The 71859-nt window shown below is 30.7% G+C and overlaps 3 protein-coding genes across 5 annotated transcripts in view; 1 reads left to right on the forward strand and 2 right to left on the reverse strand.

Annotated features, from left to right (window-relative positions):
• LOC110617068 (PHD finger protein ALFIN-LIKE 6) overlaps nucleotides 1-5319 on the reverse strand; it is a 6820-nt gene extending 1501 nt beyond the window's left edge. Inside the window, exons 1-3 of the mRNA XM_021759665.2 lie at nucleotides 4895-5319; nucleotides 4721-4753; nucleotides 2485-2713 (exon numbers count right to left, since the gene is read on the reverse strand). Coding sequence (XP_021615357.1) covers nucleotides 2485-2713; nucleotides 4721-4753; nucleotides 4895-4991 — 359 coding nt within the window. The 5' untranslated portion in view covers nucleotides 4992-5319. The remainder of the gene's footprint in view (nucleotides 1-2484; nucleotides 2714-4720; nucleotides 4754-4894) is intronic.
• An 11918-nt stretch (nucleotides 5320-17237) lies between these two features.
• LOC110618078 (GTPase Der) lies at nucleotides 17238-26156 on the forward strand. Its single transcript, XM_021761107.2, has 10 exons — nucleotides 17238-17416; nucleotides 18055-18331; nucleotides 18459-18786; nucleotides 18887-19111; nucleotides 19395-19654; nucleotides 21114-21349; nucleotides 21769-21894; nucleotides 24843-25028; nucleotides 25363-25500; nucleotides 25584-26156. The coding sequence occupies exons 2-10, from the start codon at nucleotides 18148-18150 to the stop codon at nucleotides 25884-25886; spliced, it is 1986 nt and encodes a 661-aa protein (XP_021616799.1). The 5' UTR covers nucleotides 17238-17416; nucleotides 18055-18147; the 3' UTR covers nucleotides 25887-26156.
• Nucleotides 26157-35950: 9794 nt separating this feature from the next.
• Nucleotides 35951-38161, reverse strand: LOC110616881 (NAC domain-containing protein 35). Of its 3 annotated transcripts, none has more exons than XM_021759393.2 (3): nucleotides 37884-38161; nucleotides 37369-37637; nucleotides 35951-36872 (listed from the first exon to the last, which is right to left on the reverse strand). In XM_021759393.2, exons 1-3 carry the CDS (start codon nucleotides 38122-38124, stop codon nucleotides 36192-36194), a joined length of 1191 nt encoding a protein of 396 aa, XP_021615085.1. In that variant the 5' UTR covers nucleotides 38125-38161; the 3' UTR covers nucleotides 35951-36191. The 3 variants fall into 3 exon arrangements, with proteins under 3 accessions (XP_021615085.1, XP_021615084.1, XP_043813219.1); XM_021759392.2 differs by having other exon boundaries at nucleotides 37357-37637; XM_043957284.1 differs by lacking the exon at nucleotides 37884-38161 and adding an exon at nucleotides 37716-37857 and having other exon boundaries at nucleotides 37357-37637.
• Between the last annotated feature and the right edge of the window lie 33698 nt (nucleotides 38162-71859).

Raw genomic sequence — 71859 nt, forward strand, 5'->3', positions numbered from 1 at the left:
ATCTACCAGAAAAATATTTAAACTTGTTCAACTTCCTAAATTCAACCAAACATAGGAAGGGGGAGGAAAATAGACATTTACACAAAAAAACAAATACATCTCTTGAGAAAATAAGTCAGGCCTTGCTCATCCCAAAAGTTGGCTCAAGGAAGAGGAGTATTCAAGGCCTAATAAGGGGCACATTACTTCTATCACAAACCAATGTGAAATTTAATATACCCCTCACACATAGGACCAAACACCAGGAGGGTAAAATACTTACAGGAAGCTCGAAATTGGATCAAGAGACTCTAATACCATTTTAAGAAAATAAATCAGGCTTAACTCACTCCAAAAGTTAGCTCACGGAAAAGGAGTGCTTAAGGCCTCATAAGAGGCACATTGGGATTTAACAATGTCTAACTAGCTCATAAAACTACAAATAAACTTTTAAAAAATCCAGTATGGATGCCAAGTCAACAATATGGGAAGAAATTGCTTGAAATTAGGTTTTAATGACTTTCTGCTTATGCAGATTAAGGTTAATTATTCTTAGGGACAAATTGAAGTTAAAACAGTAAAAATTACCCCACTACTTACATGGAAGTGTAAGGATCAAGTCCCAGATGTCACCTCTCTGAGAAAAATAAATTCTCTAGAAGTTTCCGCCAAAAAGAATTGCATTTCATAGTTAAATCTATTATACTCTCACTAAATAACCAGAAATACTACTTCTTGTTCTGGGTCTTGGACTCCATCAATAATTTAAGGAAAAGAAAAAGGAAATAAATGCAAATTGATTTCTGTTCTCATGGTAACATGCTTCACTAGAACAATCATACTCTTGATAGTTGACGGCTTGAAAGAGAGGGGAAGGGGTGAGAGAGAGATAGAGGAAGGAAGTGGGGACCCGTTCTTTTATTCAGATAGCAAGCATAGTGTAGAGTTTAATTAAAGAAAGATGTAGCTTTCACCTAGTTTAAACAAAAAAAAGTTTCCTAGAATTCGAAAAATTTCCATACACCACTTGAAAAGGATAATAAATAATAGTAACAACAATAACATGTACATTTTAGAAAAGATATAATCAGAAAAATGAAAGATAAAAACCAGTTAAACCAGAAAAAGGGAGTTTAAGGTGTGTAGAAGCATGGTTGTTAAAACCAGACTAGAACAGCCGATCAAACCATTCTAACCGGGAACCGGACCATGGTCCGATATAGTTCTCAATTAGTAAACCTGGATTTAAGAGAAGAAGTATAAACTGACATGAACTGGACGGGTAATCAGATTTTCCAAATAGAACTGCTTCCCTCCAATCCCCCTCCCCCACCAAAAAAAGGCTACTTTGGGCGCCAGAATTCAATCCTGCTACCATCAATATGACTCCAAAGAGTTTAACCAACCAATATGATTTTAATGCATTAGTATTTATTTTTCATTTTGTTATTATAAAATTTTAATTTTAATATTTTCTCTACTATATATAATTGTATATTATTATTAAAAATTTCAAATTATTTCTAAAAATATTTGGAGCTTAAACTTTAACTTAACTTATTTTAACAATCATTATAAAATACATAGAAGTATTAATTATAATAAAAAACATCATTATTAATGTTACAATATTTATTTAATAATATATCAGTTAAAATCCGGTTCGACCTCAGTTGAACCTTAAACTCTTCACCAGTTCAATGACCAGGCTGCATTTGAAAATGATGCCTCGAAGCAACATTGAATAACATATAGAAAAAAGCAATCTGTAGAGACTGCAATCGAGAAAACCTTTAACAAGTTACAGCCAAAATGTTAAATGGATCCTATCTAAGAATATTGTCCTTTCAAAGCAAAATGTTACCGAATATTTTTAGTTCTTCCCATTCAAATTCTCAACTTCCAACAACAAGCTTGTAGCCTCAAAATGATAGAGAACTCTGACTCATATTTTTTATAAAAAAAAAAAGAAAGAGGAAGTAGTATAGAGAATAAAGTACCCTCCTATAAATTCAATATAGAACAAAGAATAGACTACAAATACCACTACAATAACACAATGCATGCAAAGCTACTGAACACTATTCTATAAAACATCATAATCAAAGCTACCAAAAAAATTAAATTGTTTAGAAGAGATAAATAAATGACAGACAAGTTTATTGTTAAAAGCCCACAACACAAGGAAAATTTTTTAAAAAAGAAAAAGAATCTTACGGCAACTAACAGTCACATGCACACAAGCAAAGTCTCAACACAGACAAAGATGCAAGGACACAATATATGCATTTATTTCTCCAATTACCTGTATTTTCTCCCTATTAACTAACGAAGTGTTCAGGCAATTGTGACTTGTACTACGCAAAATCCAACAGTTATTAAGCAGTCTTTTAGTTTTCAGTAACAACATTTCACTACAATAAACTACGGCAAGACAAGGAAAACATGGCAATGCATGTTGTGGAAAACAGCAACAAAACATATATGTTATACTTGACAACATACCTTTCATTCTTACCAAACCCAAAGCGTGCACCAAAATAAAATGCTACAGCAAGCAACCAAGAATCACTGTGAACTGCAACAAGTGATAACCAGTCCTTCTCTTGCATCCCATCTCTAGCAAAATTTATACCCAGAGCTGGCTCAGGAAGCTCAGGAGGCACCTCTTCCACAGGCAGATTAACTTCCCATGTCTCATTTGGAAGTCCATATAGGCACAGGTTCTCCTTTTCTATAATAACACAGCAACACATTTATGCACCCTAAAAATGTCTCAAATCTAAACAGAATAACTTAAATAAACACATTCAGACTTGCAAGAACATCTATATTCCGTACTAGCTTAATTAGTGGAAGTATGCATTGGCAGCATAAAATGAACACTCAGAAACACAAATGCACGCACAAACACAAATGCACACACAAACACTAATGCACAGACAAACAAACACACATCTTCTGACCAACAATTTGGTTGCAAGCAATAAACAACCGATATCTTAGGTAGGCTTATAAAGAAGAGATTAACCTGTAAATGATGATTATACACCCAATATTCATCACTCCAGTTACTTCTATGACTCCTTGTACAAAGAGTTATAGTTACTAAAAAATTGTTGTTATTCAGTTAATATTAAGAACTGAATATACCCCAAAATTTGAGATTTTATCATCGACTAATTACTTCAATACTTGCCCTACGACCTGCCCAGCTTAAAGAACAAAAATGCAACATATAAACAATCAAAACCAATGTTAATATCCCAAGAATTCAAATCCATCCAAAAGTTAGAAAACTGATAAGTAAGATGGTAGAAGATTTTGAGCATCTATGACGTGGGATCACTTCAAGATATGATTCACCTGAATAATAGCACATTTGCATTCAATCCTAAAAATAGATTCATGTCAAGAACAGAACTAAACTTGGCTTCATTATAAAGAAAATCATTTGAAAAATACTATAAGGAATCATGTCTTCCAAAAGCATGCTTGAGTCATTATCACATACCAAAATTCAAACTCTGCAGGTTGCAAAAGCTAGAAACATGCAAGCATCTAAACATCCTTAAATAAAAAAAACAGAAAAATCTAATATAAAACAACAGTATTGAATCATAGCAACCACTTGTTTACAACTAAGATATGTGCTTTTAGATGCATAAAGGTTTCACTCACTTCCACCTTCACTCTAAGCTCACATATCTTAGTTATAAACATTGGAGAAAGCTGGCTTATACAGGTCAAACAACCATCAATATGTAAAATGAAATACCTACTCAGGAATAAATTTCATTTAAAATAGCTCTACACACACACGCACACATGTCATAGCAGCTGGAATTTACAATGAGATGTATTATTAAAGATAAGGATACTGCTATTTTTCAATGAGGAAATCCTATATAATTAAGCAGTAACTTATATGAAATATGGTTCAGAGAATATGAATCCACCTTTCCTTTAATTCATCCACAAATTTGAAAAGCCCAATTAGGAAAATCCATAATTCTCGAATGATAATTTTACTTGTGCTCTTTTTCCCTCCATTTTCTTCAAATGATGATGAGATCAGACAACATGATAGTGATGCCTTTTAAGCTAACACTCAAGGTGATGCATTGCAAAATAGTCAACATCACACATTTACTGAACCACTTCAGCAAAAGAGAGAACCTTCCTATAGTTACAAACAAGTTAACAACAAGTACAAACAAACAACAGAGGATATCAGTTCAAGGATCAAAATTTGAAATAACTGTCCACTTTTAACAAACTAAACTGTTAAAGATTATTGAAACCAAAAAGGCTAGCATAAAGTATTTTCTCCAATCTCGTAGCCATAGACACTGCAACTTGTGGGCATATCTTGGTAATGACCTTGGGCAAATTATCTTTCCCAAATAAGCCATGTCAGTTTATAAATTGAAAATAATGCATTGCTATTCTAACTCTGTCTGTTAAAATCCAAATTACAAACTGCAAACACACAATAAAACTTAATAGCACCACAATAGACTGATTAGACTTAACAGATAGCCTTTCCAACATGCCCATGTTTCAAAACAACAAAATTATGAACCGGTAACAATGAGAAACACTAGGGGACAAAGAACAACCCCGCTAAACTAATAACTCAGTTTGGAGTCTAGGAGCAGTGGGTTAAAATTCAATACAATATTGTAACACACCCACGTATAATTCCATGTCCCAAAACAAAACGATGACGGAAACCCACCTGGGTCGCACTGTTGGTAGAACTTCTCAACATCTGCATAAAAACAAAAATTAAAAAAAAAAAAAAAAAAAAAAGAGATACCCATTAACGATGCATGCGGGGGAAAAAAGCAAAACCCAATTCAGCATGTATAGACAAACTAAAAACACAGAGTAAAAATAAGAAAAATCAAACCGGTGGTGAGAGCCTTGATCAAGCCATTGCGTCTGCCTTTGAAGTCGCTGAAAACTTCTTCAACGGTTCGAGGTATAGGGTGCGGTATCCCATCCATCAGCTTTCTTTCTCCTCTTCCAAATCAAGCCAATTTTCAATCTATTCCCTGCTTCTCTCCCTCTCTCACAGTCTCTACCTATACAAAGATTACAACAACAAGTATCTATCCATATGTAAAATTTTCCAATATTTACGTAGAGATGAAAACGAAAATGCTTCTGGGTAGGTGTCAATTGAAAGAAAAAATGGGTTTAATTGAGGTTGCTAGGTGTTTTACAGGGATTTATGAACGAACGAGAGAAGAGTGGAAGAGAGCGAGAGAACGGTTTTAGGGTTTGCTGTTTGTTTTTTTCTGATTGGAGAAAGGAGAAAAAGAAGAGAGGCGAGAAAGTCCTTTTTATCTTCATTGTTATTATCTATCAATTTATTTAATATTAATAAAAAAATTTCAAATTTTAATTTAATTTAAATATTAAATATTTAAATGACAACAAATCTATTAAATTAAATTGGTCTTATTCATACATGATGATGAGTTGAATTGATATTATTAATTTCATTGGATTTTTTTATATAAAATTATGATGTGATTCTTTTGGGATTAAGGTATAAAATAAAAAATAAATTAATTAATTTATGAGAAAAATATTTAGATAGATAATAATTTTAAAAGTATTATTTAGTTAAAATATTAATAATTAGTAATTATAAAAATTATTTTCTATAATATTTGATTAACTATTATCTGAATATTAATAATTGATGCTCTGAATAAAATTTAAAAAAAAATTATAATTTTATATTTGAATTTAGTAAAATTTATTATGTAATTTTTGTATTTTTAAATTTAGTTTTTTAAATTTTATTTTATTAATAAAATAATCAATTAATATTTTATGTTTATTAAATTTAGATGTCTTATCTTTAAAAAATAAATGAAAAGTAAAACAATAATTTGGCAGTTCATTTTTTGCCCTAAGTAAAAAAAATAATAAATAAATGAGTATGGAAAGGTTGGATTGGAAATGGATTCTTTGAGATTAAATATGGAAACATATTCTATACAAATTCTTTGATTTTATTTTTATTTTTATTTTTATTTTATTATTTTTTAATACTAAAATTTAATAAATATAAAGAATATTTTATAAAAATATAAAAAACTTAATTTTAAATAATTATAGTATTTATATATAATTTATAAAAATATGGATGAACTTAAATTAAGTAGACTATTTTATTAATAAAAGTAAAAAATTTAAATTAAGCCTCCAAGGCTAAAAATAACAATTTTTTTTAAAGAAGACTCACTTGTACCCTAGAGATTATATCATCAATTATTCTAACACGGAAGAAGGAAGAACAGATAGAGAAAGTAAAAATTGTGTCTCTTCTCTTTTTGAGAGCTCAATCGCTAATAGTTATAAAGGAAAAGGTGACTCTCTTATAATAATTAAAAAAAATATAGATTTCCACTAAAGTCTTGAGATCACCTCAATCAAATATCTACTCGATAACCCTAAAAAAAAAAAAATCCAAGCTCATAAAGGTACAAGCAATCACTAGATCAACACTAAGCTAGTGAAGGTGTGCCATTGTCTAGACTCGAGCTGTAGAGTTCACCAACACCTAAATAACGGAGGCTCCACTATTCTAGACAATGCCAATTAGAATGGAGGAGGTGCATCCGTATCATTTTTCTCCATCATGTGAACGAGTCTAAGTTTTAACAATATTTTTATCGTTTAATCAAATGTCTCTGAAAGTACTTTCTTTATATTCTACATGATATAATGAAACTTTTATTTTTTATTCTAATTAGTTATATCATCATATTATAATTAGATTAATTAAAAAGATACTATTAAAAGCAATACTTAAAATTAAATGAAATATAACCTGCTTTTTTCAAAGTCTATTTCATGTCAGTATTCTTGAACTTTATATTATAATTACTTAATATATATTTCATGCAATATCGATGATAAGTGTAAAATAATATACATATTAGTAGAAAATGCATAGATCGATGTGTGTCGAAATAATGTGTATATTAGCAGAAAAAATTTTCTACTATAACAGTGCAACGCACATTATCCCTTCAACAAATTATTAACAAATTCAATAATATTAGTTGTTATTGATCCATATCATCTTTCTCCGTCATGTAAACGAGTTTAAGTTTTCAATGGTATTTTCATTGTCCAATTAAGCGTTTTCGAATGTACTTCCTTTAGCTTCTACATAACATCATAAAACTTTCGTTTTTTTATTCTAATTAGTTATATCATCATATTATAATAAGATTAATTAAAAAGATAATATAAATTCATTAAGCACTACTTAAAATTAAATGAAATATAACATGCTTTTCTCAAAGTTTATTTCATGTCAGTGTCCTTGAACATTGTTTATAATTACTCAATACATATTTCATGCAATATCCATGATGAGCGTAAACGGTTTCCACCAATATTTTTTCATAGCTTTCTTTAAGCTAACATACATATATGATATAACACATAATTCATCTTGATCGGTTATATATAAACTCAAGCAACCTATAAATCATTACCAATTATGACTATCTTCTTTAACAAATGCAAGTGGAAATATGTGATTATTCCTATCATATACAGTAGCACAAAGTATGCATCCACTGTATTTACCATTTAAAAATGTACCATCAATAAATATAATAGGTTTATACAACTTAAACCCTCTATTGATTGTTTGAATGTCCAAAATATGTGATAAAAAAACTCTAATGTTCTCATGCACCATTTTGTACCCAATGTCAATCATTTTCAATTATGGCAATAGTTTCTAGATTAAAACATAGAATTGCATTTATATACTTTCACAAACAACCGTATGATTCATTCCATTCACTAAAACTTTTAGCTATAGCTATTTGTTTACCCAACTAATTTTATTATATAATGGTTCATACCCTACCTTGTCTTTAATCTGAGCTTTAGGAGTTGCAATATTTATATATGATTGTTATTCAATTATTTGTAAGATAAATGTAGAAATAAATTTAGAATTAAGGTGTCTATGATCTTTACTTACTCCTGCATTGTGTTTATGTGTGGGTCATTATATTTAATAATTTTTCATACGTATGAACAGGTACTATTTAAAACTAGATGTTTTATCATTACACATTACATCAAAGTCAACTTTTAACGGGGAAGAAGGTGTACTAATAGTCTAATAGTCTCAATGGATTTTTATATTCACTATTATAATATACTATTATCCAAACATTAGCATTAATCTCATCATCAAATTCATTTTCATTTTCTGGCTAATGATTATCTCCTTCAATATCAAGCTCATCACGGTAATCGCTCACTTCTTCACTTTCAGCATATTCAGATACAATGCCAGAGTTACTTCCCTCACAACTACTGATTCCTCTATTACCGACATTATAATTTTCATTATACAAAGTTACAACCTCATGCCTCTGACTGTTCTACATGACAATTGAAACTCATAAATTCCACGTTTCTACTGCTAGAAGCCCCAACACCCATTACATCATTTGCTATCGTATGCCCATAAATTATTTCAACATACAAAATAATGCAACAACAGCTTTAACACTAGCTGGTAATCAAATATAATTTATACATTTTCGTCATCATACAATTCAACTAATTCATATTTCATAAATTTATTGACCATCATAAATTACCTATACATTATCTTTGTAATAAGTCCATTGCCACTTGACAACCTAATTATGATTATAATTTGTATAACTAATTCTTCGTAGTTCAATTTTCTTTGAATACGAAACATTTTAGATTCGTCACCAATATAATTATTTCTCATTCTATACTAATAATTTATCCATACCAATGAATAAAACTATATTAAAAAATTATCATTTCATAAAATTATATATATATATTACGAATCAATTATATAAGTAAAAAAATCTGAATTATAATTATAATAATGAGTACAGTTACATAATTAATTACTATAAATTTATTGTATAAATAATTTAATTTAAAATAAAAATAAAAGAGTATTTGCCTTTCCCTCTGTGGTTCCTCTGTGGCTCGATACTCTCGCTTTTTCCTCTTCCTTAAACCTAACTTCTTCTTTTCCCTTCCTCCATGAAAGACAATCTGCGTCAATTGACTATTGATGAAGGAGAAGATGTCGTCTCTAATAACACCCTTGCGAATGTTAATTTGACAGGTAACAGTGAAGAGGCTCATCTTGTAATACCCAGCTAGAGTCCGGCATCAGAATTCCTGTCGTCCGGCGAAATCTCGGATGTTGGAATACTCTAGAAGGATAATAAATATGTTTTCTAAAATTGTTTTAGCATGTTTTAATGGTTTTAAGTGTAAAGGAAATGAGTTTTTGAAAGAAAAGCATCAAGGAAGGAAAGCCAGGTTTGGGCGCCGAAGGTAAAGTTCGACTGCCGAACATGCATGGCTTTCAGTTTCACGTTTGGCCGCCGAAGGTGGTCTGGCCAGCCACCTATTAAAGGCCCTAGGTCGGTGAAATGGATAAGTTTCTTCCATTTTCACAGACAGAAGTGAGACCATGCTCTTTCTTGGGTGATCTTTATGATTTTTACAAATCTTTCAAAGTTTTGATGAGTTTGTATGTTGTTTTGATGGTTTTGAGCTAAAAACCAAGATTTTGAAGTTTGGAGAGTTTGAGAGTGAATTTCTCCACATCTCCACGTTAGGATCATATATCCTCTAGATCTTCAAGAGGTAAGTGTAGATCCTTGGCTTCTTTGATGTTTTATGAAGGTTTTATGGAGGGTTATGGGTAGAGATGCATGATTCGGGTAAGTTGAGTTTTTAGTTGATTTATGGTCAAAGCATGTATATGTGTTTGGTTGTGATGTTTGTTGGGGTTTTGAGGTAGTTTTGGCCCCCTTTGTGCATATGTTTGAGTATATGTGTGTTGTAGAGTTGCGGTTTGCATGTTTAAGAAGTTTGGAGGAAGATTGCATGAAGTTGAGCAGGGTTCTGCCTTACTGGGGAACCCAGTTTCGGCCGCCGAAGGAGGGTTCGGCCGCCGAACATGCTAAGGAGGTGGTTTCGGCTGCCTAAGCTTGCCCAAGCTTGCCCCCAAAAGTTTGGACTTTCGGCTCTGGAGGAGAGTTTCGGCCGCCGAAAGTGCCGCCGAACATGCATGAGTTTCGTCTCTGGAGAGGACTTTCGGTAGCCGAAGGTGCCTCCGAAAGTGCCTGACTTTCGTCTTTGGACGGGACTTTCGGCCGCCGAACCTGCCCTGTCCAGCCTTCTTTTGCATGTTTTCCTTGATGGCTTTAGGATGTTTTAGGGGGGTTTTTGGGAAAGTTTATAGAAATGTCCTTGAGTTAGTTTGGTCCCTCATTTGAGTCCATCTGTATAGGAACGAACCAGAGGAACCAAAGAGATCAGCAGTGAACACTACTTCAGAATTTTCAGAGTCAGTTCAGAGTCAGCCAGAGGTGAGTGGAAATAAACTAAATCTGTTTTACATGAGTAATTAAATGCTTTTTAGCATGTTTCATGCACTATGCACCATGACTATACAATAGGTTGATTGCATTAGAATTCACGAAGATGTTGCATTGCATTTTATGTTGTTGATGTGGATGGAATGTGGGTGATTCATTAGTCTCTGAGAAAGACTAGGTGCCCATTCTATGCCCTAGCACGAGTTATTAGGTAAGACAGGAAGACCAGGTGACCATTCTACGCCCTGGCACGAGTATATGATGTCGGGACTATTGGTGACACATTCATCCTTGCTGTGAATTGTCTGTGATATGATGCATTTCATTTTAGCATGTTTAATTAACATGTTTTACTGTTCTACTCACTGGGCTAGTATAGCTCACCCCTCTCCCTTAACCCCAGTCTTACAGGAGCAGAGGTCAGGGGAAGTTCAGCAGGGTTCAGGAAGAGTAAAAAGTTGTAATAGTATAGTGTGGACATGTAATCTGTGTAAAGAGATGTTATGGTAATTGTATAGAGTTTAGGATTGTGCTTGACCTAGATGTGTTGTAAATCCTTTTTGTATACATGATCTGTTTATTGTATGTAAATGTTTTTATGAGTATGAAAACCAGGCTTACCATAATATAAGTTTAACCCGTCTAGAACAAGCTCTAGTAAGGGGTTCTGTAAGTACAGAGATAGTGCATGCACAGGTAGAGCCGTGGTTCAGAGCAAAGTTTTATGCTTTTACAGGAAATGTATGATCATGTATGGGATTTTACAGGTACACAGACAGTATAGCAGGCTTGCTACGGATCCCGGTGACCTTAAGTCGACCTGGATCCTAGCGCCGGTAGCGGTCCGGTTTTCGGGTCATTACACATCTCGTCAAAGGTCGGGATAGCCAAAAGCAATGATCGTCCTGCGTTGAAACTGCTGAGGACTCAACAATTCTCGGACAGTTAATGCATTGAAGAATTTGGTTACTAGTTCCAAGCCGGACATTTTATTTTTGATGGAAACAAAAACTCTTAATTTTCGTATGGAATTTTTTCATAATTTTTTACATTTTGATGATTGCTTCTCAGTCAATAGACAAGGATTGGGAGGAGGCCTTTCGTTGATGTGGAAGAGTCATCTGTGGTTGGCTTTTCTTCAAATTTTATTAATTCAATTGTTTCGGAAGGTAATGTTCAATGGAGGTTTATTAGTTATTATGGGTTTCCGGAATTGCAACGACGACATCAGTTTTGAAATCTTATTCGAGTTTTATCTTGTAGAAGCTCTCTTCCGTAGTTTTGTTCGAGAGACTTTAATGATTTATATTTGATAGATGAGAAAGAATGAGAGTATTTTTGCCAAATTATCATAGGTTTGATTTTAAATAATTGTAAATCTTTGGTAGACTCTAAAACTGATATTTTTGTTCGATGGGTTCATCGTAATGCTACTCTAACTGCTCATACTTTAGCTAGAGAATGCATAATCGTCTCTCTATTTGGAATAATATTCATTTTTATTTGATAAAATTTTATTAATACAATCAATAAATTTACTTTAAAAAAAAAATTCAATTTACATATCAATTGGAAAATAAATTTTAAAAAATCTCCTAAACGGTTGTAAAAACTACCGAAATTACCGTACATTGTATTTAAATTTTATTTTTAATTAATGACTATTTTTTATGTATTAACAATAAAGATATTCAACTTGTTAAACATATATAATACAAAATTTATGTTAAATTAAAATTTTAAAATTTTATCATAATTATAATAGATGGCTATTTATTATGTGTCTAAATAAAATATATTAATAATAATTTAATAAATTTTTTAAATTAAATTGTTTACACAATTTCATAAATTGTATCCAATAAAATTACTACTAAATAAAATATTGTAATTTATTATATGTACTAAATATATGATACAACAATAAATTGCTAAAATATATCAATAATAATTTACTAAATTTTTTTTAAATTAAATTATTTATACAATTTTATAAATTGTGTCCAATAAAATAATTATTAAATAAAATATGGTAATTTATTAATATAATTAAATATATGATACAACAATAAACAGCTAAACTTATATTTAATTATATGTACTAAATAATATATATTAACTATAATTTACTTAATTTTTAAATTAAATTATTTATACAATTTCATAATTTATGTATAACTCAATAAAATTTTAAAACACAATTTATAATTTTTTATATAATACTTATGAATTATTGATAATAAATTACTAAATTATGGGTGATTTAATTTTTTTAAAATTTATTTAAATTTTTAAAATTTATTTACTTAACCTATTCAATATATTTATATTATTTACTAATATACAACCTAATTATATATAGAATATTTTAAAAAAATAAGGACTCAACAATTTATATAAATGTATCATATAAAATTTATATGATATTATTAACAAATATTGTATTCAAATTAAAAAATAAACACATATTATATATTAATTTTATATCAATAATAATTATTTTAAATAAATTTAAATTAACAAATAAAAGTGAAGTTAAAATTAACTGATCTGAGAAAAATTCCTTTAACTTTGTGTGGAAGGTAGAGATGTGTGAGAAAGGGAAAGAGATGGAAGTGGAGATGAAAGGATTTGTGTTTGAATGAGACGATTTGTGTTTATATGTATGGGATCATTACGGGAGAGCATATATCGGTTTGAATCGAAAAATCGAATTGAAATGATCAATTTCGATTTAATGGTTTGATTAATTGGAATATTCAGTTCGGTTCGGTTAGTATTTTTCAATTTATTCGATTTTCAGTTCAGTTCAATTTAAATGTATTAAATAACCAATAAATCAAATAATCAATTTTATACATACTTTTATTTTTATTACGTGAAATACTGATTTTTATGTAGTTTTAAATTTTATATGAATTTATATAGATTTTTTAAGTATTATCATGTGAAATATTTATTGAATTATTTTACTGAAATTAAAAATTAAAAATTAAAAAAAATTATAGATTTCGGTTTGAAGTAACTGAATTGAACCGAATCGATTTTTATTAATTCGATTCAATTCAGTTATATTTTTATAATCAATTTTTTCAGTTTTTAATATTTTTACAATTTAATTTTTAATTTTTTCAATTTAGTTCATAAATGCACAACCCTAAAAATCATTGAGTATGTCATTCTTTTGGGTGGCAAGACTACACCAAAAATCATGTCACAAACATGCATTAACATTTAATACTGCGTCTTTATAGTGCTATTTTATTTTTATTTTATTTTTATTAACGAGCCATAAAGATGCTATAATAAATTTAAATTATTTTTTTTAATTACACTTTAGAAGACGTCTATATTTCATATAAGATTTTTTTTTTTTAAAATAAAAATTAATAATTAAAAAAATAAAATTTAAAATCTCTTATATTTCTTTAAATGTATTTATTATCAGATTAAATCTATCTTATTGCGTTGTATTTTTCCAAAACGTCCAAAGAGTTGTATTTTTCCAAAACGTCCAAGTAAAGGCATGATTGCATAGTAAATTATTGGGATCTGTGATTTTTTTTTTTCTCCACTTCTCTGAATAAGAAGCTCAAAATTCCCTTCTTAAGAAATTAAAGAGAATAGTTCAAATATATTAAATTTTATTGTCTAAACCAATTTTAATTTTTATTTTTTATCACTTATTTCTCAATTTTAAAATTTTATTTTATTTATAGTCAACTTATTAATTTTAACTAGTACAAATAATATTTTTATTATTTTATTCAATAAAAAGAAATATTTTATTTCATTTTTTAAAACCAGTTCATACTTTAGTTAATATAATAAATAATAAAATTCCCTCACTCTATTTTTTAAATTATATTTAAAAAACTTATTACAAAAATATATAAATTTATTTACTTTTTAAAATTAGAAATTTATAAATAAAATCTATAAACTCACTTTAAAAAATAGGAATGTGGATTATTTTTATCATACCAAGTAAAACAAATTCTAATTTTATTATATTAAGTAAATTTTTACTTATTTACACCAAAATAAATATGAGGGATAATTATGTTTTTAATGATAATTATTTTTTAAAAAATCTAATAACAAATAATTATATTTTATAAAAAGGAAATTTTAGAGATTAAATTTAAAAATTTTAAAATAATAAATTGAATTTAACATAAGCAATAAAACTATAGTTTAAATACAGGGAATTTCATTCTTTGCTCTTTATAAAAAGTTATAAAATTATTATTATCTGCTAACTTTATTTAGATTAGCTATGGTTGGAATAGAGTGATAAAAATAAAATCTAAAACTTTGTAAAGTGTTTTAAAAATTTCAAATGTGAAAAATATGCTGGTGAGATTTTTGTATTAATTTGGAGTTGTAAGATTTCAGTATTCGGCAAGGTTGTTGTCGTTAGAGATGAGTAATATACGATTCAAATCGAAAAAATCGATCAAATTGAATTAATTTAAAAATTCGATTCAAATTTTTTATTCATTTCGGTTCAGTTTTTAATTTTAAAAATTTTGATTATTTTAATTCGATTTGATTTTAATAAAAAAATCGAAAAAATCAAACTGAATTAATTAGTGATAATAGTATATTATTTTCAATAATTCAGAGAGATTAGATTATATTAAGGTAAAATATTTTAATTAAATTTTAAAATATTAAAAATAAAATATTAAAAATAAAAAATTTATTAAAAATTCAAATCGACCAAATCAAATTCAATCGAACTGAATTAGACTAATTTAGTTGGATTCAATTTCTAATAAAAATCAGTTTAATTTGATTTTTATAAATACTAAAATTTTAATTTTTAATTTATTCGATTCGATTTAATTTTAAACTTAACTAACTGAATACTCAATCTAATCAGAGCTTAGTTGATCAACTTAGCGTGGATTATTTAATAATTTTTTTATGTATTTCATTTATTTATTATTATTATTTTAAAAAGTTATTGTGTTCATAAATAAATATTATTGTTTAATGTTTAATATTTTAATAATATTGTAATCCTTAATTTATTTTTTATCATTATTTAAAAAAGTTGTTGTGTTCATAAATAAATATTATTATTTAATGTTTAATATTTTTTTTAATCAATTAATGTTTAATATTTTAATAGTATTATAATTCTCGATACTCTAATTATTATATATATATATTTTTTAATGAAAATTGAAAATTAGAGAAGTAAAATCTCAAATTTAATAAGATATATTTATCATCAGGCGAAGTCTATTAGTGCACTCTAATTATTATTATTAAAATTTTATTTTATTTTTTAATAATATTTATGAATAATTTTTTGACATTTTATTGGTTGCTTTATTTATAAATTTACGATAAAAATTAATAAATAATTTTTAAAATAAATTTAAATATTATTTAATAAATTTATTAATATTTTACTATTTTTTAAAAATAATTAATAATAATCTATAACAATAATAAAATATTAAATATTAATATTATAAAAATATAATAAAAAAAATTTCCAAATAAGTAATTGATGCAAAAGTGAATAATACTTAAAGATATTTATAACAGTAAAAAGTGAGATAAATTTCTTATATTATTAATTTTAAATTTTATTATATAATAAATTTTAATTTTGATAATTATTAGATAACATTGTTAATTAAAAAAAATGAAATTTCTACGTAAATGATTCATAGATAGTATTAAAATATTAGATAATTTAGATAAATATATTTAAATATTAAATAAAATTATTTGAATAATATCATTAAAATAATATAATTATATTTAAAAATTAGCAAACAATATAAATTATTTTTTGCATAAAATAATAAAATATAATAGTTAATTAATATAATAATTAATTTTTAAATATTATTTTAGCAGCATTATAATTTGCATCAAAATTTTAACTATATTTTTAAAACATAATTAATAATGATTATTATAATTGTTAAATTACTATTTTTAAATAATTATAAAATTACTACTTTTTAAATATTATTTTATCATAATTAATTTCTGTTGATATTATAAAGTATTTTTAATAAAAAAATTAATAATTATTGATTATAGTAATGAATAATTAATTTTATTAATTATTAAAATAAATATACTATAATATAAAATTATATTATGAATATAACGGATGGGTATAACGAGCAACGCAAAATCAAAAAAACTAGTTAAACAAAATAATTTAGGCATTTTTAGTGAAATCACGTTTATTGAATAATAGATAGAAAACAATTCACAAAAATTAAAAAAAAAGTGATAAAGGTGAAATTTTTATTGTTTAAATTAATGAAAAATAATATATTATTTAACTTAATAATTCAATTAGATGACTAAAATTTAATATTAATTTTGAAATTCTGTTAAAATATTTAAATTAAAAGAATAAAAAATATATAAATTAAATATATTATAGTTTTATTTAAATTACATTAACAACAATATATATATATATAAAACTGCTAAAAAATAATAATAATTTATTAGTGTTACAGTGAAAAATTAAAAGCTATTGAAATTAAAAAAATTGTTTAAAATATAATGATATTCTAATTTTTTAAAAGTTTAATTAAAAAATTCATCAAAATTAAACTATTCCAACTCTAATTTAATTTATATTAATAATATACGATGAAAAATTAATATAAACTATTAAAATTTATTTTAAATTTTATTATTTTTATTCCAATAAAATCTGAATCCATTTTAATTTTATATATTTTAATTAATAATACATAAAAGTATTTTTCATTTTAAAAATTTAATATTTCTAAAAAATATTTTAAATTCCTTCCCTATTTTCATCTTCCCCTAACTGTAATACGCGCTTCATTCTCTTTTCATCTGATTCTCTCGCGACCTCACCCACCAGGTGCAAGCCATAGCCATCGCCGTCCAAGTACTGGCTCTCCCATCTGATGCTCTCATCCTTTTAGGCTACCGTTCCTGTTGATGACGAGCACCACTATCTCTGAGCTCCTGAGGTAAGCTAGAAGCTCAGCCTGGTGATTTTAAAACTTTGTTTCAGTGCTTTGAGGTCTTCTGAATAATGGGTTTTGCGTAGCTTTATTTGTTAGTTGATCACCAATAAGATTTATGAAATTGAGAGCAAAATTGAAAATGGCAAGCGAGAGAGTGGTGGGAAGTGACAGACTGTTGATTTGGAAAAAGAGGAGAACAATGCCCACATCTTTCATCGGCCACAATCACACAAAATTTCTATCGCTTATTTAATTACTCTCTTCATCATTATTAGTGGAAACAACTTCTTCATTAATCATTATTATGCTAAATGGGACTATTACTTCCACTTCAACGTTTTCTCTTTGTTCTTGAGATGCATTGCTGCCTCTAATTTTGTGGTTTTTTCTTCATCAACAAATGGGTTATAGAGAAAATGGGATGAATTGTTAAAGAAGTATTGTTAAATAATAAGGTTTTTTTAAGGAAGTATGGATCTACACCCTCCAGAGCTACAACAAAAGAGAATCAACTACCAAGGGCATTTTATGTATTAAAGGTTTTCATAGCTTTGACCACCTGAGGATTTGTACGGTTTGACTTTGAAATTATTTTATTTTATTCTTTTCACTTCTCATTTTTTTGATCATTTTCATTGCAGTTGAGCATGTAGCAGTTCAAAAAATTGCTTACTGCATAAGCTGTCCTTTGTGATTGGAAAGAGTTTTCTGGGTGGTGGTTGTACTTCTGCAACATGTTTCATTTGTGGGTTCGATCCCTTTCAGCCCAAAAGAGGCATTCCTGTGCAGGAATAATATGCAAAAGCAACACTGGCTGCTTGCTATTGAAGACATTGAGCAACTTTATCCCACCGTTCCACAGGGAGCGTGACCCTTTAAATTCATTAAATTTGCCTGCTCAGTTCAACACTCCCTTAAGTAAGCATTTCAATATAATTTGACAGGCCCTTGCGCATATTTAATCATTACTTTTGTGTTTTTGATTAGTATATTACAAAGAAAAGTTGGCTAATCTTAACTCATCAAATATATATTACCTTCGCAGGATCGGTACTGAATAATGCTAGTGTTATAAAAGAAAATAGAATCTTCCCACCAGGGAGGAACTTTTGTCAGTTAATTGCCAGATGGAAGCTTCCTTTGGCATTTTGTTCAGTAGCTCGAAATGAAATGTCAGAGTTGGATTCTGTTTGGGATGATGGTGTAGTCTGTAGTGATTTGACGCAGACTGGTATAGATTCTGGTGATAGTATTACGAAGAAAAAGGCTGTGCATGGAAAACCAATTGATATTACCAAAGTTGACATTAATTTGCTTCCAACTGTCATTATTGTTGGGCGTCCAAATGTGGGAAAATCAGCTCTCTTCAATCGGTTAGTTTCATCATTTGTGTATATCTATGAAAAGAACGCATTATATTAATGTGACAAAATCTCATAGTACACAAATTTATTTATTTGGGGTTAATTGTAGGTTGATTAGAAGGAGGGAGGCTCTTGTGTACAACACACCAGATGATCATGTTACTCGAGACATAAGAGAAGGAATTGCCAAATTGGGTGATTTGAGGTTTCGAGTTTTGGACTCAGCTGGCCTAGAAACAGAAGCAACTTCAGGGTCTATCCTTCAGAGAACAACGAACATGACTGCAAATGTGCTAGCAAAGACTCACTTTGTAGTACTCTTGATAGATGCAAGGTCAGTGTATATCTCATGTTCCTAGTTCACTTCAATGTGATGAGTTGTACCAATAGGATGACAAGTCCACAATTATAATTTTTTAACTTGCAAATGACTTTGTTTTAATTTATTTTTCTTTGTATATTTGTGTATTAGGAAGTTTCTACATTAGCATGCTGCATATATTAATTGCTTGTGTATTTTTATTGAAAATGGAACTTGTTATGGATATTTCCTTTAGAACAAACCAAGCAATGGTGTGTTCTGCTACTGACTACTTCTTTTTGTGATATCTTACCAGAGCTGGCCTGCACCCTTTGGATTTGGAGGTTGGAAAGTGGTTGCGCAAAAATGCTCCAGGAATCATTCCTATAGTAGCAATGAATAAATCTGAATCATTTTGTGATGGTACTGGCTCTATTACTGATGCTGCTGATGAAGCGCGTGCTTTAGGATTTGGAAATCCTATTGCCATATCTGCAGAGACTGGGCTGGGTATGACAGAACTTTATGATGCACTTCAGCCTTTGCTTAAGGATTATATGGTCAAAGTCCTGAACAGTAAGAAATCCTTTGCTTTGATTTTGTTTTTGTTGGAAATACAAATTATGTATACTGAATGTGTAGTTCAGTGATGCTAATGGTGCTTTCCCAAGCTTTCCTTATATTGCAGAAAAATAAAAAAATTCAGAAACACAAAATACTCCATCTCTGTGAATTCTGTATGAATTCCTTGAACAAATTGGGTTTTGTGTTTTCCTTTCCTTGACTACATTTTGGTCTAATGTGGTTTCTTATGGTTCTTTTTGTGTTTTATATGAGTAATGAGCATAACTTTTATAAACAAATATGCTTGAATTGGCATGGTTTTGGTGAGGAATTTTAAAATTCTTTCACATGCATTCAAGACCAATTGTAAATTGTATAAGTTATATTTAATTACAAGAATTAGAAGTGCATCGGCTCATGTGTGGGTTTGCTTTGTAAATGAATTTCTCTAGTGGAGCAAGTATAATAGATTGAAGTTCTCGTTGCTCTATTTAATAAATTTCAATTTCGATTATGCATGTATATGCTTAAAAATTTATTCCCTCTGTTCGGAAATGGTTGTCCTCTATTTTTTTGGCTGTGGTTTTGCTATTTCTTGTCATTAATTCTTCACTGAATAATGAATGTCAGAGTAAAACAGGAGATTAATTGTAATTTTATTTTCAAGACAGATAACTCGTGAAGGCAAAAGGTGCTAATTTTTCTGAAATAATTGGGGGGGGGGGGGGGGGGGAGGGGGATAAAAGGCGTAATGGAATGCAAAATGTATGTTGGCATCATATTGGTTATATTTTCTTAAACTCTCTGAAACATGAGAAGTGTAATTATTATGGGATGGGGAGAGCACTTGATATTTGTATGAGGACTCGTGCATGCTTCATAGGATTCCTAGAATTTGATAAGAAATTAAAAATTTGGGGGAACAAGGAAACTAGTAATTTTTTGTTTGTGGGAATTTGTAGTTTTATGTAGAGTTTCATTTTGTGAATAAATAATCCTAGTATTTGGGCTTGGATTCTCTTCTTTTAGCTTTAATACAGAAATGCCCATTGCTAAGCCTTTTGCACTCAATTGAGGCCTAAATGAAAGAGAAAGGCGCTTACTGTATTTTTTCTTTGTTCTGTTGATATCTTCCATGGAATTTGTCTAAAGGACTATATAGTAATGAGATTGAATTATCACTTATCAATTTGATAGACAACATAACACTTGCAAGTTATGAGTGCACAAAATATGGTCCCGTGAGTGAAAATTAGACTCTGGATATGGTCTTAGACCACATTTTGGCAAGAAGGGACTTTGATCACTTCCTTAGATAGTTGCATCATTTTGACTAACTGCATTTTGATCTCAGTGTCTCTATTGATAGTGTGAATACTTTTTATCCTCTTTATTCTTCTTTCAACCCATCTCAGCATCTTTACTACAACAACGACGACAAAGCTTTAATCTTAGTTTTTACTAATCCTAGGTAATTGTAATCAACAAAATAGCAATTGTGCCAACCTTGACGACAACCAAGGTGAGGTTGAGGAGTTGTCCAAGCTGCCACTGCAGTTAGCTATTGTAGGGAAGCCAAATGTTGGAAAGTCAACCTTGCTGAATACTTTGTTACAAGAAGACCGTGTGCTGGTGGGTCCAGAGGTTGGTTTGACTAGAGATTCTATTAGAGCTCATTTCCATTTTCAAGGGAGAACAATATATTTGGTAAGCACAGAAATTTGTGCTTTGTTTCTCATCTTTTGTTGTCTCTGCTTTGATAATTATGCCCATTCTAACCATATTGCTTTCCAGTGTTCTGTGTGTGATTAACTTTAAGCTTGCATGTTTACTTCGCCAAACTTTTTCTAGATTGCAATTTAAACCACCCTCCCCCACCCCTTTCTTTTGTTTGCATTTTGCTCTACACTTTTAATATGACAATACACATCTAATATGACAATACACTTTTTCTAGATTGTGGAATTCGTTATTCAATGCCTCAGTAATAATCAAGTGAAATACATTAACAAACTGTCTCTAGATACAATAATGCCCAATGAAGCACTATCTTGGCTCTAATGTACTGTGCTCTTACCTTGATTGCAAGCTTAAGTCAATAATTATCCAGTGTAATCTTTATTCAGGTTGACACTGCAGGTTGGTTGCACAGGACAGGTCGAGATAAAGGACCATCGTCATTGAGCATAGTGCAATCAAGAAAGAATCTAATGAGGGCCCATGTGGTCGCTTTGGTACTTGATGCAGAAGAGGTACATTTTATTTTGTTGTCCTTTCTAACTTTCTCATTACTAGGATTTGAAGCACTTTTGTTGCACATACATCAAATAGTTTATACTATATAACTATTTTATTGATATACTCATACAAGGATATATTTGGTATGGGGTTAACACAACAAGATTAATTGTTAAGGTTGCATCTTTTTATGGTGTAATAGTTAACCCCTAAAAAATTTCTTTCATAATGTTTAGTTCAATATTGAAAATGAGGTTAATTATTAATCCATTAATTTTTCTCATGTTTGAGAAATTAAAAAAAATTAAAAAGTTAAAGTTAACCTATTTAACTTGATATAATGTTGTACTAGGGGTGGATAGGCAATCAGTATACACTCATTAGGAGTGATATATTGATCTAGTGTAAAATTTAACCCATAATATTTTCATAACTAAATGAGATTAATTACTACCCCTATAATATATAATCCCTTTTAACTCCATACCAGACATAACCTAAGAGTTAAATACTAAATCTAATGACTTAAAAGAACATAGTAAATTTTTGTAATAATTAATATTAGAATTTAATTAGTGTATACTAATATAGTGATAAATATTTGAAATGTTTTGGTATCTATCATTATTATTCTTGAGAAAATTTTTCACATCTTCGAATGCTGTAAAATTTCAAGATGAAATTTCTTGAGATATGATAATACCATTGTCAAACTGATTGGGAAAAATTATATTGTTGATTTACAATGAATAGAATTTATATACAGGCAACTAGAGATTTCCTAATCAAAATAGAATATGAATTCTAAAATAGACTTCTAAAACAATATTAATATTAATAGACTCCTAACTTATAGCAATAACACTCCCCTTAAGCTGAAGCATAAATGTTAATCATACCAGTTGTTACAAATATAGTCGATCTTAGCCCCATTCAAAGCTTTTGTATAGATGTCTCTCAACTGCTCCCCAGTTTTTACATAATTTGTAGATATGAACTTTTCTTGAATCTTGTCATGAATAAAGTGGCAATTAATTTTAATATGTTTGATTCATTTATAGAAAACCGAATTAGAAGCAATATAAAGAGCGGACTGATTATCACACCATAAATTTGTTGGTAAAGAAAATTTGAGACCAACTTCATTTAATAATTGGTGTATCCAAACTATCTCACATAATGATTGTGCCATGGCCCTATACTTCGATTCTGCACTAGGCCGAGAGATCACATTTTGCTTTTTACTTTTCCATGACACAAGATTTCCTACAATAAAGACGCCTGTAGTAGATCTCCTATCTGCCTTTGAACTTACCCGATTTGTATATGAAAAACACTCAATATTAGAGTGTCCATGATTTGAATACAACAAATCTCGTCCTGGAGCTCCCTTCAAATAGCACAAGGTCTGGTCTAAAGCTGCCTAATGTTTGACTGTCGGAGAAGACATGAATTGAATCACAATACTAACAAAATATGCAATATCATAGATAATTCAATTTTCCAATGAGCCTCCTATACCTCTCAGAGTCTTTAGACAATTCACCATCATCTTTTGTGAGTTTTAAATTAGGACTCATAGGTGTACTATATGGTTTCACACCCAATTTTCCTATTTCAGCTAACAAGTCAACAACAACTTTCTTTGAGATAGGAAAATACCTTTCTTGCACCTTAATACTTCAACCCCAAAAAATATAGAAGATGCAAGATGGATAAAATTAAAAAAGGAAAAAACATACAGCAAACATATATCACAATATTGCCATCAATTAGTCTCCAGCTATCCAATAATTCATGAGAATCTTTTTTAGACCAAATACATATTTACACCCTTGTACTATTTGAGATTAACCTATTAAACACTGAAATTAAAAAATTGTAACTTATTAAGCACTTGAACTTGCAAAAATCATAACAATTGAATACGAATTGACCATGTTATTGATGACTTGTGAAAAAAAGTCAAATAATCTTGTTTATTGCTTTATTGCAGACTTTAATTTTAGTGATTGTGTTCTTATTTTGCATAAAGTGATAACATTATTATCATCTAACTTTGTTAGTTTATAAAAATTAAGGGTACAATTAGTAAAATTAGAGTGCAATCAGCAATATAAGTGATCAATTTTTATTTTTTCCAATAAATTGTTGATAATATGATTAACTTGTGTTTAATTATTACTATTTTTACAAGTTCAGACATTCAATAGGTTATGATTTTAATTCAGACATTCAATGAATTAATCTCAACTAATACAGGAATACATGTGTATATTCAGCCATTTTTTAAGAAAAAGCTTTATACACCCAACAAAAGTTGAAGTCTATGCTTATGTGGCATTGGCATATTGTAAAGATAAGAGCATGCCACAAATACCACGAAAATTGATAACTTTAAAATTTGAGTTTCACGTGCATTTTATTTTAAAATGATGCATGTACGATTTTCAAATACTCGCTCTGTCCTACAAAAATAGGTTTACAATTATTTTCAAATGGATTAAGAAAATGTAACTAGTATAATTAGAGCAATATATTTTATATTGTTTTTTTTTTCTAATATACGGAATATTGTTGCATTGTTAAATTGTTGTCTTTGGAACTAATAAATTTTAAAATTTCAATGCATATTAAGTAGAGATATATTAGAAAGTTAATAAATAATTATCATCTCAAAAAGGAAAGTGGCCTATAATTTGGGACATATGAAAAAGGAAAATAAGTCTATATTTGTGGGCTGGAGGAAATATTAATGATACTAGTTCACTTACTGAGGAATTCAATAAATTTGCATTTCTCCTACCGACAACTAATAATATTATTAATTTATTAGAATCAGATTTTGAAGATATAAAAATTATAAGATTAAAAAAAGATTTTCCAAGTGAAATAATTTGGGGGACAGTTTCCTCTTTTCTAATACTATTTCCTTCTGCATTATTATATATATGGTGATCAGATTGCAAAAGCTAGACGAAGTATGACTCATGCTGAAGTAGTTATAGCAAGAAGGGCTGTGGAAGAAGGGCGTGGATTGGTTGTTATTGTAAACAAGATGGATCTTCTAAGAGGGAAACAAAATTCCAAGTTATATCAGAAGGTCATGGAAGCTGTTCCTTTAGAAGTTCAGACAGTCATACCGCAGGTTTTCTTTGCTGGAAATTTTAATTTCATACTTGGGTTCCTTGTGTACACATTTTCTTATACATTTGTGCCAATTTTCAATAGTTCTCCTGAAAGATCCTTTGTTTGACATATTACTGTGCAGGATCATAGAACTGCTTAACGTGATTTAGTTGGTTAATTAAACAAACATGTGCTTCATGTTACTTTCTTGCTAGGATGTATTTAGTGGTGTAAGAAGATTGCTAGTGAAAGACTATAACTTCGGAAAATGGAGAATATCTTCAATAATACTGCTTCCATCATTGAAACATGTGGACTCTTGGATGTATTGATTGATTTAGCATTTTCTGCAGGTTTCAGGAATACCGGTTGTATTTATTTCAGCATTAGAGGGAAGAGGCAGGATAGCTGTCATGCGTCAGGTCATCGATACATACGAAAAATGGTGCTTAAGATTATCCACAGCTCGGCTGAACCGATGGTTGCGTAAGGTTGGTATCATAAACCGTTCCATTCCCACTTTAACAATCACTTCAGATGCATATTTTGTTAATAGAAATCTGTTTTTGCCTAGGTTATGAGCAGACATTCTTGGAAAGACCAGGCTGCACAACCCAAGATCAAGTACTTCACCCAGGTGAAGGCCCGTCCGCCAACTTTTGTTGCCTTCACAAGTGGGAAGACGCGACTTTCAGACACTGATCTTCGGTTCTTAACAAAGTCATTGAAGGAGGACTTTGACTTGGGTGGAATTCCCATCCGGATCATGCAGCGGTCTATTCCTAGAACAACTGGGGGAAGTAGCAGCAAGAGCAATCAATTTGCATGCAGGATGGAGGAAAGAATCTTTTCCGACAAGAGAACAACTGTTGCATAACAGTCATTTTAGCTTCTGTGTTCATTTAGTCCTTGAAGGAAAAAGGTTGGTCGGATAATGAGTGAGAATCCTGTGGTGGTTATAGCTGTAAATTAAGGAATACATGTAAGTTAGGCTTGCATTAGAAGCAATGCAAATTTTGTAGGATATGGAAATTAGTTGCATTTATTTATTTTTCGGTTAAAGAAAATTTATAATTTTTGGATAGTGATGTGAAATTAATTTCTAACAAACTCAAATGGTCATGAAGGATTCATATATTTTAACTTCCATGCATTTCAACAAGTTTGTGCGATACCAAAAAAAGGCAAAGATTGCAATCAGGATTTAGGGTTTTAAACGGTACGTTATCAGTGACAATCTTTCGAACACATTTTAAATTTAATTAAAATTTATGTTAAATTATTTAAACTCATTCTAAAAGCGATTATTTTTATTTGGATGATATCTATATCTATTTAATTTATTTATTTTAATTAATAATTTATATGAAATATATTTTTTATTAATCATTTTCATTTTTAACAAATTAATATTTTTACAAAAATATTTAAAATTTTAATTAAATGAAAACATACAAAAAATTTATAAATATTATTATAAAATATTGTGTCTCATCATTTTTATTCATTTTTTTTAATTGCGTAAAATTATTATTCACGTCTAAAAAAAACACGTACATTGATTATTATAATACTATTTAATTTTATCTTAATTTTTTTAAAAAATTTTTAATAAAATTTAATATATTTAAAATGAATATACATAAAAAATTAATAAAAAAAAATTATATTTATTAATATGTATGAAAAAATAAATGTACAAAAATTATGAAATTTACGAACTATTTACATAAATGAGTCTGAGTAATCAACACCCAATATATAAAATCCAACTTTTAACTCAAACTCGTCATTAATATTAATTTTTAAACTCAAATTTATTTCTAGTTGGATCAGATTTGCACTCCTACTAACTTGCAAATAACCCCACCAATACCAATGTAGAATATATAAATTGTTATTTCTGTGTATATTTTATTTTGTGAGATTTACAATTACTCATTGGATATTATTATTATTAATAAGTTAGTCCCAATATTTTTAAAATTTTATTAAAATGTCTTTATTTTTTTTTTGTCAATAAAATAGTCCTTACGTCTATTTCTGCTGTTAAAAATATAGTAAAAGGTCAAATTACCCCCTTCTTTTCCTCCTCCTCCTCCTTCTCCTCCTTCTTCTTCATTGATTTTTCCTCATCCTCATCCTCTTATTTTTCTTCTTCTTCTTCTTTGATTATTCTTCGATTTTTCTTTTTATTCTTCTTTTTAAGGAAAAAGAGAAAGAAGAGGAGGAGATTATTATTATTCTTCTTTTTCTTCTTCATCATCATCATTTTCTTCTTCTCCTTCTTCTTCTTCTTTTTTCTTCTTCTTCTCCTTCATCATCATCATCTTCTTCTTTTTCTTTTTCTTTTTCTTCTTTTTTAAGGAGGAGGAGGAGGAGGAGGAGGAAGAAGAACTATTTTGTTGACAGAAATAAACAATAAAAATGTTTTAATAGATATAAGAAAAGATAAGGACATTTTAATAGATATGAGAAAAGATAAGGACGTTTTAATAGATTTCTGAAAATGTAGGGACTGACTTGTTAATAATAGCAATATCCAAGGACTAAATAAGGAGTTCTATTTGAGGGCAAAATTGGATTTTAAAAATTTTCTCTCTCATCCTTTATCTATTTTTAACGAAAAAAATGATGGAAGGACTATTTTGTTGACAGAGAGAAAAAATAAAAATATTTTAGTAGGTTTTTGAAAATGCAGATACTGACTTATTAATAATGGTAATACATAGGGATTAAACCGTAAATCTCTCTTTTATTTTTTACCTTTACTGTGTAATATTGTATAGCTATTTTAGTTCCTTTTAAGTCTTAAGGGATTTTCTTATTACTTTCCTTTATCAGACATGCTTCCCACGTAGGAAGCTCTCTTGTACAAATACAACACAATAATCAATATAAGATTTCTTGCATTGCTAGGGATTGAGAGCGTCACACTTCCTTTAAACCTCCGTTCTTTCCCTTTTTTTTTAATCTCTCTCTTTCTTGAACTTCAAAGACTAAAATATGATAGATTTGGTTCAGTGAAAGAAAACCAGATGGTTGTAGTAGGGAGAGGTAAAAGCCACTACGATAGTTCGATGAATGGAGATCTTCTATGCTTGCACTCGTTTGATCATCCATGTATAATTTTGATCTCGACACTTAAAGCTATGAAAATAGCTTTTGGAGCCAAGCAAACATTAATTATTGTAGTGGTAGTGGTTTAATGGAGCAATGGCATCATGGATGAGTGCACCTTCTAGTACCTCACTTGGTTGTTTGAAAGGAGCTTTTCTCCCTTTACATAGCGAGTGTGAAGGGGGTGTAACTGAGGACAATCTCCTTTCTTTTAGAACCGACCTCCATCTATGTCACTCGATCTAAGCTGCATGTGCTTTTTACAACTATCTACATCATTCTTTGTTCAATATGGAAGTCAGAGCTATTATGTTATTGGTTTTCTTTCTATCGCCTCGCTAAATTTTATATAACCTTTTTTTTTTTTGAAGTAAAAATTTTATATAACCTTAAAAGCTACTATAGAGGGTGAGTTGCATTTTAATCAAATTAAACGTAGAAGAGAGAATATAAAAAATAAGATTTTTTCATCAACATATATTAGGTTTAAATAAATAAGTAATAAAAGTAGAGAAAATAAATATCTTTTATTTTTTTTGCAGCAAAATCTGAAATCTTTTATTTTAGTTGAGTTGTTGCAAACTACAAATCGTCCAAATGTACGGTGTCTAATGATATCCACATAAAATACTCGAAAAATCTTAGAATCGTTCTAAAGGTTGAGAAAGAGAAGATATTTTGAGGGTAGCTCTTTACATTTTCCTATGAATTCTAGTGATACTCACAAGTCAATCATAACTAATCCTTGCAAGAGACCCTTTTATACTAAAATCTTAGGATTTCAGTACAATAATATTTATTTATTTAACTAATTAAATAAATAAATTACAATTATAATCCATAACTTTAATAAAAAAACCATATAAATTTTAGACAATTTTAATTAAATCCCTACTTAATTAATTAGGTCAAAATCATAATCTTTTCAAATTGCAATTTTATCTTAATGTCATAGAACTTATATGCAATCAAGTTCTACTTGATTTAACTTCTCATTTTATTTTCTCGTGCTATTTTTTATATGTGCGACCCATAAATTTCAAATATATTGGCAACAAAAATAATTAACTAATTAATTAATTTGAAGGCCAAGAATATTATGTAGCAATATATCAAAACTACTCAAATATTTGGAATGTCGATAGTGGTTTGACTTAACCTTTTAATGTATGGTTTCACAGTGTAATTTATATCCCTTCATTACCAATGTCTTGATTTTGAGTTGTCTGTTATATTAAATCATATTAGTTTTCATTTATTAGTTATTGACTTATTGAATGGAATTCTAAATCTAATTTGCTAATTTTATTTCATCTTTTCCAAGGATTTCATGATCAATATTAGCAGAAAATAAATGAAACATTCCCTAAGAGACCTAGAGTGATGAATCCTATTTCAATCACATAAACACTTCATATAATTTTTACTTTATTCAATTCATCCTCATTTATGACTCATAAACTAAATAATATATAAGATGAATCAAAATATAGAAATCCTTATATAAGATGATTTATTAATTTCAAGTCAAAGGATCATTTACACAATCATTACTTGAGTAATTCATAAATACAGATTATTCTCAATATGAATTTTTCAGGTAGATCACTTCAGTGCACTTATTTATAAAATAAATACCTACATATTAGTTTTAGATATCTCATATATCTCAACTTATAAGATATGTTGCTTCCTCTAAAAGAAAAGAATATAATATGTACTAGTCTCAACATGTTTAAATATTGTCAAGTAATGATAATAAACTAAGAATTTTAGAAATATTACTTACATATAATAGGAATCTCAAAATTATAACTGCATTATAATTTTCTTTGCATAGTAATATGGTCTTATGGATTTTATCTTTACATTTAAAGATAAATAAATGACTATTAAAATGTATTAAGTACTTAAAAATATATAAAAAATAATATTCAATTACAACCAACCGATTGACTGTATAACACATTACTAATATATTCTTTTTATTCGATACTACTAGCAATGATCATCGGTGTTTCTATACAGAAAGGTGACTATATGGCCTGTTTTTTCAATCAGGTTGGGTTGGGTCAAGATTAATATGAGGTGATAGGTTTGCCTACACTTTTGGGCTTTTTCTTGCAGGTTTTAGAATAGTAATATGTTGATATTATGTTCACTTTAGATTTGAGCCTTTAATGTTTGTATTAGCCCTATTATAGTTGATATGAATATATACCCACCGTTTACGCTTTGATTAAAAAAAAAAAACACAGGATATACATTATTTTTACTGAACCCTAATAGTTGGATTTTCTAATAAAGTAAATAAAAATAAAAATAAAAAAAATTCAAAGTTTTTTCATCTATATTTTTCTAAATTAATGTCTTAGTGTTTAGGCATCTAATTACATTAGTACTACGCCTTCATGCATTTTTGCATGAAATATTAATTAAAGAATTATAAATAAAACTATGCAATATTTTTATTTAATCACCTACTCAATTAATTCTCTTCATCACACAGCTATTTGTTTTAATCATGATAAAATTAATTATCAATAATAAATATTTGATTTAGCATTATATAATGCAATAATATTTTTTTTGGGATAATTAAACTCTGAATTATTTGCATTTTAATATATATACTCTAAATTAATCACTTAAATTTATTAATTCATACCTACAGTTAAGTTTGACCATTAAATTTAATGAAGTCAGTACTAAAAATTAATATTTTAATATAACTAATAATTATTAAAAAAACTCTAAACTTTATAAATTTCAATAATTATATCCTAAACTTTTTTTAATAAATATATTTCAAATTAGTTTTCAATTTAGTTTGATTTTTTAATTTTGATTCGTTTTATTTATAATTTCAGATGGCATATTTTTAAAAATTGATAATTTATTTTTAATTTTTTTATCAACAAGTGTAACTTTTTGCATAGTTATAGATCATAAGTGGGGTGATAACATTAACTCTAGTAAATTAAGAAGTATAATTCTTTCTACTTGAAAAATTAGTTATGTTTATTATATTTACTTTAAATTCAAAATAACTAAATTCGTTAGACAAGATATAAATTGTAGTAATAAATTATATTGAACTTAGCCATTTCGGATTAATTAGACTCATTGTTGAATTTTAGTTTTATTAAAGTGAATACGATAAGTATAATTAATTTTTCAAGTAGTGAGAATTATGATTCTTGATTTACTAGTGGTATTATTATCATAACACTTATAATCGATAACTATGCAAAAAGTTATACTCGTCAATACATAAGAAAAAAAAGAAAAATGAATTATTGGATCTTAGAAATCTACCATCCAAAATTAGTAAATTGAATCAAAATTAAAAATCAAACAAATAAAAAAATTGATTTGGAGTATATTTATTAAAAATAAGTTGAGGGTATAATTGTTAAAATTGGTAAAGTTTAGATTTTTTTTAATAATTATCTATTTGAGTTATATTAAAATAGTAATTTTGGTGCTGACTAGGATGATAATATGATATTTCCATTAAATTTAACGGTCAAATTTAACAGTAGGGTATTGATATTATATAACAATTATCCAAAGTCAGTCATGAATTGTCATCATAAGACAGGACCACGTAATAAGGGTTTGACAAGTCGATACATGGTCTTGCCCGTAGAAAGGAAGATCCAGACATTGTAACACTAGTTTTTTATCAAGACTTGCCTTCTCCCGAAGAGGTCGAGTCTTTACATAAAGTTACTGTTATCAGGTATAGTTCAGCAGATTCCTATTACGCTTGTAATCACGAAATCATCGATTAATTAGCTGGTGGATTCTTCTATCAATTAGCTGGCACCAGTCGAATCTCTAGGAAATACTATAATTAACTCCATCTTCTTACAATATAAAAACTAACGATCATAGAGACAAATGTACGCAGTTCTTACACAATTACTCTTGAATTCAAAGTATTACACTCGCCCTTCTCTTCAATTTACTGACTTGAGCGTCAGAGTGGCTGCTGTAGGCGCCGACCACCTCACATTCTCTTTCTTGCAGGTGGACCAACCACACAGCACAGTCCCGTTGGACCAATCACAATATATCTCTATTTCCAGCGACATCATTTGGTTCCGTTGGTGAAAAAATCCATTGAATTCCTTTTCTCTTAAGAAAAAACCCTATTTTCTCTTTTGAAATGGCCGGCAATTCACAAGCTGCTACTAAGATTTCTATCAATGAGGGTGCTATAATTCCTTCTACTCCGGGCTGTGGGTAAAACACACCCCCTATGGTAAACAAAGCAGATCTCAACGATCTGAACAATGAGAAAATGCTCCATTATATCAAAAGGTTGCAAGCAACTCTCAAGCAATACAAAGTTCAGGAAGAGGCATCATTCATGGCTCTCAGAGGAAGGGAAGAAGCCTCCATTGATACCTCAAGGCCTCGGGCAAAAGCGATCTAGACGCGGTCTAAAGGGAAGGCCAAGTTTGAAGAAGAAGAGTCACCAGACGATACTCCAAAGGATGTCGACTGAAAGTTGATACAGGCTATTCAAAGGTACCAGAAAGAGCAGAAGGAAGACTATGGTCTGGACGGTATCTCGCCCCTATCAGAAGAGATCTTAGCAGAAACTTTTCCAATCAAGTTCAAGTTGCCAATCTTAGACAAATATAATGGAACAACATATCTCAGAAGTCACTTGACAATCTTTAGGATGACTATGCAGCTTCAAGATGTCAACGACTTCATGTTATTCTGAGTATTTCCGTCAACACTCACAGGTTTAGCTCAGAAATGATACCAACATCTAAGTCCAGGTTTAATTCAGAACTTATGCAATTTGCTATGTTATTTAAATCCAGGTTTATTACTTGTATACCTCTTAAAAAGCTCTCCTTTGACCTGTGAAAGATTTGTCAAGAAGAGGGCGAATCTTTAAGGAGTTTTATCTCACGGTTTAATGCAGAAGCAATATAGGTGGAAGAAATAAGTTATGAGATAGCATGAAAAAAGAAATACACAACATCAAGTTTATGGATTCTCTAATAAGAACCCAGCCGCTATGTACCAACAGCAGATAGGCAAAGCTCAGAAATACGTAAGACTAGATGACGAAGTTCAAACATTGAGAAAGGATAAAAATGACGAATCAAAAGCGAAATCAAAAGTCAAAGAGGCGATGATATATAATTAAATTATATATACTAATAAAATATATTTTGATAAAATTAGAAACAAATTAAATTAAAATAATTGTTACTATTTTCTTAAAAAAAAATACTACTTTCAGCTAAACTACTACGTAGTTTTGCTATAAAAAATAAAATAAAATAAATAAATTTATAACATATTAAAAAATAATAAAATTCGTTTAATTAGACTTTATTTTTCATAGAGAAATTACAATCAAGTTTTTAAAAACTCTGTTGGGAGTTTTTCTTTTCTTTTCCTTTTAAGAGTTTGGAAATTGTAATAGTGAAAATTATATTATGTTTAGTTATTTAGTGTTTTAATATATTTTAGATAAAAATACTATATAATATTATGAATATATACTTGATATTATTTTGAAGTTGAAATGTGAGATTTGTTAGTTTGATGTAAAATAGAAGTATTTAATTATTTTAATGAAATTTAAATTTTATTATAGGAATCTAGAACCGTATTAAAATCGTACCAAAATCGAAACTGAAATAAGAATCGATTATAGACGAATCGAAACTGAAAACACATAGAACCATACCAAAATCATACCGTATTTCGATTTCGATTCTAAATAATCGAAGAAACTAACTTTCAGTTTGAATTTTTGCAAGAATACGTCACAAAATCAGAACTATACACTCTTAAGTGGAAAACAAAGAAGTAAGAGTAAGCCAACCATATTCTAAAGGAAGAAAATGTGGAATGGCTTTCAAGAAATGCGATAGCAATATTTTTACCTTTAAATGCTTTTCCTTAGGTTACTCTAGAGTTCTTACCTTTGACTTCATAGAACAAATAATCACAAAAAAAATAAAAAATAAAAACCATATTCTTTAAATTTTTTTTACTAACTCCACTTTGTACTTTTGTTATTTTGTCAATTAAATTTTATTTTTTATTTTAAAAATTAAATTCTACCCTTTTAATATTTAATTAAATATACCTTAATTAAATATACCTTAATCGGTATATTTGCATGCCATGTTTCCCATAAAAATCTCTAAATTAATCCTAAATAACATCTAATAGATGATCTCAAATTAACCATTAAATTAATTTGAAAAAAAATTAACTAATTTTTTTAAAAAATAAAAATTGGAGATTGGAGAAATAAAATTCGAGAACTCTCAGATTTATTCAAAATATTTTAATTAAATAATTTTAAAATAAAAAATAAATTAACAAATATTGTAAAACTTCAAAATGTAATAATAATTCTCCCATATATAATTTATTTTATAAAAAGTAACGTGTAAAATATAATAAGGTTAAGTCAATAGACATCCCCGTGATGCCCAAAACAAAGTATAACCAAGCCAAGTGAAAGAATATGGAGTCATAATATTAAAATAAAAAATAAAAAACAAAAGCAAAAGTTCAACCCCTTTCTCTAGAATGATTCCATTTTCTGTGAGGATCTATAATTCAAAAGTATTTTTGCTGCCTGATCATAATTTTTCATGCATCCAAAGATGATTTTTTCTTACCTACATATACCTATATTCAATCAGTAATAAAGTATTATTTAAAATCATGATAGATTTTATTAAAAAATATAGTAAATTTTATCTAAAATCATGGTGAATTTTATCAAACTTTTTTTTTTCTTTTCCTTTCTTTCTTTCCAAGAAAAATGCAATAAAAGGATGAAATATATGCACATACCCAAGACAGGTCAATCCCAACCTAAAGCTTACTGTTTCTAAAGAAAATGCAATATATGCATGCACAAGAGATAGGTCAATTCCCAACCTAAAGCTCTTCTACACAAAATCAAAGACATAGCTGTTTCTTTTAGGAATATCAACAAACAGTTGAATGGGATAAGAATAAAGAAGGGAAATATTGAACATAGTAGCAATGACTACACCTCAGCCACTACACAGTCAATTATGCCACAGTATATGTAGACCTCTATATATGCACTTCAATTCATGTAATAACCAGGCATAGTTAAAATGCAGTTAATTTCTTATTCATATGTAAAATGTGAAGATAGGCTGGTATAAGATCAAAGACTTTATTAAAATTGCTATAGTTTTATAACGGTCCAGTCCTATCCTTGAATTCTGTCTGCGTGTGTCGTATCTTGGAAAAAAAAAAAAAACTTATTGTGTGTGTGAACCTTCAAAATTGTCTGAAAAGATCCAAAAGCAAAGACAAGTTTTTTATTTGGAGGGGTTGATTAGTTTCTTCTCACCCACAAAATAAAAGAATCAAAATCAAAATGAGAATCTATGCATGCTGTCTTCATTTTAGATGTTGGGCTGTGATATATGCAAGGGGTCCAACCTTGTTCTCTCTATTACTCTTAACTACTTTCCAAGATGTTATATGTTCCTTGTCTCTACATACTCTCTGTGCCCCAATCACAGCATCATCATGTTTTCTCTGAACTTGCACTGAATACCTTGAGTGAAAGAGTCCTACACTTTGCTTAAATCTCCATTTTAGACCAAGACAAGACAAATTTCTCAGCTCAATAATGGACATTTTCTTTCTGGAAATGAAATTGACTACACAAGTTACAATAATCATACCCACATGATTAGCTTCCAAGTACCAAGTGAAACCTCAAAATTTTAAGGATAAAACAAAATTCTATACCATGAAAGAAAACAACCCTATCATCAATTAAATCCAAAACCCTAATATAGAAACAGATCATACATTATAATCAATATCAGACAATTGATCAAAACATAATGACATTAATTAGAGTTGATAATTAGAAAGAACCTACATATATATATATAGATAGATTGATTGATTAGTTATGGGACCATCACCAGCAATATAAACTTTATAAAGTACAGCTAGCTAACTAAACTATCATAGATATGATTTTATATATGTATGTGTGCAGTTCATTGATTTACTTGAATGGATTGTTAACGTTGTACTCTCTATTTGCTTCTGGCATTGGGTTCCACTCCCACAATCTCTCCGAAAAGGCGGCCGGCAGTGAGTTGGGTAGCACGTTGAGAGCCAGCGGCTGTGTTTGCGGTGCCATGATAGAGAATTGTGAAGGTTGCTGCTGTTGTTGATGATGGAGATTGTAATATTGTTGCTGCTGATGGTGGCTAATGCAAGCTTGCTGATAATTTATTAGTCTATGAAGATCATCAACTGGGTTGGACGAAGCCGAAGCTGAGCCGGCGAAGAGGTGGGTGTTGTTAGGGACTAAAGAGCAGGCTTGTCTAGACTGATTTAGAAAAATTTCTTCTTCTTCGATTGCAGCTGGTAATCCAAGTGATGTATTAATGGTAGGTACTGGATTGTACGCATTATTATTGTTAGTACTCTTGGAGAGTCCTAATGCAGTAGTGACATCTGAGCTACTACTTCCATCTGTTTCACTCATCTTCTCCATCTCTATTTGCTGAGATTGTACTCCTCCAAATGGTTGAAATCTTTCCATGGAAAGTTGTTGAGGATTTTTCTTCTCAGATTGAGCTCCTCTCGACGACGAAGCTCTCGACGGAAGTGAACGGGGGAGAGATGGGTGATCTTCCACTCCAGCTCTTTTATAAACTCGGCAAAGAGATATCTCAGCCTGGAGAAGGTCAATGATGTAAAGAAGCATTCAATATAAATATATATAGCTGAAGGATTTCATTGAATTTGAATTTCATGCATGGCTGTGCTATAAATTTCCTTGTGAAGACAGAGAAAGAAAACATTAAATATGATAAAATCCCAATTAAATAACAACAAGATTTGAATCTCTCAACTCATCATCATGTCAGAAGTATTTGTTTCTGCCAATTTTCTTATCTTTTATCCTCTAGTACTTTTTCAGATTGTGCACCTGCAACTTGTGAAGAAGTAAAGACACCTTTTCTTCAAGTCACTGCATATCCAAGTTAAGACATAACAAATTCATCTCTAAGAACTAGGGTTACTGGAGAGATTGAAATTTAAGTTAGAACCCATATTTTATGATGTGGGAAACCAAGCAAAGATGATATAATTCACCAAAAACAAACAAGAAATACCCTTTAAAGAAAAGCTTCATTTCCATGGAAATATATACTTACAGAGTTGTTTACCTTCTGATATCGTTCAGTTTCGTGATGTGGCAGACGATATTCATTCATGATCCAGCTTGTTCGGATACCTTTGGGAGCTTTTCCAGAGTAGAAAACTAGGGTTTTCTTCAACCCAATTGATCTGGAGTTCTCAGTTTTGATCATCCTGTCAGCTCCAGTTGCCTTCCAGTAGCCAGAAGTAGTTACACGATTGGGTCGATCGCCGTTTCGATACTTTCGGTCTCTAGGCACATAGAAGAACCATTCTTTCTCTCCAATTGCTGCCAAAGCTGATACATGTAGTAGAAAACTAGGAATTATATATATGATCAAATTGAATAAAATTGAACCGAATCAAATCGAATTATCTCGTATCTTTATACAAGAAAGAAGAGTAAGAGCTAAATTTAGAAGCAGAACTTGAAAATCCCAGATGGGTATCATAATATATATAGTAGCTAGTGGAGAAATAAGAGATAAGAAGAGAAAGAAAGCAGAAAAGGTGAGATAAAAAGAGAGGGAAAAAGGTTGATTACCAGGAAGTTCCCAAGGGTCATAGCGATAAAGATCCAAGAAAGTAATGAGCTCAACATTGAAACGCTTGCCCTCAACCTTACGGCGAAGGTAGAACTCAACAAGTTCTTCTTCAGTAGGATGGAAGCGAAAGCCAGGCATAACCATATCTTGTTCATGGTCATCTTTGGTGGTGGTGGTGGTGGTGGCGGAGGTGATACTGTTATCGTTTGGGTTAAGGCTCATGGTTGCTGCAATTGCCATAAACTAGCTATAGCAAGTAGTAGTCAAGGTCATAAACTCCTTTTGGCTTTGGCCACTCCCTCTTTATAGTTGAGGGCAAAGACTTAATTTCTCATGGAATTGTACGAATTGAGTGGTGCAAGTGGTACCCAACTATGGATTATTACATTAATTCTACGTAGAAAATCCATTTTATGTATTTTTGTATAAGCCAATAATATTATCAAATTACTTCACAAGATTTAACGATAATTAATAGTCCATATATGTAAAATATTATATAAAATAATTTTTATTCGAATCGATAAATTATAAAAATAGTCGAATAAATTATAAATAAGATAGAATGTAATTCACTTTTTTTAAATTTGAACGAATGATAAATTTATTTAATATTTATATAATTGTTTAGGAGTAAATTTAATATTTTTTATCATACCATATGATTTAAGGGTAATTTTGAATTTTTTCAGCAAGAATTAAAAATGTATGAATAGAGAGAGAAGAAAAATGGCATTGAGGTCCTAGAAATAAGGGAGGGATATGCCTATAAGGTGTTTTAAGGTATGAAAATGACATCTCAAAGGGGAGGACAGCGTGGCTACAGCCCTCTGCGGTGGTTTTGGATCTTTCTTATAAGAAATTTTTAATTTTTATTTTTTTTACATTTATATTTATTATAAAGTCTTCTCATTTTTCATTTATTTAAAAATATACAAATTTTTATTTCATTTTATTTGTCCGTGTCTTTTTCACACAATACTAACAAATTCACATGCATCTTATAAATAATCCAATAATTGATATTTTTATTATTATATAAATATAAAAACCCTAATTAATATGCATTTTCCTCAGAAATATTCACATATATGTTGACTTTCAGTTCACGTAATTAACGTGTGGGAAACAGAAACAAAAGGAGGGAGGGTAAATTTATAAGATACTCTATGCACGGATCCCATTTTAATAAGAGAAGCAATATATATGTTGTAGCATTGAATAAAGTCAACTTTTTAGCTCCAAATGCATACACTAAATCAATTAAAATACGTTATATTATTTAAAATTATAATGAATTAGGATCCGTAACATTAATATAGCTCATGCTTCGCGAACTGAGAAAATAATTTTTTAATTAAATTTCATTAATAAGATAATTTGGTAATGACACAATCCTTGTTTAATTATTATTCATTGTTTATGAATTCACCGATGTAAAAATTTTTTTCGCAAACAGTGACGTACTTATCGCAATTGAATATTGAATTAGATTTCTGATTTAGAATCAACGTTCTCATCGTAATTGAATACTGAATCGGATTTCTAATATAAGGTGACTCTCCTTGTTAAATTTGCGATATTCTCATTTTAATTGAATACTGAATCAGATTTTCGATTTAGGTGACTCTAATATCAATTATAACAGACTGATTTAAACTGACTTAAATAATTTTTAAATTTATTTTTTACAGTTTTAAAATAGTTAATTCAAGTTATTTAGTAGTTTTATACTAATTATTATATATAATTTAGATTTTTTATACGTTGCGGATGTGAGAATCTTTGGTACAAATAGCTAATTCTCACAATCCGTGAATCTTTCCTAGAAGTAGCTGATTCTCACACAATAGCACTTACTATATGAAGCAATCAATAGTATTATCACTACTTTAACCATTAAAGTGGTTGCCACAACACAATAATCACCTTATTTTTCTTTTATTTTACAGTTACTCTTCTCTATCAAATGGTTAAATGATTTGCTGTAATATCAAATATATTAGTATTCTATTAGTTATATTAATTTTTATTAATTAAATATACATATAATCCATGTACATAAAATATTTCTCACAAATTTTTATCATTATAAAAAATATAACTTTTAATAATAAAAAAAATAACAGCTAATTTAATTTTTTCTCTTTAATATTACATATATAATGATGAACAATATAATTGATTGTTATTATACTAAATTATTATACTAAATTTTAATAATTATCATAAAATATTTTCATTAAAAAGAATATTGACAGTGCAAATACACAATTTCTTTTTATAAATCCACATCGAAAAAAAAGAAAGGAGGTATCACCTAAAATTACTATAAACTAACAAGCATTATCACTTATAGATTATGTAAACTCGCAATGATTATATATTAAATTTTTTCTTTTTTATTGAAATATTGTATATTCAATTATTATTAATATTTAATTATTTTTATTATTTTAAAATTATCATATAAAAAAATAATAATTTTTTATTTAAATTTTAATAATAAATTTTATTACATTTATTAATTTTTTTACAACTAAATTAATTTTATTAACGAATAATAAATTTATCATAAAAACCACCTATTATAGTGTCGTCGTAATTAATAATAATAATAATTTTTAACAATAAAATTACCTCTTATGACGACTTAATGATGAAGTAAAATGGTCATAAATAATTTTCACCCATCAATTTTTAATATTTTACGATAATTTTTTTTTCATTAGTGAATATTTTTATTATAGTGTATTTTTCCTTGAAATTATTTTTTTTTCTATACTTTAGTTAATATATATATATATATATATATATATATATATATATATACACACTTTCATTTTCTAATGATAATTTATATTTTATTTCTATTTTTTTAAATAGCAAAAAATTAGCTATATATTTTTAGATTTAAATTAAATTAATTTTTTGTAAATGTGCATTTATTAAGGTTTATTTAATATATTATTTGTATTTATTAAGATCAATATACTGCACTTTATCTGTATGTATTTAGCTTAAAAAAAATTTCCAGATTTTTTTATTAACTGCTTCTATTCAGGAGACATTTAACCAAAACATTAAAAAAATATATATATATTTAAATTCTGCAGTAAAGTCTATGATTTTCAAGACTAATATAGAAGTATCCATGCATCGACAAATTTTTTTATAATTTAATTATTAAATTTTGTCATTATTTTTTTTTATGAAAAAAAAAAAAGTGAAATATTGCAGTGAAAGAGAGTAAATGGTAGGGAGGTGGAGGTGTGGGGCAGAGGAGGCAAAATGTATATAGGTGGGGAATGGGTGAGAGCTGGACGTGCAAATTCATCAGTTTGGACTTATTATATTTAAAAAATATAATATATATAAATAAGATGAGTCAATACTCAAGGGATACCCGTGACCACTCCTCTTCATGACAATAACATCCCCCTCCCTCCTCCTCTTTGTTTTTATTATTTCCTTTTTTTACATTTTATTATTATTATATATATATATATATATACACGTACTCATACGTATTCATATTCTAAAATTTTTATTATTTTTTTTAAAATGAAGAACTAAAAATTAAGAGAGTAAAATCTGAAATTTCTCAAATCTACTCATATACACTTTATCACTAGGATAAGTTTGTGAGTGCCGTAAAACTTTTATTATCACTGCGATAAGCCGCCTGTGAGTACCCGCCTGTGAGTACCGTAAAAATTTTATTATTACTATCAATAATATGGGAGTCATTTAGAATTCGAAATTTTGAATTTTATATAAAAAATATAATAATTAATGTAAAAATGAATAAAAAGAAATTAATTTTTTTTTAAAATAGGGATCGGAGATGGAGGAATAGGGAACCTGGAATACCTCAAATTTATTCAGATGCACTTATTATCAGATTAAATCTGTGAGTGCAAGAAATTTAAGTTGTTGCATGATATTATTAATATTATAAATAATAATAATAATAATATTATTCAAATTGTGCTGCTAAGTAAATTTGTTTTTCTTCCTCCACCGTATACAATGCTTTTTCAATGAAGATAACTTGTAGAAATTACCTAATATGGAAAACTCAATTTCTTCACATGCTAAATTACTAAATCCTTACCAACCATGTCTTTGGAATAGAACTAGCTAGTTCCCTTCGCACAAAACTACTACTGTAATTGCTACTTCCCCATCCACCATCTCTAACATTAAACTTTTTTTTAAAAAAATATTTAGCACGTTGTTGCCTAAGTTGTTAAAGACTTGCCTATTAATCAATTTAATTTTAGACTAAAATTACTCAAATTTCTAAGTATTAAAAATTTTTTATGCTTATAAAATACGAGTCTGTTTGTTTCACGAATATTTTCTACATTTATCCGAATAATTGAATATATATCCGAATAATTGAATTTCTATTTTAAAATATAAACTCTTCATTTGAAATACAAAATTCAATAAATTTTTTTTATTTTTAAAGAAAATACATTAACATATAATTATATAAATTATTTTCTTTCAAAATAAATCATATGAAAAATGAGAATAATGATATTATTAATATAAATTATTATCCATAGTGTTTATCTATATATCTCCAAAAAAAAAACTTGCAAAGTTTCCCCTTTTGCTATTTAAAAGCTAAACCCTGTCTTATTATAGGACTAAAAGCATCATACATAGGTCATCAAGAATCCAAGAAAAAGGTTATATATGTATATCGAAAAGTCTCTAGAACAGTAATATTTTAATAATTATTGTGAAATTATTATTTTAATATTAATAAATTAATAGTAACTTTTTCATCTCTTAAAAAAATAAATAAATCACTATTTTTTAATACGACAGTAAATAAATCATTATTTTTTAATACGATAATAAAGGTATATGCGACGATTATTAAAGTATTGTTATTGAATTATAGTTATTATATGGAGTAATTAATTAGGCAATAAAATCCTTGAAAGAAAGGTTATATATATCTATACGTGGGAAGTGACACTTTCTTGATTTTTAGTCTCAAATGGGTGGGAAAGAAGAAAAGGAAAATCATTCCAGAAACATCACCACTTGCCTTCATGAATGAATGCTTACAAGTTACTTAGAATTAGATAAATGAGAGAGAATTTTCAATGACAATGACACCAACCTCCTCTCCTTTTCTCATAATTCATATACATTTTTTATATTTTCTCTTTTTTTTTTTAAATTGTTTTTATTATTATTAACTTATATGCATGTGTATAAAGTGAAGAGATATTACTAGAAGAAGGATGAAAACCCTCAAAAGTCAGTAATGCTCTACTTCCAACTAGAATCCGTTTCTAATTTTGAAGATTTGGTTGCCGATTTTGTAATGGAATTGGTAATCAAGTTATAGTTCATTAGGTATATATGTTAAACTAGAACGATCAAAGTTAGGTAGGTTGATTATTTTCACCCACCCATTATAAAATATTTCGTCCATATCTAGTCTCACTGACTTTTTCATTTTAACCAAATTATCAATTTTTTAAAGAAATAATTTCTCAAAAAAATAAGATATTATTTTTCGTAAATAATACTGTTATGAAAATTTAAAGACAAATACTCCATCGCTGAACTACTAATTTATTGACTATAAATAGTCGATCGCTTTAATAGATATATCCCACGTAATTAACTTGAATATTGATCGATTATAATTTTTATTTTTCGTCTTGGAGATGAAAAGAAAGATGGATTACTGGAAAGTTGTAGGAGCATTGACTAGATGATCATGAGAAGTATTCTCTTTTCTATCTTTGGTAATATTCTATTTTTTTTTCTATCATTTTGTGAGGTTGGCTTTGACATTTTGATGATACGCCAAAAAGGAAATTAATATATATAAAAAAAAATATCAAGTACAGTCATGGGAACTACAGAGAATTGAGAGAGAGATTATTAGTATATATATATTTCCATGATGGACGGAAACGCGTTCCCCTTATGTTTCTTGTTTCTTGCTTTGATCTTTTGTTTTTAGCTGGATTTTGTTTGGGAGACTAAAGGCTACAACAAGGGAAAAAATAACATGTGAAACTAAATGTTATAAGTTCACTAAATACTTAACTCAAAATATTTTATTTTTTTGTCCATACGAACAAAATTTAATTCTAATCAATTAGACAGAGACATGTGATTAAAAAGAAACACAAATTCACTTATATTAATACAAAATACAATTTTTTTTTTTAAAAAAAAATCTTTAATGGAAGGTTGTAAAGTGAATATTTTGTTACCTTAAAGGATCAATTGATTATGATCTTCATTATAAACAATAGTTTTAATTGATTTTATAATGTTTTGCAAACAGTGATTAGGGTGGTTGTTTAAGATTATCAACATTCAGCTAGTAGCTTTGGAATCCATTTGGACACCAATCTAATTTTAAAGCATCGTATACTTTGGTGTAACAATGTTGTTGCAATTTATTTAACATTTAATATGTGTTTTATGAGTACACTATTATTACTTTTGATACGGAGCAACTAACCTTAAACTTTATAGCAGACTTGGATCAGATTTAATTTTTATTGTCGACGTTTGATGAAGACTCATAATAGGTTTTTGGAAAGAAAATTTCGAGACACACAACTTTCAAAAGTGTGATGAGGGCTGCAGGCCTATCACAAATGTCGAGGCGAAAATTCTACCGTTTAGGGATTAATTTTGTATTTTAATTATTTTTTTAGATATTTTTATAATTTTGCATGATTTTTTTTATTATAAATAACATTTCTTTGACTATTTGAAATTCACCTTTTCAATTTTTAAAGAATTTCAATAAGACTTTTTGGTTTCTAACCTATCGTTTCATTTATATTATTTTAATCAAACGATTTGCTTAAAACTCCTGACGGAGTCTAATAAATCCTTTATCAACTTTATTCGTAAATGTATTGATCCCAAACAATTTCAAGTTCGATTTCTTTTAGGCAAAAATCAGATCGCAAATATCTTTACAAAGCCACTTTCTCAAATGTAATTGTTTCATCATGGCCACTTTCTTCATCTTTAGCGTCTAGATCGGTGCCTCAGTTCGAAGGGGGTGGTAAGATATATTTGTTAACTTATCAATATGGTACGCATTGGTTTAATGAGGCTACACACTGTTTTATCTTTATCAAGTTTCTTCTCTTCATAATAGTTTAGGTGGAGAAGTCTGTTTTTCTGTTTTTGCTTCTTCACGTGTATTTTGCTCATCTTCTTTCTTCTCTTCTCTGCTCATACTCTATATAAATACTCCTTCAGATGATTAATAAAGATATAGAAAAATTCTCGCCCATCTCTTTTCTTTCTTGCACATGGTATCAGAGTTTGTGTCCTAAATATGTGCGACGATTGTTATTATTTTTTTTCAAATCTTGTTTTCTATGAAGGAGCTTTGCTAATGGTGGAAGCGAGTTCTAGTACGATGGAGGAAGGAAGAAATCAAACAGTTATCAATAATCTACTGTAAGTAGATTCAAATCCAATGTCACTGCAAAATTATGATAATTCAAGTATGACTCTTGTTTCTGCTCCACTTGGTTCAAATTACTTCACATGGAGTAGATCAATGATCTTAGCCTTAAGAGCTAAAAATAAGCTAGGTTTTATCAATGGGGTATTAAAGGTGCCTGTTTTTGGTACTATAGAGTATGAGAGAGCTGATAGCATGCTGAGTTCATGGATCTTGAATTCAATTTCAAAAGATCTTATAGAGGCTTTATTGTATACAAATAGTGCTAAGGATCTGTGACTTGAATTAAAAAAAATGATTTGGGGAGAGTAATGGACCATTGGTTTATCAAGTTAAAAGAGAAATTAGTAGCTTTGCGCAAGGCTCTATATCAGTTGCAGTGTATTTCACTAAGCTGAAGAAGCTGTGGGATAAACTTGGAGTATTAAATCCTATGATTATATGTGATTGTGATGTTTCTAAGATTTATTTGGAGAGAGATAATGAAGATAAACTAATGCAATTTTTAATGGGTCTTAGTGACCAACATGATCACATAAAGAATCATATCTTGATTTCATATCCATTATCTTATGTAAATAAAGCTTACTCTACGGTGCTGAGAGTAGAAAAATAAAGAGAGGTGAATGTTGTAAATGAAATAATGGAGAATAATGCTTCTACTATGGTGGTGAAGAGTCAAATGCTTAAAAAGGAAGAAGTTAGAGAAGGTGAGTCTAGTAAGGTAGGCTTTAAGAAGAAAGATTTTGGAAGAAAGAAAGATAGGTACAATGATTTTTGCAAAACACCAGGATATTGTTTCAAACTCATTGGTTATCCTGATTGGCATAAAGAACTTAAGCAAAAAAAAAAAAAAAAAAATCTAATCTTAATTTGTTGTTTCAGCAAGCAATAAAGGAGCATAAGATGTTAGTAGTCCTTCCAATGACTAGACAACAAGCATAGCTTCAGTAATTCTGCAGGAGATTTCAAGGCACATGAAGGGAAAAGCAGCGGATCAAGGTGGCTTGGATTTCTCAGGCTTTGCAAGTAACTCTATTTACTTTGCAAATGTTTTACAAATAGGGATTAGATTGTTGATTCTAGCATTATAAGTCAAATGTGTTGTAATCTAGATTTGTTTGACAAGCCATTAAAGAAGGAAAACTGTGAACTTGTTTTCTTGCCTGATGATTCTCAGTAGCAAGTCTCAACTTTAAAGTTTCATAATTTCCTGCATATTCCTAAATTCAAGCATAATTTGCTCTCAGTGAGTAAATTGGCACAATATTCACATGTGTTTGTTCAATTTGGCAATGACAAATGTACTCTATAGGACCAATAGAGTAATGAAGTTGTAGCAATTGACAAGTTACAAAATGGCCTATACCTACTGAATAAAGACTCTTTTGCATCCATAAAACATCCTGGAAGTACTATAGTTAAAGTGAATAATATGCTTTCTCATACTTAAGACATCTCAATAGAACTGTGGCATAAGAGATTGAGACATTTGTCAAAATAAAAGCTCTCTCATATCTCATCTATAAACAATAATGTACTCAGTATAACACCTCATGTGATGTATATTTTTTATCCAAGTAACATAGACTACCTTTCTCAAAAAGCTCAATTACTTATGTAAGAGTCATAGAATTGCTCCATATGGATATGTGGGGTCTTTATAACTGTGTCTCTTTAACTAGAGTTCATTACTTCCTCACTGTTATTGATGATTTTAGCATAAGTTCATGGACATATATGTTACCTAATAAAGGAGTTGTTGCTTATGTTGTTACTAATTTTGTATGCATGATTAAAAATCAATTTCACTTAAAGGTGCAAAAGGTTAGAACAAATAATGGTGGTGAGTTTCTAAGTTATTATCTAACAAAATTCTTCTCTAACAAAAGGATTTTTCATCATAAACCTGTGCCTATACTCCTCAGCAAAATGGAGTTGTCGAAAGGAAACACAAACATCTCTAGGAAGTAACAAGAGCTTTGATATTTCAGGCTCATTTATCAAAAATATTATGGGGAGATTGTATATTAATATCTACATATTTGATCAACAAAATGCCTACTCCAGTTCTTAATTGGAAGTCTCCATATGAAGTATTACATAGGAAGTTACCTAATTACAACAATCTTAAGACCTTTGTTTGTTTGTGTTTTGTTGCTAAAATAGGTCCTCATAAAGATAAATTTGATGTTAGAACTGTTAAGTATATGTTTTTGAGTTATGCAGTTAGTCACAAAGCTTACAATGTCATGGATCTAGCTACCTGCAAGATATTTATTTCAAGAGATGTACAGTTCCATGAGAATATGTTTTCCTATCATGAATCTGATCCTTCAATGACTTTTGTACCCTTACCCATCATTGATGATTCTGAATAAGAGCCTAATGTCTTACATTTCTCACTTTACTTATCACCTGCACTCGCTATCTCATCTACTCTTCTTTTTGAACCTTGTATTTCACCACAACCTTCCTTACCTAACTCATTTACTTCACTTCCATCTTCATTCACTCCTTCACCAAACTCATCTCTATCTTTACTTATAACAAAAGTCCCTCTAAAGGGAAGTAATAAAGTTCCTACTCAGCTAGGTTGGCTTCAATACATTGTTTCTGTTATTCAAGGTTCTTCCTTTTAACCTTTTGAGTGTAGCTCTTTTTACTTATCTTTTGTTGCAAATGTGGTATTTCACAAGAATCCAAATCTTACAAGCAGGCTCAAAATGATCGTAGATGGGTAGTTACTATGAAAGCTAAACTGGATGCTCTATAATTGAATAATACTTGGTTCATCACTGATTTGCTACCTGGAAAGAAGGCCATTGCATCCAAATGAGTGTATAAAATAAACCATAAAGTTGATAGCCACGCTTGTGGCTAAGGGATACAACCAGATAGCTGGTATTGATTATATAGATAGCTTCTCTCCAGCTGCTAAATTAGTCACTGTGAGAATCTTCTTAACCGTTGCTACTGTTTTCACATAGCCAATCCATCAAGTTGATGTAAATAATGCATTCTTATATGAATTTGTAGAAGAGAATTTGTACTTAATACCTCCAGACAGATATGACAAAGTTCTTAGAGGTAAGGTATGCAAACTGGTAAAACCTTGTATGGTCTCAAGCAGGCTAGTAAACAATAGAACAAGGAATTTACAGCCAAAATAATAACTCATGGATTTACCTAGTCCTCAGTTGATTACTGCCCATTAATCTAAGGGACTGGTGCTTCATTCATTGCGCTTATTGCGTATGTTGATGATGTTCTTATCATAAGGGCTTATTGAAGATGAGATTATATGGTTTAAAAGATTTCTTCATGAGACTTTTACTGTAAATGCTCATGCTAAGTATTTTCTTAGCCTTGAATTGGCACGATCTTCTAATGGCATATTTCTTAGTCAAAGAAAATACGTTTAGGATCTTGTTATTGATAATGGTTTACGAAATGCTAAGACAATTTCTACTCCTATGATCATAAACTTAAAGTTGAATACTAAAGATGGTGAACCACTTTAAGACGTTGAGTCTTGCAGGAGACTTATTGGCAGATTGCTTTATCTTGGATTCACTAGGCCAGATATCACATACTCAATACAATAGCTGAGTTAGTATATGCAATCTCCAAAAAAGCCTCACTGGTGAACAACCCTACATGTGTTGAAGTATCTCAAGGGTTGTTCTTCTAGAGGATTTTTTTTTTCTGCTTCTAACAATTTCCATTTGGCAGTGTATTCTAATTTTGATTGAGCTTCATGCCCAATGACAAGAAAACTTGTTCCAGGGTATTGTGTGTTCCTTAGTTCATTTATGATATCTTGAAAATCCAAGAAACAAGTCACGGTCAGTTGTTCCTCAGCCGAAACTGAATACAAAAGCATGGTAGCCATGGTGTGTGAACTTCAATAGATTTGTTACTTGCTTAAAGATTTTCAAATTCCAGCTCATCAACCTATTTCTCTTTACTGTGATAACAAAGCAGTTATAAATATTGCAATGAATCCTATTTTTTATTAGCGCACAAATCATTTGGATATTGATTGCCATGTAGTTAAGAATTGATTGATTGAAGGTTCATTAAACTACTTCATGTCTTTTCACAAAATCAATTGGTATACTTATTTACGAAATCTCTCTCTTCACCTCAATTTAAAGCATTGTGTCCAAGATGGGCTTGGTTTCTATTCAGCTAGCTCCATCTTAAGGGGGACGTTAACTTATCAATATGGTGCACATTGGTTTAATGAAGCTACACACCATTTCATCTTCATCAAGTTGCTTCTCTTCATAGTAGTTTAGGCGGAAAAGCCTGTTTTTCTGTTTTTGCTTCTTCATGTGTATTTTGCTTCTTCATGTATATTTTGCTTCTCTTCTCTCTTCTCTTGTCAGCTCATACTCTATATAAATACCCCTTTAGATGATTTATAAAGATATAGAAAAATTTCAGCTCCATCGCTTTTCTTTCTTACACAATATCTATCCTACAACTAAATCTAATTCCCACAGCATTGTAATTTATTTGACATTTAATATGTGCTCCATGCTTATACCTAGCATGTTGAATTAGATTATCACTTTATTTATGAATGTGTTGATCCTAAAAAATTTTAAGTTTAATTTTTTTCGGACAAAAATAAATTACAGATGTCTTTATAGAGCCACTTTCTCGATTGTAATTTTATTTCAACGTTGATGCTTTCTTCATTGTCTATCTACAAATGCATCGACTCAAGGTGGGTCAAGAGATACCGGTCCTACTGTAATACCCGGCTAGACTCCGGTCTCGGAATTCCTACCGTCCGGTGGAATCTCGGATGTCGGAAGCCTCTAGTAGGGTAGAAACATGATTTTCATAAAATATTTTAATGCGTTTTATGGTTTTAAACAAGATGAAAATGAGTTTTTGCATGAAAACAACCTTGGAGGAAAACCCAGGTTCGGCCGCTGAACATGCAGGCATTTCGGGTGTGCCTTAGGCCCCCGAAGGCATAAGTGAGGGAAGTCCAGGTTCGGCCGCTGAACCTCAAGTTCGGCCGCCGAACATGCCATGCATGCGGAGGCACGTTCGGCCCCCGAACGTGGCCTGGCCAGCCACTATAAAAGGGTCCCTTAGCCAAAATGGGCGAGCTTTTTTCCCCATTTTCGGCCAAGGTGAGCTCTCCGCCGTTCCTCACCAATCTTTGAGTTCTTCCTTCAGATCTTTCAAGTTTTTCACTAGTTTTCACCTTATTTTGAAGATTTTCAAGTTTTGAGCAAGTTTTGAGCTTGGAGACCCAAGGAAGTTGAAAATCTCCCATCTCCAAGTTTTGGTCGTCCCTCTCTCGATCTTCAAGAGGTAAGGGCCGATCTTGAACCCATTTCATGTTTTAAGTAAGTTTTATGCTAGTTTATAGGGTAGAATGGTATGTATAGGGTTATATGAGTTTTTGAGTTAATATGGTGTTTTTGAACAATGTGGCTTGCCAATGCATGTTTGATGTGTTGTAGATGGGGTTTAAGATAGTTTGAAACCCCTAGGAGCTTGTATGCTGGAGTATGTGTGTTGTAGAATAGGATTATGCATGTTTATAAGGTTTGGGAGGCATTGGAGGCAAGAGGAGCCAAGTTTCTGCCCTTTGGCAGAAATCAGGTTCGGCAGCCGAAGGACTTTCGGCCGCCGAACATGGCTGGGGAGGCAAGCCTTTCGGCTGCCGAAGCCTGCCCCCGAAAGGAGACTTTCGTCTCTGTCTGGGAGTTTCGGCCGCCGAAAGTGCCGCCGAACATGCATGAGTTTCGCCTCTGTCTGGGAGTTTCGGCCGCCGAAGGTGCCGCCGAACCTGCCTGACTTTCGGCTCTGGAGGGACTTTCGGCCGCCGAACCTGCCGCCGAAAGTGCCCTGTTCAGCCTTCCTTTGCATGTTTTTGCATGATTGTTTTGAGGTATTTTAGGGGGTTTTTGGGGGATGTTTTTAGAGTTATGTTCTAGTTGTTTGGTCCCTCATTTGAGTCCACCTGTGTAGGTTCGGACCCGAGGAACCGAGGATCCCAGCAATGAGTTCAGCTGCTTCTGAGTCAGTAGAGCTTCAACCAGAGGTGAGTAGAATAAACCTTTACGATTGAAAGCAAATAAATTATAAAGTTTTGAGCATGTTCATGCATCATGAATGTCATGTGATGGATTAGGTTGTTTGCATTAGAATTCACGAATATGTTGCATTGCATTTATGGTGTTGATGTGGATTGGTTATTGGATGATCCTTTAGTCCTCATATGGTATGATGATGATACGGCATGATATGGTATGGAAGTCCAGGTTGTACCCATTCTACGTCCCTGGCACTATGTAAGAGAAAGTCCAGGTTGTACCCATTCTACGTCCCTGGCACATTGGAGTGCTATGTTATGTTATGTTAAGAGAAAGACCGGTTGACCCATTCTATGTCCCGGTACCTTGAAATGTAGAGGACTATTGGTGACAATACCATCCGAGATGTGATTTGTTGTGATGTGTTGCATTACATGATGGCATGAAATTTTAAATGTTGTTTTTCATTATTCTGCTCACTGGGCTCTTGTAGCTCACCCCTCTCCCTTAACCCCCAGGTTTGCAGGTACGGGCTAGACAGAGAAGTCAAGGAGAGTAAAGTCTTGTATTTGTAATAGATAGGAAGTGGACATGATAAATTTGTAAGATGATGTAAAGTTGAATAGTCATGTTATGTATAATGATATTGAGGATTAGAAGTTGTGCTTGACTCTATGGGTATTGTTATCCCCTTTTATTACATGATCTCAGATGTTTTATGATGTATATGTGAACCAACTCAACGCATGTTATGTCGCCCATTGGGGCTTTGATGGGATCCCACAGAGGGGTCAATGTTATGATTATGTCTATGTTTAGTCCATGCACAGGTTGAGATTGGTACATGAGAAAATGAATGAAAGAAAAGTTTTAATTTTTATGTATATTGTCGATCATGTATGGGATTAAACAGATTAACAGGATGCATGTTAGGCTTGCTACGGGTCCCGGCGGCCTTAAGTCGACCTGGATCCTAGCGCCGGTAGCGGTCCGATTTTCGGGTCGTTACACCTACAATCAAATTTAACCTTACAAATTCAATCACCATCATATTCCGTGATTCCTCAATTATTTTCACTGGTAATCTCAAATATTTATTCATTTATGAGAATTGAATTCTCAACCTCGAAAAGTATCGAAATACTCGTATCAACGCTCGTTGATAAATATATATTTTTTAATTATATGTTCATTGAATTCAATTTTAATTGAAAAATGAAAAAACTTTCTAAATTAAATAAAAAACATATATGTGAAAGGAAAGTATTGAAACCTAGAAAGGCACGTTCTGTTTGGAACCCTAAGGAAACTATATAAGAAAGGTTCAAAAGGAATCATAACCATCTTTACAAATAGTTCAATCCAAAGAAACTTTATCCGTATGTTTTAAAAAATTGTTTTATTCAAAATTATTTGTCACTCAAAGAAACTTAAAGAATATTAATTATATTATTTTCTAACTTCATCCTTTTCTCTAAGAAACGCAATAATTATTTTTATAATTTCCTAAAACCTACAGAGCATCTCGTTTCTCTCTTATAAATTGATAAAGTAGTAATTAAATTTCGTCAAGAGTTTTAACCAATATCGTTTGGTTAAGACAATATAAGAGAAAATAGTTTTATTAAAATTTTTCAAAAATTACAAAAAGTCAGTTTCTAATAGTTAAGGAAGACTGTTTATAATAGAAATAAAATCATAATATGTAAAATTATGAAAATATATAAAATATCTAAAAAAAATAATTAAAATATAAAATTGACCCCTTAAACGATAAAATTTTCATATCGAACTCATCATATTTTTGAAAGTCGTGTATCTCAGAATTTTTTTTTCAAAAAATTATCGTGAGTCTCTATCAGATAACGACGACAAAAATTAAATTCAGTTCAAATTTATTGTAAAATTTAAAACTAATTATTTTATGTCATAAATATCTCACTTTTTTGGAGTTAGTTAATAAAAAAATAATTATTAAAATTTTGAGATAAATGATAGTTAAATTAAGAAGTTTTTTTGTTATTTTAGATAATTTAATTGTTTTTCAATTGTTGCATAAAATTTTAAATAACAGATTAAATTGAATGAAAGTATTTCGATCAATTTCATATTTTTGTTTTTGCAAGAACAAAGCTTGAATTAATGGAGAAACAACTTGTTGATGTAAAGTTTTTTTTTTTTCCTTCTCATCTCATTTCCAGACCAGAAGTTAGAAAAAGACAAAAAGAAAGGACGGCATCAGAAAACAGTAGACTATAATCACACATCGGACAAATGAAACCTCCCATGCATTAATTGTAATTGTTCATCAAAATTGCATTGTTTTTTTTTTCAAAATTTCCTTTTAACAAATAAGTAAAAAAGAAAAACTTTATATAATAACCTCATAAATTTAATATCTTATTGGATATATTTAAAGAAAAGGGTTCTTGTCTTCTTGATCAAAATGCTAGGAAAAAAAAATTATTGAAGTGGTGGAACCATGAATAAAAACTAAAAAGAAGTGGCGAATGGTGTGAAATGGCAGAGGTAGGTAACTAAATTGAGGAGAGAGAGAGAAGAGTAGAAGTCTATAGAAGTTGCATGAGAAAAAGGTGACCTCGTCTTCTGCTAAAAAAATCTTTCAAAGGATTCATTGATTCATGCATATATATGTAGCCCTAAAACGGGTTGGCTAAATTGGATCATCTTATTGGAAGAATTGCGATAAAAAGGCCAAAAATATCAAACCACCCTATCACCACCACCACCCTCCTCTCTCTCTCTCTAAATCATAGCTATGGCTGCCTGTCTCTCTCTCCTCTCTTTCTCTCTCTAGGTCATAGAGCTACGGCTGCCAAAAGTTTACAGGCTTTTGGGGGGTGGGGGGGACAACAGTGGGATCCATGAATCTGGGTTAGTTGAAGGGTATTAATCCTGTTCGTAGCCAAAAGCTTCTCGTGGTCTGAACTCAATTGGCGGTCGTCAACCTTCTCTATTGGCTGCTTTTGCATGCATACTTATTTTTTTTATTATTATAATAATTTGTGGTCTTGCGAAGCTCACATGCATTAATCAAGCTTTTCTAGATTTCGTACAAAAATAAAAATAAAAATAATCATTTTATCGTTTATAAAATTTTTATTCAAATATTTCAGTTGATTGGAAATCATATTAAATATTATTTTAATATTTATATTTGTGATATAGAAAGAAAAAAAAATAGAATTAATGGTAAAAAAAAATTATATTTTTAATTTTATTATAATTACATATTTTTTTCAATTAAAATTTAATTTTTAAAATTATTATAATAGTATCTTATAATTATTTACACCTTTAAAAAATTAATAAAATTATCACATCACTCGAGTGTCTAAACTTTATATCTATGTTCATGCATTTAAAGATACTCGTTGGATAGAAGCTATAGAGCAGAAGATCTTGGCCTTAGAGCAAAATCACACTTAGGAGCTCACTGAGTTACCTAAAAGAAAAAAAGTCATAGGTTGCAAATAGATTTATAAAATTAAATTCAAACCTTGTTGTAAAATTGATAGATTTAAAATTCGTTTGGTTGCTAAAGATTACAACAAAATAGAAGTTGTATATTACAAAGACAGATTCTCTACAATGGCAAAATTAACCACTATGAGAATCTTTATTGTTTTGGCAACTTTAAAATAATGGCCTCTTTTCCTATTAGACATTAATAATGTCTTTTTACATGGTTACTTAAATGAATGAACATATATGACACCACTTCAAGGGTATAAAAAGGCTCAATCAGAGAAAGTTTACTTGTTTAAAAGGTTTTTATATAGTTTAAATAGGCCTCTCGGTAATAGAATATTAAATTTTATGATTTTCTTAAGTCCTTGAGGGAAACTCTTCAGAGATACCGGTCGGTGATTCACTCACACCTTACGAGATGTCACCTATCCATATACCACTAACCACAACTTAGTGTTGTTATGACATCAAACCATACGAACTGATGAGACAAGGGATCTAGTGCTCCCTAACCTAAAAGGTTTATGCAAGCAAAGCACCAAAGGAAAACCATCTCAACAAACAACCCACAGAAAAAAAAAGAAAAAACACAGAGAAAAATATAGCAGTCAAAACCCTCTCAGAAAAGTCTCCCTGCAACAAAAGACCAATAAAAAAACTTTATATACACCCCAATCCAACAGCAAGGAGAAAGACCTACAATTGGGCAAGCGAAAAGGATAGTCTTTCTCTACCCGGAGAGGCAGAGGAAGGCTCCATAAATCAGTAAAAGAGAGGCTGAACCTCAAAAAATCAATGCAAAACTCGGAGAGAAAATTTCTCTCTTAAACAAGAGAGAAGCCTTAATGTTTGTTGAAACTTTAAATTAAGGGATTTATATACATCCGGCGAGCGTCGAATCCACCAAATATAACAGATTTTTCTATTTTATTCCAAGAATTATGTAGATAGGGTGAATGAGTGTTGATCCTTTAGAAACTTATAAAATTTACTTCTTTTAAATAACAAGTACGAAAAAAAAAGATAAATTCATTTGAAATGAAAAAGAGAAGGAGAGAAAATTGCAATCAAGAATTTTATTCAAAGTTAAAAGGTTTGATTAGTTGATCATTGATAACTAAAGATAATTCACTTAATTTTTTTATTGTTTGGTTAAAATGTTCAAACAAGTGAATTTCATCAAAATTTTCATAATATTAGATTAATTTGTAAAGTGTTAAATTAATCTCTAATTAATTAACAACCCTAATAAGCATATAGATTTAATTAATTAATCGCTTCAAGAGAAGAAAAATATAAACTTGATTAATAATTACAAGTAAATTATTTAAATCAAATCATTCAATTTCTTAACATAAATAAATATATTAAATATATTAATTGCTACTTTCATTAACCTAATTAAACAATTACATATTTAATTGAATTAATTAGCATTATATTGAATTAAAATATTTAATAGGTCTCTTGAATACCTAAAAAAACAGCAATAGAAAAAACGAAAAAGAATGAAAATATAAAATAAAGTTGAAAAAAATAAAATGAGATTAAATCTCACAATTTGATAAAAATCTCAACTAAATTACCCTTCAATTAAAAAAGAAATTTTAGCTCCTAAGAGCCATTACAAACATAGAGAAATATAAAGAGGAAAAGAATTATGTTCAATTCAAGATGATATGCTACTCTTAAATTAGCCCCTTTGAATAGACTTCTTTCCTAACTAGAAGATAAAAAAATTTAATTTTAAAAGAAACAAAAAAAAATAATAAAGAAATCCTTCTATTGTTGTATCTTTAATTTAATTACATTTACAGCTAACTGAAAATATTTTGAATCTATACAGCTGCCAAAAGTAAATCTCTATTATCTGTCTGTTTGAGCTTGGATCCAGTCTTGGGCATGTAGAATTTCTCGATCCAAAATAGTTTTTATTGATTTCTTTTAATACATTCAATTTTAAATTTAATAAAATTACAAATTCAAGTAAAATTTTTATTTTTTACCATAAAAAACATAATAAAATTTTAAAAATTAACATAAAAAAGAATGAATTTGACAACTTATCAACATCAATAATGAATATTAATAATTATTATTAACGACATATTTTACATTTTTAACAACTCTTAAAACTTAAATTTATTATAGTTTCCGTCACTAATTTTGTTGTGAAATTCTTACTCAAATATAAATGCACTTATCTAATAAATAAATGCAAATTAAACAAAAGATAAAATTACTATTTAATCCCTATAGTGTGGAAAAATTTATTACTTAATTTCTTGATTTGAAAAAATACATTAAAATATTCCTGACATTTTAAAAAGTCAAATAGTTAGTCCCTCCATTAATTTTTCTGTTAAATATTTTATTATTTAGTTCTTTTAACTTTGAAAAACTTATTAGTTGGTCTCTTAAATTTTTTAAAATTTTACTAATTAGTCCCTTTGTATCAAGAATATTTTAATTTTTTTTTACAATATTTAACGGTTAAAGCTAATAGAAAGAGTAACTAGTAGACTTTTTAAAATTTAGAGACATTTTAATATATTTTTTAAAATTGAGAGATCAACTAATAAATTTCTTCAGAGATTAGGTAGTAATTTTTTTAAATAAAAATTATAATAAATCCATATTTAATTATATCTTATTAACTGGATATGTATTCAATGTGTGTATAAGAAATTTCTATGTCTAATTATCCAATGTTTACAATTGAGTGCTAAATCATCCCTTTTATAAACCCATTTTTCTAATAATAATAATAATAATTATAATTATTATTATTATTATAATTATGATTATGATTATGATGGTGATAATGAGTGTATGTGATATCACATCAAAAACTGTCTTTTAACCGTCCAACCAATTTTGAGGTGTAAAAATACACTGATTAGTCATTAAAATTAAATGGTGGGATTCCACACTATCCCATTTTTGTATAAATTTGTAGGCATTCAATTGAAAAATCAAGAATCAAGCTTTGCTTTACTTTACTTTTCACAAAAAAACAAATCCTAACTTTTTTGGAGGAATTGAATTGCTAGTGAAATGAATCTCTCCTATGCTTGTCAACTCTATGCACATTCTCTCTTTGTAATAATTCAATATAAAAATTTCCCAATTCATTTTTTTCTTCTTGTCTTTCTTTGGTGATTATAATTTGATTTGATATTTCTTTCTCTATCCATGAATGAGTCCACTCACCCCCTTTTGGATTTTTCTCTACACCACTAACTTAATATCTAGCTACTTGGCTAAACCATACCTTCAATTAATTGCTATATATACATTTTATTTTTATTTTTGAGTTAATTTGTAAAATAATAAATGACAATCGACAAACGTTAATTAGGGTTGTAATTGTTGCAAAATTTTTCTTTTTATAGAATCTAAATTAATAGAAATGTTTAAAAAATTTTAATTTATTTCTAATATTGATATGAAATGTTTAATTTTTGCCGCTGACGTTCGATAAAAACTTACGATAAGTTTTCAAAAAGGAAATTTTGAGATACATGACTTTCAAAAATGTGACGAGAGCTGCATGTCTGTCACAAAATTTAATATGAAAATTCCATCGTTTAGGAAATTAATTTTATATTTTATTTATTTTTTTTAAAAATTTTGGATATTTTTATAATTTTATATATTAAAATTTTATTTCTTTTATAAATAGTTTTCCTTAACCATAAGAAATTCACGCTGGGAGGAATTTCAATAAAACTTTTTATTTTTTAACTTATTTTTTTTCTTATTTCGTTTTAATCAAAAGATGTTAGTTAAAATTTCTGACGGAATTTAAATAGTTCTTTATCAACTATTATAACATAAAATGATAATTTACGTTTTTTTATGTGTTAAAAAATAAAAATTGAGAAAAATTAATAGAACTCTATTGTTGTAAATATTTTATTAATATTAAAATAATAATTTTATAATCGCTATTAAAATAATGCAAACTAAATCTTAAAACGCAGTCATTTTCTCATCTTCTTATCTACCAATCTTTAAACCAATAGTTTTAATTTATTAAAGATGCTAGTGGCTTTCAAATGAGTGTGATGTTATTATTATTTTTTTTTTGAAAGAACAACTTGGTAGGAAAAATTTTGGTTAAACAATCAATTGTGGTGTGCTTTTATTTTTGTTTTTATTTTTATTTTTTATAAGTGAGAAATTTTATTAATGAGAAAAGGATTAATAGTGAGGAGACACCTCGAACTACAACCTTGTCGGCAAGCAAACCCTATACATTCATCCTATAAGGTCAAAACCTGCATTCACAAATTGTAGGGTAAAACATAAAAATCATGAGATCTAGATTACCTCTGCTTAGCCAAAGAGCCATACACCCTCCATTTTCTATGATAATTTCTTTTACATGTTTTATTAAAATAAAAAATAAATTTAGTGCAATTAAAGCAATAGTCTTTTATTAATACATGAGTAGATGTTATTTAGGTAAGTAGTATTCGGTTTAAATCGAAAAATTGATCGAATCAAATTAATTTAAAAATTCAATTCGGTTTTTTATTTATTTCAATTTGATTCGGTTCAATTTTTAATTTTAAAATTTTCAGTTATTTCGGTTTGATTTGATTTTGATTAAAAAAAATTTTAAAAATGAAATCGAACCGATTAGTGATAATGGTATATTATTTTTAATAATATTGAGAGATTAAATCATAATTAAAGTTAAAATATTTGAATTAAATTTTAAAATATTAAAAATAAAGTGTAAAAAATAAAAAATTTAAACCGATCAAATCAAATCGAACCGAATAAGACTGGTTCGATTTAATTGTTGATCAAAATCGATATGATTTAATTTTTATAAATATTTTAATTTTCAGTTTATTCAGTTCGGCTCGATTTTAAACTGAACCGACCGAATGTTCACTCATAAATATTATTAAATTATTTTAAAAAATAAATAAATATTATTTTTAGATCAATTAATTTAAATAATACAAATATTTTTAATAATTTATGTTTATATCCTAAACTGTGAATTTTAGATAATCCACTGAAATTTAGGATTTTTCACAATTTTAACCATAAACTCAAATTAATTTTGATAAAAATCTAAGATAGTTACCTATCCTACTATGTGACTTTTTCATTAACTATACTTTTGTATATTGGACAAAACAATCCAAATTTTTTTTTTAAACTCATATTTATATCTAATCTTTTGGTCTATTGATGGATAAAACAATCCAATTGTTTTTAAAAAATTCATATTTATATTTTAATCTTTTAATTTTGAATAGTGATAATACAATTATCAAGACAACTAGAAAATCAGTGGTCACATTCTTAGTTAAAACAGTCATATAAAAAAAAAGTTATAGAATTTAATAGTGGCAATAAAAAAAGAAATAATGGGTAAAGGAGGTTAGTTTGAAAAAGAAAATAGTTATTTATCTCTTCCTAAATGTTTTCCTCTTTGAACTAGCCTCTCTTACAATTTTTTTTTCATACCATTCATTTAGGTTTTATCCTCTCTATTGCAGTCAATGAAAAAAACCATTGATCGGTTTAGCTTTTTTTTCTTTGTCGGTATCTTGGCCAAGGATTTATCTGTTGATCTTCTGAGTGTTTTAATAAGTATATTTTCAATTATACATGATTCAATGATTGGGATACAAATATAATTTTTCGAAACATTTAAATTATTTTGTTCAATTGATAAAAAAAATTGAGATATAAATATAAATTTATAAAAAAATTTGAATTATTTTATAGGATAAGTTAAAATTATAGATTATAAAATAATAAAATACCAAATAGGATAACATGCGGGAGATCTCATTTTAATCAAAATTAATTTGAGTTTTTGGTTAAATTATTATAAATTTTAAAGATTTAATTTATTTTTTAAAATTAAAATTAGAATATAAATATGAATAGCAATAAGTTTAATAAAGTCTGTACTTTTTCTCAGTAATCACATAAGTTTAATTCAAAATTTTTACTTAATTAAGCCCCTGTATTTTTACCAAGGGGTAATTAAGTCTTGATATAATATTATATCATTTTTTAATAATAAAATGTTATTTTTTTAATTGAAATATTAAAATTTAATATTTTATTTAACATAAAAATTAAAAAATATATAAAAATAATAAATAATTTTGAAAATTATAAAAATGCAAATTTATTATATGAAAGATTATTTTTATTATTAAAAAATAATATGACATTAAGGCTCTTGAGCAACAGTACATGAACTTAATTAAAAAAAAATTAAATTGATTTTATTTTGTTTTTGAATAAAAGTACAGAAGTCTAATTAGATTTATATCTAAATATAAATCGATGAAAATATTTGGATTATTTTAATTAATAGACTTATTTTTTAATATATATTAATTATAGATATATTAATAAGCGTTTTGATGAAAAAAGAAAATAATTTATTTAAATAAACTTTTAGTAAGAATTAGCAATCCACTAGATCAACTAGGTGAGACGCATTAAATGAATTTTAATAAGTGCAAAGCATGCATTAAAAAAAAATGTTAACAAGTGCATCCATCAAAAAGACATATTTTAAAGGGTAAGCTTAAAAAAGTCGTAATCATATAAATATTAATTTTTTTTTTATAATTAAATGTATCTCTAAAATCCGGATCAGCTTATTTAAGTGATAATAAAGTGCTCTTAGCGAGTATTTACTTTATTTATGAGAATGAAATTCTCAATTTTAGAGATGAACATTCGGTCGGTTCGGTTCAAAATTAAACTGAACAGAATAAATCGAAAACTAAAATTTTAGTATCTATGAAAATCGAACTGAATCGATTTTTATCAAAAATCAAATCGAACTGAACTGATCTGATTCGAATTGATTCGATTCGATTTTATCGGTTTAAATTTTTAATAATTTTTTTTTATTTTTTTTACTTTATTTTTAATATTTTAAAATTTAATTAGAATATTTTAACCTTAATATGACCTAATCGTTCTATATTATTATCACTAATCGATTCAATTTTTTTTATTCTTTTAATCAAAACCAAACCGAATTAAAATAATCGAAATTTTTGAAATTAAAAATTAAATCGAACCGAAATGAATAAAAAATCGAATCGAATTTTCAAATTAATTCAGTTCAGTCGATTTTTTCAGTTTGAACTGCTCACCCTACTCGATTTCACTTTTCTAGTGTGTCTTACTATTTATCGCAACACTCATTAATATAAATAAATATTAATTTTTAGTCATTAATTATGCAATGGTTGAAAAAAATACTGTTTATGTATATACAAATTTTTCTTCACCTCACGATATTCTAAATAAAGCATAGTTTATGCGGTTTGAATGAGGCAACGCAACAACCTAGATTTTACAATGATTTTTCTTCGCAACCATTCTAACTATTTGGCTTCAATAAATTCTTTGCCGTCGAACCAACTTCTTGTACTTTTGCTATTAAGTATGGTAGGTATTTTCATGTTTCGCTATCAATATTTGCCACACTTAGGATTGTTGTTAGGGAAAAGCTAAATCACGAATGTAATATTTATATTTAATAAATTAAAGTATAGGTTAACATATATTTTTTATATTTTTATTAAAAACCTAAAAAATTAAATGTAAATATTTGTTAGAAAATAACATTCATAATTAATGACTGTTAAAATAAGTGGTTTGACATTTTTTTGTAAGTGATGTTGAGGTTTATTCTCATAAATGGAGAAAATACTCGTTGAAAAGTATTTTACTTTTTAATAGGTTGATTCGGTATGAATGATCAAAACTTGCTCTAAAAAAATAATATTTATATTTCACCTACGGTAACCTAAAAATTAAAATGTTAAATACAATTAAGTTTTAAGTTATTAGATTGAGTAATTTCTTGATATGGTTCATGAACCTCTTAATTATTAATATAGTCAGAGCTTGGATGTCTATCAATCCATATTTATTAATTAAATATTTCAATATAAGATAAGATTAAGATATAAGTTATATATATTCAGAGTATTAAATTCTTAATATTTATATTTTAAGAGATGAACAGGTCTTTTCTTATTTAAATTCTTAATATTTAATATTTTAGGAGATGAAATGGAATAAACAGATTTTTTCTCACTTGCATCTCAAATTTAAACGCAGTAAAATATAGAACACTTTTGAAATTTAAAAATATACTAGCGAAATTTAAATTAATCGAATGTTATATAAAAAAATGTTTAATAACTTCTAAATTAATGCTCACCATGTATTTTAGATATCAAGACATCCTTGGCTTCTAAAAGTTGTATATATAATATATAATTCATGATTTTCTTCACCAATACCTTCTGAAATGGAATTCAAATGATAATCAAAACATGAAATCTTATTCATGACTTTAGTTCTAGATCCTTCACATAAAATTAATTTCTACTTTTTTAAAAAGAAATAAAAAATATATTATATACTGATATTTGAGATCTGGCAAGGGGTCAAACTCAAAATATATTTTAGTAAGTTTGGGTTCTGTTTTTCTCACATATCCTTTTATTCTCTTTTTTTCTGTCTTTTAGTGACGTATAATCGTCATCTGACATCAGTACTCTCCTGTCATATTCACGCTAGCCGTATTACGGAGATATTGCGTCTTTTTTTTCATCAGGTGGCCATTTAATTCCATGCGGCGTTTATGAGACATGATGTCGGGCATTATGTGGTCTGTTATTCCACGTAGGCTGAAGGATATGTGGAGCTAAGGCTCTCTCGAATGTATTTCAGCCTAGTTTGGCCTGTCTAGACCAAGTTCGGACTTTCATAAGACATAGAGTTGCACATTGGGTACTAATTAAACCTAGGCTTAATTACTCTAACATGGGCTCCACCAAGGCCTAGGCTTTTGGAGTCCGACTGTCATCAAGTACCCATTTACCCACTCATTAATTATTCAATGATTTATGAGGGGTAAATTTCGAGACTCAATTATTACTGCGTGGCTCTAGGAGAATTCTGTCAAAATGTATCGTTTTTACCTTTACTTATTTCAAACTTACGTTCTTGCTTTCACTCATTGCTTTGTCCTTTTACCCCTTTCTTTATCAAGGTTTTTCGTCATTTTAGGGTGACTTCTCGAATGTTTTTTCCTAACTCTATTCTGTTCATGTGCTATTTCGAGTCCTTTCGTCTGTCTGTACTGGGATTTTTCCCTTTCTATCGAGTTATTTTGTACTTTTTTCCATCTTGTAAAGTCTACCATGGGTTTTACTACTTTGGTCCCCGGACTGAGTTGTCTATATTTGCAAGATACAAGGACTCGATTAAAGGTTGGGCAGAAAAATTTATGGTTGTTGAGCTAAAGGAAAGCTTAGGGGTTGATTGGGATATCAACCTCTCCTAGGGAGAAGTTCCTCAGGGCTATAATAACTTCATTAAGTTAATACTAGTAGACCAAATTTGCCTTTTCTGACTGACCTCTATAAAGAAGAAATATGACATCGAGAAGTGCATGTTTATGTCTAACTTGTGGGACTGTCGGGAAGCTGGTATTCTTTTTTGGTTTCTTTCTTTTTATGTTTTGCTTTTATTGTTTCAAACTCTGACTGGAGTGATATTTCCTTTTCAGCTTTCGCCGTGCTAATGGGTTCTATCAAGCTTTCCAAGAACTTCACTCTGTCCCGAGAGAGCATGAAAGCGACTCTGGCCGCCTCAACAAGTCAGTAGCTGATATGACCAGGAAGGTTTTTTAGGCTGTAGATCCCGCATCTTCAGTTAGTCGCTCTACTCTTGCCCCCGCACCTTCTCTAGCTTTGGTTCTCGTGTCGGGTGGCTCTTGTTCAATGACATCTAGGATGTCGATCCCTCCTAAAGCACCGGCTTCTTTCAAGGCTCCTACTACTTCAAAGGAAATTCCTAAGGAGCCTGTCACGATTAGGGAGTCGATTGAGAGCAGCTCGGAAGAGGGCACTAGGACTGCTCCCTTGGATATCCCACCCATTCAAGCCATGGGTGCGATCACAATCGAAGGCAGGGCTGCTAAACATGCTCAGACCTCAGAACCTGCAGCGGCAGCCCCTTCCCCTCCCATTGATAAGGGGAAAAAGGTAGTAGAGAACTTGTCGTCTGCCCCAGACAATGAGCTACTGAATACCACTCTGTAACGACCCGGAAATCGATACTCCTCTGTAATGGCCCGAACTGCTACCGGCGCTAGGATCCAGATCGGCTTAAGGCCGCCGAGACCCGTAGCAAGCCTAACATACATCCTATCACCTTGTCAAATCCCATACATGATCAAAACATTAACATAAAAACTGAAACATATGATGTATAGACCGAGCTTGACCTGTATGTGACATAACTGAAAACATAAAGAACCCCCTACTAGAGCCCTCATCAAAACTCTAGTTGGGTCAACATAACATACACCAAGCTGGGATTACATCCAAAGGACTAGAACCTAACCTGTGCATACATCAAACCACAAACATAAGACCTCCACTAGGGTCCTCATCAAATACTTTAGCGTGGTAAAAAATACATGCCACAAGTTTGGTTCAAACTCAACTCAACATTAAAACATAACATACATCATGTACTAAAAAGGGACTAACCAAGCCTTAGGGCCAAGCACAAAACTAATCCATAAACATAACTCTACTTTACCTTACATTACATTACTTTATCTTACAATACATTATATCAATTTACAATACATGTCCACACTAAAAGTACTAATCCATTACATTAACAAGACTTTAACTCTTGAGACTTTCCAATCTTCCTCAAACCTGCAACACTGGGGTTAGGGGAGAGGGATGAGCTAAAAAGCCCAGTGAGTAGAAACAGAAAAACAGTTCATTAATTACATGCTTTTATGAAATGCGTCACAGCACAAACATTTCACATAACGGATGGACATGACCACCAAAACTCCCTCTGTCTGTAACATATCATGGTGCCCGGCCCTTCGGGCTCTTTAGGACTTCATTATGCCCGGCCCTCGATGGGGCTCCTCAGGACTTCATTATGTTTGGCCCTTCGGGCTCCTCAGGACTTCATTATGCCCGGCCCTCGATGGGGCTCCTCAGGACTTCATTAACATAACATATCTAGGGCTATTGGGGTCGCCTTGGTCCATCCACATCAACAGTAAAGAATGCAATGCGTCATATTCGTGTAACTAGTGCAATCAACCTATTACATATAAACATGATGCATGGACATGCTTTAAGCGTTTGAATTTCGTAAAATAAAAGATTAAGTTTAGTTCTACTCACCTCTGGCAGACGCTGGACTGACTCTGCAACTGCTAATACTGATGGCCTCCTCGGTCCGTCGGGTCCGATCCTACACAGGTGGACTCGAATGAGGTGCCAACACACTCTAAACAACTCATAAACAACTCCCCAAAAACCCCTCTAAACATCACTTAAACATGCATAGAAAATAACCATGAAAGGGCTGGACAGGGCACTTTCGGCAGCAGGTTCGGCTGCCGAAAGTCCTCTCCAGAGACGAACCTCATGCATGTTCGGCGGCACCTTCGGCGGCCGAATCTCCCCTCCAGAGTCGAAAGTCCAACTTCGGGGGCAGGGTTCGGCAGCCAAAACAAGCCACCACAGGCAGGTTCGGCGGCCGAACCTGAGTTCATCCAGAACTCAGCCTCATGCACAAACAAGCCCCTCAAAGCTTCCAACAAACCAAAACATGCATCCAACCTCTTAACAACATGCATAAACCCTTAACCATGCACAAAGGAGCTTAAACAAGCTTAAACTCCAACAAAGAACATCATAAAGCATACATAAATAGCTTATTACCCACATAAGCCAAAATCATCAAAACTACTCAAAACCTCACTTGCTCTTTCCCAATCATGCATACACTCTCCTACATGCATATAGGGGCATAAACTAACTGAAACCCCCAATACAAACATCACATAAACCTAAACATGCATATCTACCCATACTCAACCATCAAAACATCATTAAACTTACTTAAAACTTCTTTAAAACGCAAGGAAAGCAAGGATCTACACTTACCTCTTGAAGATCGAGGGGTGGTGCGATCCCTAACTCGGAGGTGTGGAGGATCCAAGCTCCAAAAGTCTCCAAGCTCCCAAAACTCCTATTTAAGCTTCAAAACTTCAAAACAAGGGTAGAACTCATGAAAACTTGAGGGATGGGTAGAGAAAGCATGAAAACGACCAAAGGAGTACAAAAACTCACCTGAGCTCGAGAATGGGGAGAAAACTCGCCCATTTCCAATCTGAGGGCTCTTTATAGGTGGTCTGGTCAAAGACCTTCGGCAGCCTAACGTGCCCCCTAAACTCATGCATGTTCGGCGGCCGAACCTTGGTTCATTCAAACAAAGCTTTCGGAGGCCAAAAGCGCTCCCGAAACCTTCCCATGTTCGGCGGCCGAACTTCACTTTCGACGGCCGAACTTGGCAAATGTCTCCTTGGTCTTTTCTTTTCAAAATTCATTTCTTTTTCATTTAAAACTATAAAATCATGTGAAAATATTTTAGAAAACACATTTTACCCCTCTAGAAGACTCTGGCATCTTCAAAATTCCAGATTCCAACGAAGATTCCGCGGGAAGGTAGGGATTCCGATGCCGGAATCTAGCCGGGTATTACAGCCGCCGAGGTGACTGTTGAGACTATGCCGACCTCTGTGGTCGGGATGCTGTGTGACAGGATGTTTGGGGGGTCCCAGATGCTTCTGATCCTCACTTTCTGGCCCTTGTTAGCCATCTAGCCTGTGCTACCAAACAGCAGGCGATCTTCAGCTCGTGCTCCCTGGAGGATCTTGGGGACAGTCTGAGGGAGATGTTCCTCATAGTAAGTTATATGTCCTTCTTGAAAGTGTTTTTGGTCTTTTAGCTTTCTTAACTTTATTTTTTCTTTTCTGTGGTAGGCCTTTGGCGTGTTTATGGAGATCAATGCCCGGAATCGGTCTCTCTAGAGCTCGATAGACTAGCGCATTGTTGAGGCACATTGGGACGAGAATCTAGTTGCCATTGGTGAGGCTCGTGGGTACATTATCAAGTTTCGAGGGCAAATTGAAGTCCTCACCAAGCAGTTAGGGGACATGAGGGAGGAGGTCGCCAGGGCTTCCCAACGGGCCTCTGCGTTGGAGTCTTAGTGAGATGAAGCCCTTGTGCAGCTATCCGCTTTGGAAGAGATTCGTCATCAATGCGATGAGGCCTAGGCCCAATGGAACGAGGCCTTGGCTCGTGCCACTATCCTCTAGCAAGAGATTAATAAGCACATCGAGGACTTGAAGGGCATGACTTCGGCAGCAGAAGAGTCTCGACTTCAGCAGTAGTAACTCCGCCAAGAGGTTTCTGCCATAGAGGAGAGGTGTGCCTCCTTATTGAGAGATGCCTGGGCTACAGAGGATAGAGTTTAGCAGGCTTGTGAAGCACGGCTATAGGAGTATAAGGAATCCACAGAGCTACAGGAGAAAATACAATAGGCCTGTGAAGCGTGGTTGGAGGAGTATAAGGGCTTGACGGAGCTAAAGGAAAAGATATATAAGAAGGCCTTTCGCATGTTTGCTTCAGGCTTCAACCAGGGCCTCAAAGCAGCTCGTGATGCCCCCTTTGCTCTGTTGGCTAACCTCGAGCCCCTAAACTCGATTCCAGTGGTGAGGAGGTCTGCTACGGAGAGGAAGATAATCCTTTGCCTAAGAACCCTCCTTTCTTGCCCCCTGGACTGAAGGAGGGCAATCCTATAAATAACCTAGCTAGTTCTGCTCCCCCTTTCCCTGCTGCTTTTGTAACCCATTCTAACAGTGTAGGATATGAGTGATTGAGTTAATAAAATTTTGAACTTTTCTATTATTTTTTAGTTGTTTGCTTTTATTTTCCTGTCCATTCGAATTTCGTTTGTATTCCCATACTTAGATTAATTTTTTTCGTATGTTGTCTGTGAGCTATGTTGAGCTAGCAACTCATTTGATATTTTGCTCGTAAAAATGTCTAACTTATTACGTTTTATATTCTGTTTATTTAATGCCTTAGTTTTTTATGCCTTCTGTTCCTCTGGAGCCTGTAGATGGCCGAGTTGTGAGCTCTTAGTCCAGGCAGCTAGAGGCTAGTTTTTTTGAGGTCGACATTCCCTGTGATCGCCCCTAGTTTTCATACAGCTCTTTGTCTTGGTTCATATTATTCTAAAGTTGTACTTTTTCCTTATTTGCAATTTGATAATCGCGGGACCGGGGTCCATTTCTAGGGTAAGTACCTAGCCTTAAGTTTTATTTTGGTTTTGCCTTGAGGTGCCGAGGTCCGCTTTCGAGGCCGACATCCTGCTTTGGCTTTATTTTTAGTTAGGCCATGGGGATGCCGAGGTCTTTTTTGAGGTCAGTACCACGCCTTAACCTTATCTTTCTTTGGGTCTTAGGGATGCCGAGCTTGAGACGACCCGGAAATTGGACCGCTACCGGCGCTAGGATCCAGATCGACATAAGGTCGCCGGGACCCGTAGCAAGCCAAACATACATTCTGAATACCTGTCAAATCCCATACATGATCATACATATCCATAAATATGAGAACTTTTTCTTTTCTTTTACCAAGCTCAACCTGTGCATGTACATAAACATCAACATAAACCACACACTAGAGTCTCATCACATGCTCCAATGGGGTATCTCATCAAACATCAAGCTTGGTTGAACATAAACATCATAAAACATAGATCATGTATATACATGGGATTATCCAAACATACTATGGTCAAGCACAATTCTAATCCTCAATATCAATATTACAAAACATAACTGATCATAACCTTTCATCATTTTACAATTTATCATGTCCACATCTAACTATTACAAATCACATGACTTAACTCTTCTCGATTCCCTGATCTAGCCCGTACCTGCAAACCTGGGGGATATAGGGAAAGGGGTGAGCTACTAGAGCCCAGTGAGCAGAATACTAAAACATTTAAAACATATGCCATCATGCAATGCATCATATCACAGACAAATCACATCAAGGGTGAACCTGTCACCAAATAGTCCCAGCATCATATCCGTGCCAGGCCGTAGAATGGGGTCCTGGTCTTCCTGTCATATCATAACATTACTTACCATTGCCCCAGGGCCTCATCTGAGCACCTGGTCTTCGCGTTCCATACCGTGCCAGGCCGTAGAATGGGGTCCTGGTCTTTCCTCAGGGACTAATTGGATCATACATCATTCACCCACATTCACCCACATTCACAACAAAGAATGCAGTGCAACATATTCGTGGATTCTAATGCAACAACCTATTATATCACATGGCATTCGTGATGCATGATTCATGCTAAAACTTTCATTAATTTAAAACATAAGGTTTATTCTACTCACCTTAGGCTAACTCTGACAATGAACTGAAGCAGCTGACTCATTGCTGGGGTCCTCGGTTCCTTGGGTCCGAACCTACACAGGTGGACTCAAATAAGGGACCAAACATACTAGAACATGACTATAAAAATATCCCCCTAAAACCCCCTAAAACACCTCAAAACAATCAAGGAATTCATGCAAAGGGGGCTGAACAGGGCACTTTCGGTGGCAGGTTCGGCGGCCGAAAGTCCCTCCAGAGCCGAAAGTCATGCACCTTCGGCGGCACTTTCGGCGGCCGAAGGTTCTCTCCAGAGGCGAAACTCATGCATGTTCGGCGGCACCTTCGGCGGTCGAAAGTCCCCTCCAGAGACGAAAGTCCACTTTCGGGGGCAGGCTTCGACAGCTAAAAGCTTGCCTCCACAGGTAGGTTCGGCGGCCGAAAATCCCTTCGGCTGCCGAACCTGAGTTTCTCCCAAAGTGGCAGAAACTCGACTCTTATGCACATTTGCCTCCCAAAACCTTCAATCATGCATACAACTCAACCAAAACATGTATAAACACATACATAAGCTCTTAGGGGCTTCAAACTATCCTAAACCCCAACTACAACACATCAAAAGCAACTCAGCAACCTACATTGTCCATAAACACAACTCAAAACCTAACAAAGCTCAACTGACCTAAGCATGCATTTCTACCCCATGAATCAACTTGAAACTTGTTTAAAACATATACTGAGCTCAAGATCGGCTCTTACCTCTTGAAGATCGAGAGGAAAAACGATCCTAGCTCGGAGATGGGAGAGATCGAGTTCCTTGAACCTCCAAGCTCCAAAACTTGCTATTTGCTTAAAAATCTTCAAAACAAAGGTGAAAACTCATAAAAATCATGGAAGATTTGAAGGAAGAACTCAAGATCGGCATGAGGGCGGCGGAGACTCACCTTGGCCGAAAATGGGGAGAAAAAGCTCACCCGTTCGGACATGGGGACCCCTTTATAGGTGGCTGGCCAGGCCACTTTCGGGGGCCTAACGTGCCTCCGCATGCATGCCATGTTCTGCGGCCGAACATAAGGTTCGGCGGCCAAACCTGGACTTCCCTCACTTATGCCTTCGGGGGCCTAAAGCACTCTCGAAGCTATTTTCATGCAAAAACTCATTTTCTTTCTTGCTTAAAAGCATAAAATGCCTTAAAATATTTTATAAAAACATGGTTTTACCCTTCTAGAAGTCTCCGACACCCGAGATTCCACCGGACGGTAGGAATTCCGATACCGGAGTCTAGCCGGGTATTACAGAGCTCTTTTTTGAAGTCAGCACCATACCTTAACTTTATTTTTTAGTTGGACTTTGCAGGGCCGAGGTCCTTTCTTGAGGTTGGCATCATGCCCTTATTTCATTTCTTTTGGCTTATATCCTTGCTAGTACAGGCCTTTAGCATGACCTTCATCTCCTCAATCGGTTTTGTGGTGTCAGCGGTCTGTTTTCGAGACCGGTCACCAACCTCATTAAGGTCTTTATTTCCTCAACCGGTTTTGTGGTGCCGGCAGTCTTATTTTTGAGATTGGTTGTCCACCTCATTGAGGTTTTCATCTCCTCAACCGATTTTGTGGTGTCGGCA

This window comes from Manihot esculenta, chromosome 6 (genome assembly GCF_001659605.2).
Source record: "Manihot esculenta cultivar AM560-2 chromosome 6, M.esculenta_v8, whole genome shotgun sequence".
NCBI lineage: Eukaryota > Viridiplantae > Streptophyta > Magnoliopsida > Malpighiales > Euphorbiaceae > Manihot > Manihot esculenta.

Excerpts from the sequence above, each read along its gene's own strand:
- LOC110618078 (XM_021761107.2), top strand. The coding sequence starts at position 18,148 with ATGTTTCATTTGTGGGTTCGATCCCTTTCAGCCCAAAAGAGGCATTCC. Across the intron at positions 21,350-21,768 it reads AAGGGAGAACAATATATTTG|GTTGACACTGCAGGTTGGTT; the intron begins GTAAGCACAGAA and ends ATCTTTATTCAG. Across the intron at positions 21,895-24,842 it reads TGGTACTTGATGCAGAAGAG|ATTGCAAAAGCTAGACGAAG; the intron begins GTACATTTTATT and ends TATGGTGATCAG.
- LOC110616881 (XM_021759392.2), bottom strand. The coding sequence starts at position 38,124 with ATGGCAATTGCAGCAACCATGAGCCTTAACCCAAACGATAACAGTATC. Across the intron at positions 37,638-37,883 it reads TGACCCTTGGGAACTTCCTG|CTTTGGCAGCAATTGGAGAG; the intron begins GTAATCAACCTT and ends TACATGTATCAG. Across the intron at positions 36,873-37,356 it reads ATCAGAAGGTAAACAACTCT|GCTGAGATATCTCTTTGCCG; the intron begins GTAAGTATATAT and ends GACCTTCTCCAG.